The sequence below is a fragment of the Ixodes scapularis genome, unplaced genomic scaffold (genome assembly GCF_016920785.2).
Source record: "Ixodes scapularis isolate PalLabHiFi unplaced genomic scaffold, ASM1692078v2 PGA_scaffold2__306_contigs__length_199485367, whole genome shotgun sequence".
Lineage (NCBI taxonomy): Eukaryota > Metazoa > Arthropoda > Arachnida > Ixodida > Ixodidae > Ixodes > Ixodes scapularis.
Window position 1 is genome coordinate 150233171 of NW_024609857.1, and position 72089 is coordinate 150305259.

General features: G+C 41.9%; 2 protein-coding genes across 2 annotated transcripts; both read right to left on the bottom strand.

The window, feature by feature from the left end:
* Positions 1-10153: 10153 nt before the first annotated feature.
* LOC121046537 (cuticle protein 16.8-like) lies at positions 10154-21091 on the bottom strand. Its single transcript, XM_040500897.1, has 3 exons — positions 21086-21091; positions 12249-12350; positions 10154-10645 (listed from the first exon to the last, which is right to left on the bottom strand). Exons 1-3 carry the CDS (start codon positions 21089-21091, stop codon positions 10154-10156), a joined length of 600 nt encoding a protein of 199 aa, XP_040356831.1.
* Positions 21092-33965: 12874 nt separating this feature from the next.
* Positions 33966-39811, bottom strand: LOC121836402 (calphotin-like). The gene is made up of 3 exons (XM_042291293.1): positions 39381-39811; positions 37336-37434; positions 33966-35017 (listed from the first exon to the last, which is right to left on the bottom strand). Exons 1-3 carry the CDS (start codon positions 39384-39386, stop codon positions 34139-34141), a joined length of 984 nt encoding a protein of 327 aa, XP_042147227.1. The 5' UTR covers positions 39387-39811; the 3' UTR covers positions 33966-34138.
* Between the last annotated feature and the right edge of the window lie 32278 nt (positions 39812-72089).

Here is a 72089-nt window from a genome sequence, read left to right on the forward strand (position 1 = left end):
CGTACGCTGGCCTACAAATCGCTCCAAGATTGTTACAGGGACGTCTCGGCCTAACCATAACATGGGACCATGCCACGAGACTAAACGCTATGGAAAGACATAAGAGAACAGCGCCGAGAGTGGGGAAACCATTGAAACAAACACAATGTGTGAATACCGACTTTATTTGTAGGATCAAGATAATTGATATACGTATACATACGCTTACCAAGTTTTTTTTTACAAGTAGTTAGAAAGGCACATAGGGACGACACGCCTGTTTAGTGCAGCTCCTTCAAGAAAATTGGGGCACAGCGCCTGCTTCTTTTCTTTCTTTAATTTATTCTGGGCCGATATTTAAAGCGGAGGTAAAGTAAAAATTCACTAAGCTGTACAAGGCCTCTACACCTGCCCATGATTTTGTATGGGTCAGCCAGAAATCTGTCACACACACATAAAATAGAACAGCATAATTAGGCAATGTTGACATGCTGTGAAAGAAGAAGCAGCATTGCAGGGTACGTTTTTAAAAGCATGAAATTATCTTTAACGGTCCAACATAGTCTAGAAAATTTATCTGTATGTTCGTCCTTCCGCCTGTTTCATTTCATAGCAAACATAAGTGAAAAAACCGGACGTCACATGACATGTCATAAGCCTGGAGGACGTATATATGGGATTTTTGGCTCTACATTTAGCGGGAAAATTAAGGATCAATGCGTTCTCCTCCCACGAATCGATTATTTAACGTATTCTAAGCAAATTCGAACGATTGGTTCTTAAATAGGGCAATCTATACATTATACGACTTTGTATAGGAATGTTGCTGCTAATTTGTACCAGGAATGCTCAAATTTTACACAAAGTTTTAAAGGGAACATTGATATGTATTTAGGCTTTAATTTTATTTAACAAAAATTGACTTGACAAACAATTTCTTGCTTCTCATAAATAGTTCTGAGCTTGTGAACTATTCAAATAACTTTTTGTTAGCATGTGCTCGTTCGGTTTAGGAGTAGTTTTTTCTTGTCTCTTAGTTAAAGCCGCTTTAAGTAATATATTTTAGTTGGCGTTTATCATAAATGTGTAATAAAAATATGTTTAAAACAAAGTATCTGTGCGCAAGACTCGAGGATCAACCCCAACATATCTGAGATGAAGATTATCCTTAGTGGGAGGACTATTATATTATTTAACTTTACCATAGTTTGTTCCCCATCCTTATACACAATATAATGCAGTGGAATAGTATAATTAGTAATAAACTTACAATTCAAGTTGTCTTTGTTAAACAGATCATTTAAAAAGGCTTGATCAAAATATTTTCTAAACACATTTTGCAGAGTTAAGCTCGAGCACGTTACATTTGAGCGAACTTGCCGGCTTAACCAGGTACTGGTAGGCCATTGTTTCAAGTGAACGTTTAGATGACGCCATAAAGAATACCATTGTGGTGTTTGCAGACTTAATTAGTTGTGGAGAGCCCCATGGTCGCCCTCTTATTAACATAAATGAGGAATAACAAAGGTACAAAAATAGATCCCTGTGGTACTCCGTGTCCTACTTCTGTAGCGAAAAACACAAGTAGCGTGACGGGCGAGGATGAGAAGTACTAAACAGGACAATAGAAAAGAAGCTCTTGCTCTGTTCAAGTCTTCTGGTCGTGCTCGTGCTATTTGTGTTTTAACCATGTTTACCCAACTTGGCCAACAATTCATTTTGGCATAACTTCTTACTTCTTACGCTACCGGAAAACAATAGTGTGCCGCAAGTTGTACGAAACGCAAAGCCTGAAAATCCATTTTTCTTGTCTAGCTTACCGTAAGCTTTCTACCTTCAGTGAAGTTTGGGCGTCACGTGCCAGAACGTCGCAGAGCGCGGTAAAGGCCCGTTCACGCACTAGCAACCAAGTACGACCGAGAGAGACGAGATCTGTTGAAACTTCTTAAAATTTCTTAGGACGAGAGCAGAGATGGCAAAATTACTTTCAAAAGTTAATTAAATTACGTTACTAATTACTTACCTGAAAACTGCACAAATGTAATTAAATTACATTACAAATTACCGCATACTAAAGGTCTTGTAATGTAATGTAATGACATTACATTACAATTAATTTTCAAAAGTAATGAAGTTACTTTGAAATTACTTTGACATTACTTTTGAATACCTTGAGGCAGTCATTCGCGCTCATTTTATTTGCCGTATACACCAACACAGTGTTTACAAAACAAGCCCTCGTTTGCTCACACAGCGCGTGTGCAGGAACCAGATGTGGGAAAAGCGAGGCGATGCGCATGCGCAGTGCCGACAACATCTCCACCGCAGTGATGTCACGTCATAAAGCTGAGTTGGTCTAGATGTCATGTACCAAAACTCAGACCTTCCTGTTTACACCGCAACAACCTTATGTGCCTCAAAGTGAACCATACTGAACACTGGTTTTGCTGGCGCACACGAAAGTGTTAAACATGATGAATAGCTTCTTTAGGTGTGACTCAGAAAGATAGTCGACTCACCGGTTTCGCTGTTCATTAACCGGTGAAGGTTCTTACTAAAAGGGTGATATGGTTTCCGTGTTCCTGGTTCAGAAGTTGTAGTCCGTGTCAGTTTGTTAAGTCGGGCAATGGCAGCTCGTTTTTACAAGGAGTCGTCACGTGGAACGTTTCCCTTCCGCCTCGGACGCAATCTAATTCTATTCTCCCGAGAGCACTATACTCGGCGATAACTTTTCTTGGCAATGCGATGGAGAGGAGGAGACCCCGCGCACAACTTTATTCAGCGCTCAAAATGGCAGAGGGAACGCGTCCTTTACACTCCACTACATTTCCAAGAAACGTTGTCGCCGAGTACAGCTGACCTATTTTTGGTCATTCCTTTCAAGGAGCATTTTTCCCAAACACCCGAAGAGCCCAAGTTTTTGCGCACTGTCCCACAAAGGGCCTGGATAATTGCTCAGCAGAAGCGTTGCCAGTTGAAGAATGGCGCGAGCTTCCTAAATTGTGTGCTTTCCCAACAAACGGAGGGCTATATCTCCTTGTAGGATTATTCCCGAATAAACTTCCCATGGGAAGGCAGTGAGGCATAGCGCCAGCTGCACCTGCTTTGATCGAGGACGCTCGAAACGTTCTAGTGCTTTGACAAGACATTTGGTACTAAGTATTTATTCCGGTCTTTGGTTGTTCACAATTGTCGGTGCTTAAAGGGATGCTGAACTGTAATCTGTATTCCCCAAAACACGCGGCAAAAGCGTGCAACGGGATGTTACAAACACCAAAACATCACTCATGCAGCGATATCTCGAACGGATGACCGTATTTAAAAAAAAAAGAGTCGCATTTGGCAGGACTGTTGACGTCATGTTTCTCCGAGAAGGAGAGGGAACGGCATCGCGTCTTCTACGCCTCGCGGCCTTCAGGGAGCGAAGCGAAGAGAGGAGCAAACTAGGTATCTTGACGTCATGCGCCTCGTCGGCCTGGTTTAATCTCGAGTTCTTTTTCCAAAAAATACGGCCGTCCATTTGAGATAACGCCTTACTAGTAGTGTTGTAGGGATTGTAGCGTCCCACCTACATCTCCCAGGATAGTTTTTTTAAAATCCAAATTTCGGTTCACCATCCCTTTAAGGTTTGACCTTGCTTGACGAAAGAGCAAGAGGTTGGGGATCTGTTTGCTCTATCCTCTTAGGTTTTAAAATGAGTTGACCTCACTGGTTACGTGTCCTTCGCCTTGTAGCCCATAAGCCGTTCACCCCTAAGCTGACATAGCGGTGGAAGCTACGTGCACGTTAGGACAGTCACACGTCTATCTTTCGCCACGTAACCACGCTCTCGTTCATGCCCACGCGCAGAAAAAAAGGACGGGTCATGTGGTTAGAGGGAGGTGTTTGATTGGTTCTGGTTAGCTTGCAGCTCCCACCGCACTGTCAGCTTAGTGATGAACGAAGTATAGTTTCGTCGTGATGACTCGACGCCGTGAATCTGTCTGCCTAGTGTTCGTAAGCCTTTGCCTTCCAGGGATGTCTACTCGGAAGCTTTTTTTTCTCTCGCCATTCCAGCCCTCCCTTGTGCGTCTGTTCAGCTCTTCGTACGACGCTTCGCGCTCAAGTGGCTGCCGATTATTTCCTCTGATGCTCTTTCATAACATTTCATAACGCAAAATAATTTTTCTCTTCTTAAAGCTTGCAAACGAATTTTCTAATTTAGGACAAAAGTAATTTCAAAAGTAATGAGTAATGTTCTCGAAATTACTGCCTGTAAGTAATTCATTGCATCACTAAATTTCTAGCCTAGAGAATTAATTCGTTACAATACTCATTACCCCCAAAAGTAATTTAATTACTGTAATTCCATTACAGTAATGTCATTACTGCCATCTCTGGACGAGAGAACACGATGGCACGTTGGCGCCATCTATGCGGTGACCCTGGAACTGCATTTCACATGAGCCAAGGGTTTGCGGGATTTCCGAGGTCAAATGTGCGTAATACCTATGAGAAAGGGCTCGTTTATAACATTGACAAAACTTTTTTCGAGCCAAGAAAGAAAGGATAATGCGGGAGAGAAATAGAAAATATGCGGGACCACCAAGTTTACACTGCAACCCAATAGATAGCGCCAGTGTCTCCTCTCGTAGTGAGGGATATTAAGAGCTTCCAAGGGCACTCTGTTGTAAGACGTGGGAAGTGTGTAAACGAGCCTTAATGGAACACGCTCTGTCACAGTGGTACCACACCCTTGTCAGCAAACTCTTTCTCGCGCTAATGTTACTCCCCGTAGCGGTGCTTGGGCGGTCATGTGCACGTTATACTCGAAAAAAGTAATAGACTACAATTACAATAACGTTTGGTAAAAAAAGATTAAATTATATTACTTGATTGGTGGAAAAGAAAATGAATTGGCTTTTAATTTAAGAAGTAACCGCTGCTTGTCCAATTACTTCAAGTTTTCAAAACAACACAATTTTCTTCCAGTTTGAACAGAGATTTTTTGTACCGTTCATTATTGGATTGGAATCACATAGTTATAAACTACTTATCGTCTTAATCCGCCAATTTCGACAAACAGTCCTCCCATTGAAGAACTGGTTCCAACTTCCTGGATTCCCTGGTAGGACACTTTAACAATCAAAGGGCGTTTTTAGTAAAAAAGGGATGGAAAAATAGTAACTGTAGCGAATAATTTAAGTACTTCCAAAAGTATTCTGATTATTGTTTGATTACTTGATAATATAACAAATGATTAAGAAATTACTCCAAAAAAGTGAAAGCCGTTTACCACTCCCTGTAACGCCGAATTTGTTTTTTTTTTTCTTTATTTGTTTCGCGGGTTTGCCGCGTAGGGGACAGAGATAAAGGCAGCGCAGCTCTTGAGGAGGAGGAGGGAAGGGTACTGGGGGGGGGGGGGGGGGTCACGTGACCTCGGGGAGGTCACGTAACCCACCCCTAACCGAGGTCACCGAAAGTACTCGACGTTCTCCCAAGGTCCTTCCCGAAGGAACCCGAGATCCTCCCGAGGTCCTCCCGAGGTCCTCGGGGGCACCTCGGGGGGGGGGGGGGGGGGGGGGGGGGGGTGCTCGCGATTACGCCGACGCCGACCCTGACGCCGCCCAAGCCGGAAACGGGCGCCTAAGAGCTGCACTTCGAAATTAATCCATCACATGTACTTTGATTGCGTGTAATGCGTACCGTACAGGTCTTGGCTGGGGTAACTAAGTAAGCAGCTCTTAGAAGTAAAAACGCGCGCCGGTCATCTTGTAGATGAAAATAAGGGTTGTTAGTTTTTCGAAGACTGAATCTTTACTTGAAATCTCAGAAATCGCTTTTCCCGTATTCCAGGAACGTTGAAACAGTCCGCGACACAAAGCAGAACAATACCACCCCAGCCTCCTGTCACCGTGTCCAAATCCCAGAAAGTCATATTTTTGAATTGTAACTATCGCCACCTGTACCCACTCCACCCTAGGCAACACACACCCTGGAGACATTCGGGGAATGGGGGGTCAAAACTCTAAGCGAAATTTATTGAGTGACTCTAACCGGGGACTAGTGGTATCTCGATCTTGGTCGTTTCGGGTTGCATTGTCCATTACTGTAAAGCTTGTGGCACCCGGCGCATGAAACAGATGCTGCTAACGGCGTCAACGAGGATTAGTATAATCAAATAAAATCAAATGAGTTTATTTCCACCTTGTAAAAATACAGATGGAGGGGCTGTGAAAAAAAAAGCTGCGCGTAGCACCATGACGAGCCCACAGTTCCTGTATTAATGGCAACTAACCAGCACTACGGTAGGAAGAATGAACACGCATAAAAAGGATAATGACAACGAAAACGCAAAGGTGTATAGGCATAGAAAACAAAAATCATACTCCCATGGTTACGGACATTGCACGGAGTTCACTGTAAACACAGGCGAATAAATCAAAAAGCATAAGCTGATGAGCGTTTAATAATGACGGAATTCTTTTCTCTAGTTTAAACGAGGTGTAGGTACTACCTAATTCACTCCGTGTCTTGTAGTATAGTTCAATTCTCTTATTTGTAGTTGTGCCGCATTACGCATAATATTTATATTCCTCGGTGTTTCCAATTTATACCGTACACTCAATCGATATTTATATAGGTTGTATGCTGGGATCACGTGGGAACGATAAAAAAAGTTTGCACATGACGCTCTGTAGGGCGCATTGTAAATATGACGAAGACATTTTTTTTTGTACCAAATAAACATGTTGTATGCTTGAAAATTTTGTTGCTCACATACTAGTGGACAGTAATTCAAATGAAAATAAAAGAGTGAATTATACAGAAGTAACTTGATTCTTGTGTGAAGACGATATCTAACACGACCTATTACTCCAGTTATCTGAGCAATTTTGCCTACTAAATAGTTTATATGACTATCCCACGACATATTTGCAGAGAACACGACACCGAGAGATTTAAAGTGCTCCACAATTTCTACTGGAGCATATTAAGGAAGATATCTCCATGCACTGGAATCGGCTTATTTTTCGGTCTAAATATTACTGCTTTTGTTTTTAATTCAATTATTTGCATGGAATTAGATTTTGACCAGTTCTCCAGTGCTTTCATTGTGCGATTGCATGTATCTACCAATTCATGGATATCAGTGCCGGCAAAGAAAATCCTAGTGTCATCAGCGTAGATAATGAATTTGGCACTATAGTCAATTTTTACAATATCATTAACATAAATGTTAAATAGCAGTGGCCCTAATATACTACCCTGTGGAACACCACAAGTCACAGATAGAGCCTTAGAATAATATATAGCGCAACCGCCACAAAATTTCGATAGGAAACGTGCTGTGTGGTGATAAGGTGCGGTGTCTGAGTAAGGATTCTCATGGGTTTCGTTGTTTCATTAAAAATGCGTCTTGATGTCGAGCCTGTAAGTCCCACCCAAAAAGTTTAATTGCCACGTAAGGGCAAAAGATACCCATTCCGGGTATCCTTTGCACTTTTGTTTACCCCCTAAAATGACTCTGAGATTTTAATCGTGTGTTGCGAATAACGAAACCGTAATGTGGGAGAATTTTTTTTGTTATAGTACAAGGTGAACGTAATGAGAAAGTTACACGTAAAATATGTAATTAAGGGAGCGAAAGTACACAGATAGATGAATCACTAAATTTGTTCAAAATGTTTTCCGACGAACGCATTACATGTCCGATCCGCATAAATAAAATATCTTGCTTTTTTAAACATCTCGTACCAAAAATTAGGCAAAACATACCAATATTTTCAGACCTCTAAAGTAACTGACTTCTGAAATTTAAAATTTTGCCGCAGATCGTGAAAAGCGAAATTCTCTAGCATCTCACGCTTATGTATTCCGAAGCAGCAGAAGGATCAACCCTGGAAAATCTTTTTCCGAGGTGAGCGCTGGGATGACCTTTAGCCCAGAATAAAGATGCAGCACCTTACGCGCAAAGGATGGTGTACGTTAAGTCGATCGCGAGCAGCACGTGCTTTTGACCGATATCAGTTTTCTGTGACATTCAGTTTACGAGGCCTTGAAGAGATGTTGAGATATTATACCGATATTCCTCGTCTTATCTTTAATCGACCATGCAGTGCATAACTACGAACTTAAAGGTATAACAAGTTAACATCTTTGTGGCGAGCTGAAGGATGTGCGGTTAGTTCGTCCGGATGGCAATTCACAATCTTTGATTTTCTGTTCGTTTATTTTTTTTTACATCACCCTGAATGATTTAGTTCTGTAGGAACCGAAAAAATATATCTATGTGTGTGTGACCCTACTAAAGATATATATTTCTAATCCTTTCTAAGACACCTGGAGTTAGATGGAAATATGGGCGTTCTCGGTATAAACTACTTTAAAAGTAGTTTACACCGAGAATGTTTGCTTTCAAATACTTTAAAAGTGTGTTGGTACAAGTTACCATTCAAAAATCGACAGTGGGAAAGTGGAAACGAGTATCTTCCATTTTATCGGGTTTCGAGGTGTAATGATAGGTATTCTTGGCGTGTTTCAAATCATTTTTAATTCTTCGTTTTAAGGAAAGTTAGTGAAGGAAAAAAAATCTGTGTTTATTATTATTCTAATAAAAATATTATTCAAGAAAAGCATGGAACAATGCTTTGTTAAGAAAAAGAGACATATTTGTATTCTTTTCCCAAATATTAACATAACATTCAGGGTAGGAATGTGTAATGTATTGCTTCGTTTATGCCATAAAAGACAGTACAATTTAGCTTCAAGAACGGTAGAAGAAAGTACTTGAATCCTCTCTAAGAAAAAGTAAAAATAACTTTAAAGTTGCGCTTGACGCGCCGGCTACTTGGATTAAAATTCGAATGTATTAAGATCCAAATTTATTTCTATTCAAAATCATTGAGCTACGGGGAGGGGGGGGGGGGGGGCGGGGGGAGGGGGCTCTTTTCGAAAATGGCGCAGCCGAAATGATTTTAGATCAAAGCATAAAGTTTACAGAGTGCCTCACATGATGTAAGAACGTGAAACGCCATTCGCTGTTTCACATCAAAAACCCACCCACATATTTTTCATCATAAAAATAACTGAAAAATAAGGAAGACGCTAAGACATTGTGATTCGATGAAAATATTTATTCAGAAAGTAGTCGTTCACTGAGAAATCAAGGTTAGTTAATTTAGGAAGATTATGGATAGGAAGAAAGTGTTTTGTCTATTGGAACAATAGGATAATTGAAACAGGATATCACTCGTTCTCCCTGACTTTAGTTTGATTAAGGAAATAAAGTAATTGACATTTCGATGAATCTATGAGCCCATGAGGGCATTTTTGCTCTCATGGGCTCAAAAATTCCCATGAGGACATTTTTGATATTATGTTTACGAGACGATGGCGATGCAATCACAGATATGTTGACACCCTTATAACCGTGCAGTGAAAAGGGGAACTCGACTTTGGGCGTACGAGGTACAAGGAACACAAGGGATTCAAATGAGAATAATAAAAGCACAAACTATTCAAAACACGCATGGCAATTCGATTTGGTATTGGCGTTTGAAGTGAATGAATATTAGTTCACAGGTTCAAAGCAAGATCTTTACGTGTTACCGTGCTTTATATTATTTTCGGTTCAATAATGGACGCGGCTGCCGGATTACCCTTACAAGCATTATTTTTTATGTGCTTTTAAAAATCCTCGGAGTTATGCTCATAAGTTAAGTGTCTGTAACAGAAAAGTCTGGAATGTATGTCACGAATGGTAATAGTCAGAAAAGTGTAAAGAGCGAAATTTTAATTAAATTGGAACACATATGATGTCGTCCTGTACCAGTTTTACGTTGCTAAATTCTTTTGACCCGAAAACGTCTTGTACTTACATTCCTCTTCGTATTATTACTGCACTTGGATGCCTGAAGCTCATTTTAAGCACAGAACGTTGAAAAAGAGCTAGTGCTGATGGAGGCAAAAAACAACAACAACAAAAAACAACCTCATCAACCGAAAAAAAAATCAAGATTGGGGCATTGCGTCTGTAATTTGCTCCGCGGGAGAGTTTGAAGCAATTTTGTATAGGATCCGACGCGAGCTGCTCTCGTCTGAATATTGGAGGGGATCCGTCATTCGTACATTTACTAATATTATTAAAAAACAGAGTGTAAGACGTTTCTTTTACGCTACTCAACCAAAACGTCTAGCTCTTTCTTAAGTTCGAAGGCTGGAACACCACACGCCGTACGTAGGGTGGAAGTACTCCGGTTGGCTGCGAGTAAAGAACAGGCGCTGGCTCTAGCGATCGCGCGAGGTTCACTCTGTCCAATGGCGCTCGTCTTTGGAAAGTTGGGGCGCGGTTCTGGAAGGTCGGCGCTTGGCTCGGGAACGTCGGAGCCTGGTTTTGGAAGGTGGGAGCTGGACTCTGGAAAGCGGTGCTCGTCAATTGCGCGTCCGGAAGCTGGAAGCGAACGTCGGCGGGAGCGGAGGGCCTGGTGCCCGGTTCGTTGGTTGACACGCTGACACGGAACCCGTTCTCGTCGGCGATGTAACTGACAACGCGCACGCGGCCGTCTGCGTCCTTCAGGCCGTACGAGCCTTGCTTGCGGCCCGCTGAGTCCCCCGACTCCCGCTGGAAGACGCCCTCTCCGCCTGGATGGGTCCAGTCGTATCCGAACTGATAGTTGCCTTGTCCCTGCGGAGGTTACATAAAGTGAATTACTTAGCTCAAGAGACTCGAGATGATCGTTGCGTAATTAAATGCCTTGAGAAATATTCTGTAACAGTATATCCTTTTGCCGTAAATTGTTTCTACTTTAAGGAATTCTTCAGAAAGGGCATCGAACTTACTTTCTTGCTTATTGGTAGCCTATCGCCCTGCTGATGTATTGTCTACTTTACACTCTTTACTCTTAAATGAAACTTTGGATATATTTGTGTACAATTACTGCTTCATAAAAATATTCATTATATAAAACCAGATACCCGATTTTCCCCTGCCATGACTCACAAGTCTAGCTATGTTAAATATAAGGAAACTCATTTACTGTTTTTCTTTTTTTTTTGTTAGTTCATCTCAGTTACACTTCAGAAAATAATTAAAACTAAAAAAAGCTAATGCAATGTCGCTTAGAAAAATAAAAAGACTTGCGAAACTGAGGAACAGAAAAAGGAAACACGGTTCTCAAATTTTGCTTTTGCTAATCGGTGGTTTATTGTACAATTACTAGTTATACTTCCTTGCATATTCACACTCCAGCTGAGAAAACGATGTTGAGTTTATAACTTCTCCTTGCACATCCAAGCTAAATCTTCATCAGCCATTTATTTTTAAAGCGCAGTTCTTAAGTACCCATTTCTGTTTCGCGGCGTTGGTGTCGGCGTCGGTTCGGCGTCACCGCGCTAACTTTATCGGCAAAACTGACGTCACTTGACTTGAAGACCAATTCAATTCCCTGCTAAATTTAGCGGAAAAATTCACGTCACATGACCTCAACCCCAATAAAATTTTTGCTAAATTTAGCGGGGAATTGAAATGGTTTTGTGGTCTCGTGACGTTACTTTTCTCTCCAAATCAAGCGGAGAAGCTGTATTCGTTCATAGGTGACGTGATGCCAAGTCATGTGACGTCATTTTACCCGTTAAATTTAGCTGGAAACTGAATTGGAGGACGAGGGGAGTGGAGGAAAGGGAGGAGGAGGAGGTACATACCCTCCCCTCCACCTCCTTAAGAGCTGCGCTCAAATTTCGCATTACAGAGATTTATAAACGTCTTTCATTTTTTTATTGGACATCAATTAAAGTCAGAATAATTAATCATACATAGCTCTTTGACGCTAGTAGCCAATCGAAGTTTTAATCATTACAAATTTAGTTCTCTGTCCATAACTTGCTTCCTTCGATTATATCGATAATTATTAACGAATTTATATAGTGAAGAAAAGCAAAATAGATCATTGGATATTCATAGTGAACCCATAACAGAGAAACAAAAATTAAAGAAAAAACAAACACGGACAAAACAACAATTGAGACTTGATAACTCTGTCCGTTTTTTTTTTTTGTTTTTTTTATTATTTCTCTGTGTCAGGTTTACTATGGATGCCATTCACAAGCTCGCCCGCATTTTTTCCCGTGGAATATTCGAAATTTGTTTTAGAATAGCACACTTCAGGAACACGACACAGAGAAAAAACACCGCATAAACTGCTACTTTATCACATTGTTATTTTAACGCAATTTCAAATTTTACGCTTGAAGTGTACAAGGTTTTTTACGTTCGAAATAGCGGTACTTACGTCATCGTTTCGGAATCGGTTAGTTACGACGCCATTGAGGAGGGTGGGCGCCGTCCGTACCACTGTCGGTAGGAGAGCGACGATCAGTGTTGAAACTTCAAGCTGGAAGTGAACGGAATTGTAGGATTAAATTTCCGTTGAGATTAGCAGTACAAAAACGAGACAAAGAAGAAAATCCACACATTGTTCAACATTACGAGCTCTCATAGAATCGGGTGCGCCGAGCTTTACGTATCTATAATCTCACGCAGAGAGAGAAACAAACACAGTAATTCCACGTCTTTTTTATCATATAGTACTGCGTGTAGTCTTTTATTATATTTTCTTTTGTATGTGCGGTTGTGCGTGAATGTGAGTTTTCTAACCAAATTTTACATATCGTGCAACAATCGGGCTAGCGTGATGAGCGCTAGCGCAGTCTGTTGCATCTAGGGATGTCACTGACCTCTCGAGCTTCGGGTTCGACGAGAAATTGACCACTTTCAACTTTTAACGTAAATTTTGACAGAACACTCAAACAAAGTTGGAATGTAACACGCACCCGTAGCATTTCGAAACGGTCCTGGGCCATCGGACGGAGGGCGATGCAGCATTTAGTGGATATATTGTTTTGCGCTGTAACCAGCAATCTAAACAGGTAAAAGGTTTATATGTTCCCTTTCATATTATCTGTAAGCATTTATATTAATCATAATTAGTCTGTAAAACTTCAAACGAATTATATCTATATTTTTTTTTCCTCGAAGGTTGAAGTTTTTGTACTAAGGTTAGGAAACACTGTTGACTGAAGAAGTCGAACTCTATCAAATTTCGCCCAAAGTTCGAAGCTTCACCAAACCAGTCGAACCTCGAGGTTGAATGAAAGTTCGCGACGTTCCTATAGGGAGCGCAAGTTCGTCTGCTTCTTTGCGCAGGGGTTGCACTGACGCCAAAACACCTATCTCTGATTGGCTCTAATGCAAGGATAGTGGGTAGATTTCAATGCTAGCTGCCCTCAGTTCTGGCCACTATTCTTCCAATCGAACCCAATCAGAGCTCGGCTTTCTGACGTCACCGCAACCCCTGCTCAAGAAGCAGACCAACTTGCGTTCCTCTAGACCATCACAGCTGTTTACAAACAAGCCCGTGTGTGCCCACACCAGATGTGGGCACTACCCGTGCGCAGGAATCATAATCGCGTGAGAAGAAACTTCTGCGCATGCGAAATACCGACGGCAGCGCCACCCCCGTGGCGTGACGTAAGAGAGTGGAGTTGGTGTATACTGCGTTTCATCTTACGATGAGTGGCAGGTGGCGCTACGAGCCGTCCCAGCCTAGAGTTCCTGTATAGGCTCCCTACGGGAGCCAGATTTGCGCGTTCATCCCCGTACCGCCGTCTTTCCTGCACGGCATGTTGATCTTGCTCCTCACGTGACTGAATTCGGCGAATAGCGGCGCCGCGCGTTCGAGGTGCGCAGCGCGCTCAAAAGTGGGGGAACGTACTGTCGGGGCGCGTGCAACGTCTACTTTCCTGCATGGCTTTTGATCCGGATCCTCACGTGATCGCATCTCGTCGAATAGCGGCGCGGCGGCACGTGGAAAACAGACGCGCAACTCTGGCTCCCGTAGGAAGCTTATACAGGAACTCTATCCCAGCCAATCCGGCGGTTTGAGCGTGTGAGGTGACTACGAGCCTTGCGCGTTGCTGCGAGCTTCTCAAAGGTCACGTGACGCCCGCATGGCATTTAATTTCTTTTTCAATGGCTCCAGATATATACATAAATATATTTTTTTATGTTGCATCGTAAAGTGAGGGAATATTTGCAGCATAAGAGCACTAGGAGACACTCTGCCAACTACAAAAATGACGCTCTGCTCAAAACACTGTGAAACGAAGTGAAGTGCGGGATGCTTTGGCGGGGATCCTTGATTTTTTTTGTTTTCTGTGTGTGCGTCACACTTGGAAAGAAAGCTGGCGGAAGCTCCTCCTTTTCCGTGACGTCATAAAAATTGTGAGTTCGCCCATAGTCGCGCGTGGCGTTATATCTTTCTGGGAATTCGGAGGCAGAGTCTGGTCCCGCAGTTCTTATGTTGCATCGGGCTATGGGTGATTATGTAAGAGCATCTTCTCTCTACAGCGCAAGAAACCATTATCATCATGACATCATATTTTTTGAGGGCTCGAACGGGTGTCATACAAAGTGAGTGGGCATATATACGAGAAAAAAAAAATCTCCTAACATGACAAAATATTAAGAACACTGTAATCTAGTGATCTTGTTATAGAGGAAGGTGATAGTGGCTGCCTCAAGTTTACTTGTTTAATTTATAGACATGATGTGTTCACGCAGCGCGTTCTGGTTTTTATGACCAGTGGTGAAATGGCACGCGATTTACAAGAGAAGTAAAACAAGAACTACGGTGAGGAAATAATCAGGATTTCATTTGAGATGGTTGTTGCAATAAAAGATTCGAGGAAGAGGAAACGCAACACTGCGGCGTAGAGAAAGGCCCCGTATCTAGGTTACTTCGAATGCGTCACCAAGAAGCGTGCAGTTTCACGGTGCTGAGTCAGCGGAACACAAGGATGAGAGCCTCAGCACTCAGTTTCGAGATGTTTTTACAAGAATAAAAGCTCCTCTGTTCTTCTTTTCTTCATTTCACTTTCTTTTTTTTCTTTATTGGAACTGGACCAGTACAAACTCCAGAGTTTACGAGCCTCTTTCTGAGACAAAAAGTAACACTCCTTTTCAAAAGCAGGTACGAAGGAAGTTTGTAGCGTGGGAGACACATCGCGCGCGTGATATGTGTTTCTGAAAGCCTTTGAATGAACAATACAAGGAAAAAAATTCGCTTTGGCATTGTGAAAGTTCGTGACGCCTAGTGCGTCTACCGCCCTACTAGCCGACGCTTGAGTCAAACACGCTCGTTGTGCAAGCTGGGAACATTTGCTTTAAGAACGAAGAAAGTGGGGGAGGGCAATAACTGAGCGCGGTGCTCTCCTCAGAGATATGCACGATCACGGCCAGTGCCGAATGATTCAGCCCCCGCTAGGGGCGAGAGAAAACAATAAAAATACGAGGCAGGAACAGCGACGTGTGCAATTGTGCAAAACTTCAGCGGACTGGTCGAGCGGGTTTACGAGGCTGATTGATTGTTTCGCTATTTCGATTGTGTCATATTCGCCTCGGAGTATGTGAAGCACTACGTAACGAAGATATGGGTTGCCTATGGATATGCGCAAAGTGGTCTAAATTATTCAACATCCCTAGGCTGGTGTGTGCGAGACAGCCTTCGTTCGTATGGCATGGAGTCTAACAAGTGTAAGATGTCCAGAGTTTTCAAAGTAAACAAAGATCAAAATTACGCAAGAATTATTTATTTTGTTATTGTAAGAAAGTTGATGGGAACAAATATTTTGAAGATTACAACAATTCAACAACGCGAGGTGATTACCTCCAAAATCGCCTCAATACCGCGGGAGACGTCACGATATTAAGTTTACCAAGCATATTTGAGATTAGTTTAGCTGGCAAGTGCGTAAGTAAATGACAAGGCTAAGTTTAACAAAATTATTTAATTATGTCATATCTCCCCCGTTCTCTTTCCTCTCGCACCCTTCTCCCCCTTTTCTTCACCCTCTCGCTCCCTCCCCACTTCCCCACCGACGTTTGTTGGTGCAGAGTTCGCTGGCGTCAAAAATATGTTGTTGTAAAGTGATAGCTTGTACATGTCTGTTTTCGCCCTTCTGTTCGTTTTGTGCTTTCTTACTGTTATATCTTTCTAATTCGATAACGACACGGAAGGGGCTGGCCACGTACAATTGTGCAATGATTTTAATAAGCGATTGCTGGAATAGCGATCTGGTTGGCCCAGTGGTTATTCGGCTGCTTCTCCCCCATGTTCTTCCACACGACGTCCGCTTGTTACTTACTCACACCGTTTCATCTTGAATTTAATCAGCAATCTTTTTTTTTTCTAACACGGGCTGTTAAGTTCATTTTTTTTAAGAGTTGTCTTTCACAGATTATCAACCAGCTTTATACCTACGGTCAAACCAAAAAATGTATGTCTATGACAAATTAGCGGGCCAGGGGTTTTAGAATATCGTTTTAACGTAGAAAGTTTTAGAATATCGTTTTAACGCCATTAGCAATCATACGCATTTGCAAACACGCCCATCGAGTATCAAGGTATCGTTATCGGAACGAAGTGACCGAATAAAACACCCTAGAACGATCTTCATTTGGTGTCGGGAATTTTCTCATGAAAATTCTTGATATCATGAGAGCGCGGTTGTGTTAGCATCCGTGTTTTCGGACCACCAGCCTTGCGCCTGTAGCACGAAAGGTAACTCTAGCGTACTAACGCCTGCTTCGCAAGCTTCTCAAATCTTTTTGAAATTGACTGATTTAGCGGTTCTCGGTTACTTTCAAAAAGTTGCAGATTGAAATAATATCGTTTATTTCATGAATGAAAAAGGTAAATAATACATTTTAGCTCATTATTCGACACAAAGAGACAACTAGCCCTCCGCCCCCCCCCCCCCCCCCCATGATATTGCCCCCTAGCTGTATAACAGATCGCATTAGTGTAGCTTTCACGGCCTTTATTTTTTCTCTAAACGGTCTGTAAAGAAAAATAGAACACACCCTGTATATTTCCTTAAGCAAACGAAGAATGCTAGCAAAGTGAGATGGCGTTTAAACTATTTGTAAATGAGAAAACACAACTCAATATTTTTTTTTTCTCGGTAAGCTTTCAAGCAGATTTACAAGTACAGTTACTAACAGCTCAAAAAACGCATGTTGTGATGCGTCCCTAGCATCTCATTATCTCTCGTCAGCCAAAAAGAATGCGGCATCAGCAGAGAAGAACGCCTATAACCAATCACGAGCCCATACCCTAACTTAAATCTCCTACGTCACGCCGCGGCCGTGGCGCTTCGGGCGCACTTCCGGTCAGGGTTGTGGGCAGAAGACCCAAATTTGGCTTAGAAGAAACCAGGAACGAAATTGTAGAGATCAATATTCACATTTTTTCTGCCTGCCCGATTTGTCCGAAAACGTGGGTAGGTGCCTTGAAAAGTGAAAACCAGACACCGTCGGACCACGATTGCCTTTGAATGAAGCACTTTGGGTCGAATTCACGCAGATTTGTGATCGTCAGATTAATTCGTTTTCTTCCAACATGAAGGCGGGAAAACCGCCAAGTTGTCCAGACCATGTTCCATGCGTCTTCACGTACAAATGGTGTCTGATCGTTTAGTCTTCTATTTAAAACTCGCCTGCTTGTTCACACTGTCGTCTGCTTGTTGAAACGACTACGGCCCGCGGTTATTGCCCTAAGGAGTAAGTGTAAGTCTCGTTAGAGATTTAAATGTAAAGTTTGGGGGTGGGAATAGGCTCGGTATAGACAGTAGATACAAGCGGACGTTGACTAACATTATCGCTGGACATCAGCAGCTTCCTATGCCTTATTGGCGTGACCAAGTCTGCTTGCGATGTTTAGTATCGACGTCGGCATCACCGCCCATGTTTCCTTTGCAGCCGGAGCGACGTCGCGACTGAAAATAGCGAGCGAAATTTCATTATATGAATCAGGTGTTTTTCGACCATTCTGCGACGTCCACGTGGAACGAATCGCCTCTCGTCATATAATTAACAAGGCAACGAGCCTTGTTAATTTAACTGAGGCCACTAAAGTAGTCAGACTATCCTAGTAAGAAGAAATCACCAATTTCAACACGGAGAAAAGCACCGGTACTCAAAGCGACGCTGACAGCATTGCATTTCAATGGTTTTTGGTTGTGTAATAGGGGCTGTTCTCGTTGACGATAGAGTTAATATAATTATTATACTTTGTCTCATCCTACGATGGACTAAAGGCCAAAGCCACAGGCCACCAGGTCCAATCACGTTCCATGCTAAACTAGGACATGCCTAGCATTTATTAGGGGTGGACAAATAATGCTCCGAACCCCAAAACGCTGCATCATTTCTATAGCTTTGACACTGCAAACAGCCTGTACGTCGTGGCTTCTTTGCAATGTAACATTCTTGAGTCACTCACTGCTATTCAATTCGAACCACTGTCCACCCATTCCGTCAGTGATCCGAGACGCGAACCCTGATACGTGCATCAAAGCACAATACCACGCAATTTCTAAATGGCTCGTGATTGGCTCTGGCGGTCCGTACCTTTTGCCTTTAGTCCATCGTAGGGTGAGACGAAGTATAGAGGGAAAGTTCCCATGGCATTCTGGCCACTTCAAAACGCCGGGGCATAAATGCGGCCATAGGTGGTTCTAATGAGCTCAGATCACTTTATTATAAACAAAATAAGCCGAAGGCTATCACTTCTAAGGTCTGTATGTATCGTTTTATTGCTTTCTTTTGTACTTATTTGGTAGAAAAGACCTACGCCACTGACGTCGCGCGTTTGATAAAAAAAAATTATAAAGTTGGCAAGTGCTTTAACCACTGAATAATTTCGCGGCAAAACCAACAAGCCCAAGCTTTCCTCTACTTTCTTTTTTCATTCTTCTGTCGCTTTCCCTTTCGTTCTTTTTTTCGGGACCACCAATATTAGCGCTCAGGACTTGCGACGTTCTGTTCCCGTCTTTACGCCCCTGTTACCCACACCCCATCGCGCTTGCGCGGCTACGGTGGCGAGCCGTTAGTAGCGCTCCAGTTTGTTTATAAGTTGGTGTAGTATAAAGCGTTAACAATAATGTATTCCTCGCAATTATTAAAGAGTCTCACACTCTGGTCACAACATTTGCTTGTTTATTCGTCGTCATTTTAAAAGCATTGATGTGAATTACCTTGTTCAACGTTCAATGTCTGATTTTATTTTATTCCGTGTATACGTTTTCCCCCGTCAATCCTTGCTTAGAACTATTCGAGAGAGGCCACTCTTCTGGATCATGTTACGTATAGTTTGTAGTTATTTCGATCAATTCTACTTGAAAAATAAAGTATATTGTTGCGATAATATTTAAAACAATATATAAGTCACCCTGTAGGACGTAACGTCTGAAAGGCTGACGTATAGGCTGACGTGCGGCGAGTAAGACTGAGGAGGAATCAAAATCTCTCCTTGGGAGATAAGAGGCCTAAGAGATTACGCAGGTTCAGATGCCACTTCTTATTCCACTCCAGCTTGTAGTTTACTGCCTCCTTCAAAATGACATCAACGAATACACCGAGAAAAGAGCAGCCACAATAAATAAAACGTTTGCGCAACTGTAGTTTTTTTTTTATCTCCTCTGATCGCAAGATGGGGATGCGGAGGCTCTTAATTTACGGCTGACATTAAACCGAGGCAATATATTACGGGCAGTGATTCTTCGGATCTCGTGTGTCGAGACATTGGGAGGATGAAGAAATTAGGCCCTCATCAAGCTCACAATGCTCTTTGACACGGAACCATCTGAGTATTTTTTTTTTTTTAGATTTGAACTGAACGAAATTTAAAGCAGCAGTCAGCAGTTCTTTTCTGTTGGTATACTAGGAACTAGCTTCGTTCAATGAAGTCCTAGTTGTTTCTGTAGAATGTTCTAAGCCATCTAACACATAGCATCTTTTTGTTTGTAACGTTTGAGACACTGTGCACATATTTGAATGGTTTATGTTTACTGGGATTGATCTATGAAGTGTGACTAGAGAAAAAAAAATCGTAAAATGAAAATTTAGAAGATTAAAATAAAGTGAACAAAATATTAAACATGACTGCATTTTTTAGATGTTTTCTGGAATTTATTTGTAAACTTCAATAAAACACGAAAACAACATTGTAAAACAGAATTATAAAAAGCAAATAAGTGAATCAAAATATTTAATTATGTATCACCATGAGCCTTGATATGATTAATTCTTGTTAAAAATGTTTAACCCTAGCTTACGTTTTTGTATTTTTTTATGATTGATGATCAGTACCAAGTTACCTGAAATGATCAACAGCAAGATGCGAAATGCGCAGGCGTGCTGCTTAGGAAACATTTTAATCTAAATTCTGAGGCGTACGTGTCAGGGTTTAGAATATGACGCATGACTAATCAAACCTTGCTTTCGGTGTTTCTACGTCGAGCCAAGAAATCATACAAACGACTTCTGTTTTCAAATGAAATTATAAACGCAATAGGAGAGCTTACTTAGACATCTAATTGTAATCTTTTTTGGGGTGTCAAAGCATTACTGGTTAGTAAGGAGAGGTAGAATAAGAGGTTGACATTTCTAACCTGCCTTATTTCTAACAAAGCATATCTTTCAGAATAAAAAGTATTTTCATTTGTTGGGTCCTAAAAGAAGAAGAAAACGCAAAGCGGTTAAGTTATAATTTATTTGTGAGCGATTATGCATATTTTAATATATTTGTGCATTCCTAAAAACGTTGTTTGATTGACTTAAAAAGTAAATTTGCAATGAAAAGTTGACTGCATTTGTGAACATATTTATCGGTCGAGTATGATTCCCGATGCTACGCTCTAACACAGCAAGCCAATTGCAAAATATCTTGGTTTAAAAGGAAGAGCTAACGCACAATAGGGTTACCATCAGATGTATTCGAAAAAAAGGGAACCTGTAAATTGAAAACATAGGCATGCTTTATGCAGCTTCTTTACCCAAAAAAAAGTCGTATAAACAAATACAGTTGTGCTGAGCCCATTCTTGTTGGCACGAAAACGCACCATGTACACTTGGTTGATCCTCCATGTGTAATAAGTTGCACTGCGAGATGGAAAGATCCAGAAGCCATAAAATAATTTTAGATTATTTTAGATAACATTGACACCAAACAAACCCTTCAGAATTGAGCTGACTGAGCATTGCAGTGAAGGAAACCGAAGGACTCACCTTCATTGCCGTGCGAGCTAATCCGTAACGCGAAGACCACCTAGTTCGAATGCCGAAGACAGGGGACGGCACACTCTCCGCTTTTATACGTTGACAAGTTCCGTCCCAAACCACGTGACTTCCGTTCCACCAGAAGAAGACATCCTCACCAGTATCTCCAAGTACGCGCTTCTCCCCCCTAAAGTTTAAAGACCAAACAAGCGCACGCAGCCACACACACGCTCACGCAAGCACAGCGACGTAAAAAGAAGAGGATAGAGAACTCGCGCTTGTATCTCACGTATTCCGAATCGTCGCACGGCCATCTTCAAGGCTGAAGCAACGTCCGCAGGGGTAGGACGGATAAAGAAAGAGAGAGAGAAACGTCGACGTGAGGGTGGGTGTGAGGATTTGTGACTGATGATGAACAGTGCCGCCGTATATATTCTTCGGAATTGTTCTGTACGAAGGTAGCTGTAAATATGACGCTGGGTTAGTTGCTGTTGCTTTCTCATGTCGATTCATTGATCATTTTTGATGTGTGTAATATTTCCGCTGCTTTTTGAATATTCTCTAGGAGACAACTGAGGTTCATAGGCGGTGCTAAGTAAAGCATTCTCGTTTTATGGGACACGCCTCTCTAATAAAAAAACTAAAGGAGTGGATAGTTTGAAAATACGTCTTTTGATGAGGTGAAGTTCAAGGTGGCGCCGCTTTTAGGGGCTTGTCCGATGTAAATGCATCTTGGCATTGATTGAACGGACCGCTTGCCAAATTAAGTGTGTGATATTTGTTTTCTCCGACAGTCTCTTATAAAAAGCTTTAGCTGTGCATGTGTACACCATGTTACTACCCCACCTTCTGGTATGTGCAATATATGTGCATTTCTATGTATGAGCGAGTGATATTTATTAGATGATCTGTGTGTGTGTGTGCGTGTATGTGCGTGCGAGTGTGTCTTTATGTGTCTGCGTTCACGCGCATGAAAGTATCGTTTGCACGCAGGCGACTGTGTATGTATGGATTCCTACATTCGCCTGGATGAGCGAAAGACTACACATGAAGTCACTTGAAGTAAATATAGCACGTCAGGTAGAGTAAGTCAATGAGTCTACAAAGCTTCAGAGTTCACATAATAAACACTTTTAGTTGTAGTCGTTCTTATGTCACCCGGTCTTACGCCCGCTAACAAGTGGCCGTGAAAGAGCACGCCCGGATGAGTTGGTCACTGCAACGATGAGGAAGGGATTAACTTCCCGTTGAGCGTTGTAACGAATGTTTTATGCTGGCTCATTTCACTGGCTCTAAAAGGACAAATCGCCGTCGCCGACGAAGGATGTCATCAGATTGAAAGCGTTCGAGGGTGGCGGTTACCAGGAGACTTAACACATGCCTGAGGTAGGTGCATGTTAACTTCCGCCGATATTTAATTCAACCCTGTAGAATTGCTAAAAAGTTTTTGGTCACTTATTTAGGTCACATACCGGAAATACAAACGCCGACAAAGGGTTTTATATATTCATTTTTTTTTTACAATCTAAAACTATTAGTTCTATTTTTTTTCTGAACAGCCCCCTTATGCTTGGCGAATCGGTATTAAAACTTGATCGCTGTTTTATATGTATGTTCGAAACGGCATCTGAAAGCACACGCAGTGTGGGAATTGTTTTACGAAAGAGTGGTGGCTAAGGTAGAGATTAAACCGTGCTACAACTTAACGTGTTTTCACTAGCGCCAGGAAGGTAAGACGCATTCATATTCGATACTGATATTCTTCAATGTTGATATAAAAATAGTTTACTTTCCTCATAAATGACCGTCCTTTATTTTTTAGGTGAAGGAACCTACAGCTGAGAGAGTTACGGTTTCAACAAGTCGGCTTTTAAATTTTGTTTGTAATGTAGAAAAGTGCAATAGCCGTATTTGTAGGCTTCGTAACTAATACATATAACTTTGTCTCTTGTAAAATGAGTTTCAAGTCTGCAACAAGTTTCAATATAAACAAGCACCGTATCCGCTACGAATTAGTGCTATACATTTCGCCAGACAGATGGCACAGTCAATGGATACTAAAAAACTTCCAGCCCTTACAAAATTTTCTTCTTGGCGGCCACTTCGCATGCCATTTTTAGGCAGTCTGGTATCTAGCTTTGTCACTACTCGTGGAACAAACAAAAAGAAATCCTTAACTACATTATAACACTTAGGTACTATTAGACGTAGATTATAAAATACTGACTAACTCACAGTTGTGTATGATACAAAACTGTGAGACTGCCATAATCTCAGTGATTCGACATACAGCCATGTACGTGTCCATCGGTCTTAAGGTAACGCCCTTTTCGGTTCCTAATGTGAGTGTTTCGCGCCGTGGAAGGCAAATCGCACGATGTCAAAAACGAAGTCCTTCAAGCTTTTCTGGATTCCAAACGCATATAATTACATTTACTTTTTGTACCCGTGAAGGGCGAGTGACGAATTATAAGCACTTTAGAGTACTCTTTATGTGGAATTATACGTCAATCATGTGACTGCTAAGGATAACATGCCATTTTGCTTTTATTCGGCGCGCATTCTACCTCGCATCTGAAAATACTACTGACAAAAAAATTTATCTATAGTGAGATTGATTTTCAAAATTGGTGTGTATATTCCTTCACTCTTTTTGCGTTTGTCTAATTCAAACTGACCTCCATATATTTACATGTACTAACTAGCTCAAATAAGGCCTGTTAGGCACTTCAGTATTTTGTAGCACCCCTATATATTTTTGAGCAGCGCGATTCATAATAAGCAGTTAGAACAACTTTGTATGTGCTATCGCTTTTTTAGGAATTTATTCGCGGTTCTGTATTTTCAAAAAAGAAATTTCAGGGCTTCAAAAAGATTAAAATTGATTCAAAAGCTCTTCTTCCGTAGAAAACCCTATATTTCTGGTAAGTTTGTGCAATACACATCCACCTGTTTCATGTTTCTCCTAGTTGACAACACCGACAAACTAGACTTTAATTACCTCTTTAAGTATAGCAACCGGAAGTCGTCGGTACAAAACTCAACGCATGCAAGTTTTTGAAGCTAGTTTTGTTAATTTTTTGCTGCGTTTTGTGACAAATTGTGTTTACGTTTTGCCATCTTTTGCTTTTTTGGTGTGCCTTATAACACTAATGTAATTGCATTTCTGTCCCAAGAGCGCATTTATCTATATTACCCCGTGAATGTTTCATAAAAATTAAATAATACAACTTAAAAGCTTTCATAATGGCGAGTTCTTTCACATCTACGTGCCCATATTTATGTTCTGCAAGTTACTTAGAAATACATACACGCACATAGTATACGAAAAAAGAAAAGCTACTTTTTGTGACTGTAAGCGTGATACTACTATATCGGAGGTGTCGACACTCGGGCGCAAATAAATTAACACTGAAAACGAATAGCAATAACTTGTCCCTACTGCTGTTAAAAAACAGTTTTTTTTTATTTTTTTTTTTTTTTAACAAACGGTTCTTAAGTTAACACGCGTCACCCGATATCCAGGGCGGGGGGGGCTCCCTCGGACCGATCCCGGACCGCGCGTCCGCCCGTCGCAACCGTACTGGTCGTGGTTGCGGCGGCCGGAGACGCCCGCGGACCATTCTGGGTGTCGTGTTCTCGCGGTGGACGCCATAAGGCAAGTTCAGAATGCCGTGTCACTTGCGCGTCCCATTTTTGTTTTATTTTATTTATTGCATTAGATGCCAAGCGAAGAAGTTGTACTCCGTCTTCTAACGGTTTCGCCTTTCCCTTTCCCTCCCTGTCCTCCAATGTACCTCCCCCTTATTTTGTGACGTGTATGACCCTTGCTTTTTTTTCCTTGCCTTTGTTCAGTCTATCACTTGAAGAAAGGCGTCCGCCCGAAACGTCGTGTGTCCACATGTTTTTTCCTGAGTAGCACAACCATATATTTTTGCAATTTCGTGCTTTACCGTGATACCCTGTAGCGTTAGAGACAAAACTATTTGTAGAACAGGCTCTCTTCGTGGACAGCTGTACGAGGACGGAGAGGTCACACCGGAAAATTCATAATCTCCTGTGTGACAAACGTATAGAGTCTTATTTAAGGAAGTGGATAAGCCTATGCGAGTGAATTCTATCATAGGTTGTCGTAACCTTATGACAGAAATTGCACTGGCTGTTGTCACAATTTCTATTTTTCAAATCACCCTTAGAAATGTTAATTTATTTTTTATCTCTCTGAGATACATATTTGCAGTCTCGCTGAGGTACGCTGACACTTTGCATTTCTTCGGCATCTTCATTTGCGGGCCTGGTATGAAAGTCTTTCTTACATTGTTTCTATGCGTTTCGCGACAAAACTGGTTCAGGTGGCATATGTCATCAATATTCAATTCCGTTGTTCGCAAAAAAAAAAAAAAAAAAAGCAAAAGCAAAATATGAGCGTGCGAATAATTGGAAGCTCAGAAGTACGAGGTTGCTTGTAAGAAAGCGAGAAAGCCAGATGTTAAGCTCACCGTAGAGGGACGCTTGCCAAAAATCATGTTGTAAAAAAATCCACATATTTCATTTAACGTACCGAACCATCAGACGCGCGAGCGCAAGGGGGTACCATCACAAATGATGTGCATGGGCATGCAGTGGCGTATTTGTACGCGCATACTCGCTCTGGTTGCTCTACTGAAATCTAGATTTTGGTGGAGATCTACGTGTTCGACAACTCAAACAGGTCAGTCGCTGGTGTTTCAGTCACCATCAGCGCACTATTATTAAAGAGGTTTAGGTGCAGTTTAATACCGCTCTCTAATGTTTCTCAGCCAACACTAAACTCATCGTTTAGACGTAGTCTTTCTAGGTAGTTCTATAACATCAGTTAAATATTGCTTTATCTTATTTAAATTCGTAGTCAACATCTGGCACCATATTTTTCATCTGTCTCAAGTTAGCCGTTTTTGTCCTCGCATAAGATGGCTAAGATAATATAAGTTTACGTCATTATATACTCATGATTTCTTTTGAAACATTTTCAGGTTTATTGATTCATGACTTGAATTGTTAATTATTTTTTGTTTAATATCTTTCGCATCTTGTATAAATTAGCCTTGGGCCAGTGCGGTCACCCGAACCCGAGTATGTACCGAGGCCTCCGTTCCTCTATTCAGAGGATTTCGCAAATCCCATGAGCGATATCGAAGTTGAACGGTGTCCAGTGCCAGCTTCAATGGGCGAGCCTCGAAAGCACATTCTTTGCGTGATGTATGATCCTCCTGGAATATATGGTTCGCGCTTAAACGTTTAAGCCGCGCCACACAGATCAAACATATGGATTGTGAAACGTGATGTATATGCATGAACGTCGTCTGGCTTTGCGTAGATTGAGTTATGCAAGAAAACCAACAAAAAGATGTGAAGATCCGAGTTTTAGAACTTTTTTGCTTTTGAATCAAGTGAGCGGTGATCACGTCCGATGACGTACAGCTTAATCTGTAAAGAAATATGCATTACCTAAATATGCAGAAATAATTAGATTGAAAACAAACACCTTTTGCACGTTTGATGTTTTTCCAATTAGGTTTAGTTTATGTATGACTGAGTGTCTATGCCTCCTTCTGTGATTGTATCAGTGTTGACGGCAACACGTTACGGTACCGCGTTCGTTTTAGTTTGAGGTAACGTAGCTCGGTAACGCGTTACTTTTATTTGTAAGAACGACTAACGTGTTTTGTTACTTATTTTGGTAACGCCTACAACACTGAATTGTATGCATTTTTGTGCGCGTGCTTGTTTATTATTTGTCTGTGTGTGTGTGTGTGTGTGTGTGTGTGTGTGTGTGTGTGTTTTAAATTACTTGTGCGCATTCTTGTGCCCGTGTGCATGAGCGTGCAAGCGAGAGGATTATGTCAACTCTTGTACGCCAGCAAGCAGCTTCGAGGCATTCGGGGGAATATTTGCACGTCATTTAAGAAACCCAATTTAAACCACAAGTTATCAGTGGCGAGGAACCTGCATGCTTGGAAATAGAAGCTTACTGCGAGTTTGGTAGAAGTCTGCCGCGGAGGAGAAAATATAAGTAACAATGTTTTATGTGTAGCGTTCCGCGTTTTAGATGGAAATTTGTTTGACTTAGGTGAATGTATATCGGCTGTTATTCTAATGTACTTTTTTTTATTCAAATTTTTCATGCTGTTTTTGGCTCCAAATTTTAATGTTTTTTTTTTTTTGTCATGGGGATATTGGACTATATTCTGTGGCACATACGAACACATAATTTATTCCAATAAAAAGTACATAATAAAACTGTCTAGCACTGATTTTAATATCCCCATATTTTTTACTATCACGCACCCTTCTCGTATCATAACAACAAGGTTAATTAAAACCACATTTTTCACTTTAATGCATTGTAAAAGAAGCGCATTTACGAGTACGTTCGCAGATTCACAGCCCTCAATTATTTCGTTTCTTTCTGCTACATATTCACAACTGTGAGATAGTGAACATGGCTAAGGTTGAAGCTTGGGCTAGTTGATGAGACATAATTTGTGGGAGCCGGGGATGAAAGACGAAGCAGAGGGCATGTGACAGGCGGCCAGCGGAGAAGTCACGAACTTGCGCGAGACAGTGCGAGCTGAGCGAGGCTGGTAGCTAAACAAGAAACGTCGAAGCCAAGCTGCCTGGCCTGGCCCAAAACGAACCCCGGAGCGGTCCACCAGCGAGGTCTGGAGCAAGACTGGTCGAAACGGCGAGCCCGGGCCATATGACCTGGGCTATGACGATCCCGGGGTGGTTCCGCTGCGAGACTCGGGCATTGATAGCCCGGGACAGCCAGCCTACGCAGCGCTGGCGTGGGAAAAGCGATCCGCAGGCCTGGACACGCATTGCGACTGTGAGCTCTGATCGACGGGCGACAACGAGAGTCGGCAGGCCCGGACTACCGGCTCTCGACGACGGGCAACCGGGAGGTACAGTAAACCCATTCGCTGTCTTCTCGTTGCAGTGTGTAACTCCCTGGGTGACGGGCGGAGCGCCTACCGATCGGGCGGCGATGATTAGTAGAGGGACTTCCATAAAGAACCCCACAAATTGAAAGGTATAAAACAGCGTAACAGACGAAGGACGAGAAGTAGAAGGACACAGACACAGCGCTGACTCTCAACTAGATTTAATTGGTCGTAACAGCAGAATAAATACTTGCTTGGTCAAGAACCAAAAAAAAAAAAAAAACAAGAAAAAGATAAGACAGCCATGGCTGAACGATATATCATTACCACAAAAAACCGCATCGTACGTTCACGTTCTACACTAGTCGCAAACAAGGAAATATATTTCCCTGCCACATAGGGCAACAGACGAGCAGCTGACACACTCTGCTCATAATCTAGATACATCTAACGCCTCGATAATTTCACGTGCCATTTGATCATGATGGGATGGCGTTTGACTATTTTACATCGCTGGAACTCTAATATACCGTCGCAATCGCTGCAATGAATGCCAAGGTGACCAGATACCGCAAAGGCCTCACGGTCTCTTAGTCTTTCATTGAGAAAGCGGCCTGTCTGGACCATATAACGCCGGCCACAGGACAAAGGAAGAGAGTATACAACTCTTACGGCAAAAGTGACAAAACAATTTCGATGCTCAGTCACACAACCTAAGGCCTCCCTAGAGTTTAGGGTTCTGCATAATCTTGACCGTTTATCTGCTGCGGAAGATAGCACGTCTACTTTACTTCTGCCTACTATTCGTTTTAGGTTGTGAGACAACCAGTGTACATATGGAATGACGACAAATTTTTGTTTTTCCCGTTTATCTTTTTTGTACGCATTGTCACCACCTTGATTTTTTTGGGGATAGGCTCGGCAACCGCCATCAGTAAGTGGGACGAGAACCCAGCTACCGTGAGGTGTTCGGTTTGTTTTTTAAAACTTGGCTAAATTTTATGAATGCAGGACTTTCGAAATTCGCAAGCATAAATATAGCATATCTTCGCTATCGCTCTTTTTACAACTGCACAACGTAAAACGAATAGCAGGCAGAAGTAAAGTAGACGTACTATTTTCCGCACCAGATACACTGTCAAGATTATGCAGGACCATAAACTCTAGGGAGGCCAAGGGTTTTGTGACTAAGCATCGAAATTGTTTTGTCAATTGTGCCGTATAGGAGTAATATAGTCTCACTCTTTGTCCTGTGGCCGGCGCTATGAGGGCCAGACGGACCGCTGTCTCAATGAAAGCCTAAGAGAGCACTCCTACAATGTGGCGTCCGCGGTATCTGGCCACCTTGGCATTCATTGCCGCGATTGCGGCAGTATTTTAGAGTTCCAGCGATGTCAGATAGTGAAACGCCATCATGAACAATTGACACGTGGAATTATCGAGGCGTTACAGATATCTAGCTTAGCCACTGAAGTGTGTCAGCCGCCCGCTTGTCGCCCTATCTGGAAGGAAAATCGATATTTTTTTTGTGCGTGACCAATGTAGAATGTGCGCGTGCTATACGGTTTTTCGTGGTGATGATGTATATCGTTCAGATATGGCTGTCTTATCTTTTCGTGCTTTTCTTTTTGTACTTGACCAAGTAATTATTTATTGTGTGGTTGCGACCCATTTCTCTTTATACTCCTAGACTTACGAAAAGATTTTGATACTGTGCACACAATGTTCTACTACAAAAGCTTAAAACTTGGGGGGTTCGAGGACTCGCATTAAAACTAATCAAACCCTTTCTTACAAATCGCTACCAATATGTTTATATCAATAATCAATCATCAATTAAAACGAAAATACAAAAAAAAGGTGCTCCTCAGGGTTTCATCCTGGGGCCTCTGTTGTTCATTGTATATATTAATGATATAACAAATATACCAGGCTCTCCTCAGTTAATAATGAATGGGGATACAAATATATTTTTCGCCGGCTTTACTAAAGAGTGTTTAGAAAATTCAGCAAATCCCTACCTCTGGAACCTATCACATTGGCTACAAACCAATCGCTTAAGTTTCAATAGAAGTAAAACTACGTATATATACTTTTAGGCCAGTTAATAAACGAGATTGCAGCTCTATCAATGTAACGTTTGGTGGCACCTTATTAGAGCACGTAAGAGATCAAACATTTTTGGGTATGTGGTTTCCCGAGGACCTATCGTGGAATACTTATGTTAATAAACTTAAAACTGAATTATCTCGAGTTACTGGTAGCTTATTTAAAAAAGAAAACTTAGTGCCTACCTGGTTAAAACAAACGTTTTACTATTCCTTATTTTACTCTAAAATTAGTTACGGTATTTTGGTCTGCAGAACCACAACAGCTTTGAAATACTATAAAATAATTATAACACAAAAGAGAACACTACGTATATGTTAAAACTATAGAGGAGGTAAAAGAAACTTTAGCACACAGCCACTCTTTGTAAAATATAATATGCTCAAGGCAGACCAAGTTTACTACTTTAAAATTTTACAGTGCATACATAAGAACGAACTGTACACAACCATAACAAATAGCATGAGCGCATATACGCTTCAAGATTTAGAGATAAAAATGCACACCATAAGAACAAATCATGTCCGACAAACTTTACCTTTTCAAATAATTAAATTTTTAAACAATACAGATATGGAGATAGATTAGAATAGAACTTTCCATGAATTCAGAGGTAAATGCAGAACGCTTCTGGTTGGTGGTGCTATTATATTTTAATTCTGAATTTTTTCTTTTCTTTCCTGGTTTCTGGTATCCCAAGAGTATTCGTGATTTTTATATGTATGAATTTAGACCATTCTTTTTTCTTTGTCAAAGTTCTATACTAGTGACCCTCCTGAATGAATATTTAATGACGTTATTAATGTTGTGTGTGACGCTTGGGGTTTTATTATTTCAGCCGATTGCCGTTGTATAATCTAATCTTCACTCTTGTTTGATGCCTGGTTGCTTTGTTGTTATTGACGGTGTGTTTTGCCTGGCTTGTACGATCCTGTGATTGCGGCTTCCAGAGTGTGTATATTAGTTCTGCTTTGTTGCTTTGCGTTTGTATATGTCGCTCCTACGTGATCTGCCACGGCTGAACTGTTGGGGGGACAGAGGCTCCGTCAGGCACTTGTGCTTTAACTCTGCCCCCCCCCCCCCCCCCCCCCCCATGCGGAACATTCTATAAAATGCCTGCGCGTCTACTTACCCGCAATACACTCAAGGTCCAATCTCCGCGATGTACGTAATCAGTTCAGCGAATGATTATGCGAAACATCCATTTAGACCTGAAAATGAAGTCTGGGCTGTGGTATTACGCAATGCAAAATGCTTGCATTGCGTAATGCCACAGCGCAGACTGAATTTCAAGGTCTAAACAGATGTTCCGCTTCACCATTCGCTGAGCTGATTTCGTAGAACGCAGAGATTGGGTCTTCGAGTGTTTTGCGGGTAAGTAGATGCGTAGGCATTTCTTAGAGTGAAATGTATTCGTAAAACAAATAAAGAGAAAAACTAGTTGAGAGTCAGCGCTGTGTTTGTGTCCTACTTCTCGTCCCTCGCCTGTTGCCCTGTTTTAAACCTTTCAATTGTGAAATAGTGCTCTAAATAGTCAGACTTATGACTCAAGGAATCATACTGTACAGAATCGCACCCAACAAACCCTGCATTTGGGAAAGCGATATTTCTCGAAAAATATCATACCCACGGCCTTTTCTTGAATAGTCCGCAAGTATCCAAACACCAGGTTCTCAAGTTCGGTCGAAACCGAACTTGAGAAAACAATTCGGTGGGCAATTTTCGACAATTTTCAGCGATTACCGGAAACGAGGAACCCGTGTTATGCTTCTTCTGTTCTGAGGACAATAGAACATTGTGCCTCACTTCAGTGGATTAAACGAGAGTATGCGAGTTCCATTTCAGCTGAGAGAGTATTGCTAACGTGCAGCACTACAGCCGTGTTGCAGTCGTTAAAAAGTGATATTTGCGAGAAAATCCCCCATTGACCCTCTCAGCATGTTCTATTTTCTAATCTAGGCGGTTCCTGAGGGAAAATATGCTGTAATGTTTGGAGGTGGGCTAGTCGGTGATGCATTGTAAACATAGAAAATATGCTCTTTATAGGAATTTATTAACTTGATATCACGACAATAAAGATCACAATAGAGTGCTTTAGTAAGCCATTCGGATACCTCCGATACCTTCAACGCATGCGAAAAGGTGGCGGCGAAGTACCTTAACTTGTTATTAAAGTCATCGGAAAGATCTACTAAAACTCTTTATTGTCGTTAAAAGATTTACTGTTTGCAGCTGCAGATATGTGTTGTCCGTAAAGATTATATTTCCTTTTCTCAGTGGTTGAAGTACTTTGTAAACGTCCCTGCATTCGCCTTGTGTTTTTTGTTTTGTTTTAGACTAAGCCATCATTCATATTCATTCGTAAATAACGCCGTAAGCAATGTTTCCCATCAAGGTTACGGAATACGTTTAGCACTTTCTCTCTCTCACGGCAACGTCTGGATATCTTGACGCGAGAGGTCGCGCCGTCAGTATAGCCATGAACTTCTCGAGGCGATGTATGGCAAAACAACCACTCCTCACAAAGCGGAGGAGCAAACAGGTCCTCCTCGTTTCATAATGAAAATGACTGGATCTAATTGTTCGTTGCCCTCAATTTTCACGGACGGATGAAGCCGACATGCGTCGTAAACAAACCGCGGCGCTGGCTACGTATATGGTGGCTACGCTCATCAGTCTTACACGGATGATATCAGCGAAGTAACTCCTCGCACATGGAACCTGACGTGCGTTGTTAATGCTATTCCAGGATCGTAGCGGCGAACTTTGAGGAGTGCCGCAGCGGTTTAGGTCCGGGGAGGGGGCTATGAGGTAGGCAGAAATAGAATATTTTTAATAACCTCTTCAGCGCAAGTGAGCTCCAATAGGATCTGGCTGACGAAGAATGATCGCTGGGAAGAGATATGACTGGAGTCGGTTCTCTGCTTTGGCGTTCGTGTTGACCAGTTAATCCGTCGCCCTTTTGCTCCCGGAATTTGCTCTCCGGCATGAGGCAGAGTAGATGGTTATTTCAGAGGCCGTCTATATATTTTAAGAACGAGATGAAGCGCCGTCGCCCAAGACGCTTCTCAGATAAGCCTGCTACTTTACGTGCACAGTCTATACAGATAATGTATATTTAGTGGGATCCGAGATTAATACCTAAAGTTCCGAGTGTACGAAATCAATAATGAAGAGATTAAAGGGACTAACACCAACTGCAGTTTTGAAACAAATCCGTGCCGTTTGATGAAAGCATTATTTCCACTAACCTTTATTAATTAGAAATGAGCTGTTTCTGCAACCAGCTCTTTAATTCTCAATTTGCTTAAACCCCAGAGTAGTTTACACTCGTCTTATTCAGCGGTATCAGGATTATTGAAATGATATTCGTATGGGACCATTGACAATTCGTAGTAACTCCTGTATCCTTTATTTTTTTGCATGCCTCTTGATCAGTCGCTATTTTCACTGTATTCCTTTCTGTTTGGTAATCCATTGTTACTTTATTAGGTCTTGATACATGGTGCACGTATCTGTACTAGCGAGAGTCTTTTGCGCGTGACATTATTTCTAAAGCTGACATCAGAGGACATTACGCCGAACAATTGCAAATGTGAGTACAGTAATTCCTCGTACTTCCGTCCTTTGGATGCAACACCAAAACTTGTAGCAGCAAAAGCCCGTAATGATGTGATGACCTCCGCCAAACCTAATAAAGGTTTATCTGGTTCCCCCTCTGCTTTCATCATCAATTGAGCGAGTTCTTGTGGATGAAACGGGTAATCAATTAAATTACCACGCAAAGGAAGAGATGGTAACTTTAAAAAAAAGATAGCAACATATATATTGAACACAAATACAACAGGGAAACATAATACACTAACACCAGACATTTATAAGCAGAGAAGAGACACAGTGATACATAAAACTATCATGATCAGTAAATGTGGCAGCAGCGGGCGCCTACATAAACAATCTCACACAAACTTGGCAGTCTCCTTCCGTAGGTTCATCCAAATAACTTAACAGACTGAAACAAGCGCAGGTTCTAGCGTCCGTATTTACCGTGGCCACCGAGGTACGCTTGCCCTGCCCCAACGAATTCGATTGGTACCACACGGCGAAAAACGGGAGCAGGAACCGCGTACGTTGCCACAGGAGTCGCTGCAGCGTGCGTCGCCACTTGAGCCGGCCCGAAGTTGGCGAACTTCACCGCCGCTGGAGCCACAGCGGTGTACGAAACCGGCGCAGCTGCTGCCGCGATTTGATGGCCAACGCTGGAGACACGGAATGGGCCTCCATAGGCGACTCTTCCATAAGGAGCGGAGGCATAGGCCAGTCTCGTCACTGGAGCGGCGGCGTAGGTGATCCGTGGGGCAGCAGCAGCATAGACGATTTGAGGAGCGTTGTATGTTACCTGGGGCGCAGCGACGGCTACTCTGGCGACTGGGGCAGTAGCGTAATTGAGTTGTGAGGCAGCGTAGGTTACCTCAGGTGCCCTGTAAGTGACCTGGGGAGCAGCGACGGCGACCCTCGGGATTGGGGCGGCGGCGTAAGTGACCGGGGCGGGCACGGCTACCGGGGAAGCGTCGGCGAGCGATTCGGCAGGGGCGGCTGCCACATCTACTGGAGCAGCTGAGAGGCTGACTCCGTCTAAGGTAACGTCGCCGTGTGGCCCCGTGGGACCCATAGGCGCGTTTATGCCGACGCCGGATGGACTCGATGGAGCGGTGCCTGGTTCGTTGGTCGCCACGGAGGCCCGGAAGCCGTGAATGTCGGCCACGTAGTGGACGACACGAACTCGGCCGTCGGCGTCGGTCAGGCCATACGAGCCTACGGTGTTCCCGTTGGCGTCGCCGGACTCCTTGCGCCACGAGCCGCCGCTGGTGTGTTTTTCGTCGTATCCGAAGTTGTAATTTCCCAACACCTGCGAAGCAGATATAGCAGTAAGGCATCTCATTTTTGTGCGAAGAGGATATTTGCGGCACAACGAGAACTGGACAGAAAATGGAAAATTAACGATCATCCCCCCCCCCCCCCCCCCCCCCATTTTGTTAGAGGTATTGGCGACTTTTTGGTACGAAAGGATGGCTTTAAAAATCAATGTAACGTTGGAAACTTCTTCACGGGTCTTGTCGATAACTTTAAAAGGTTCAATGAGATGTTGAGGATTCAGAACTCAATGCTAATAGGTGTATGTTTTATTCCAACAGCAACCTTTCACTGTTAAGGAAGCAAGGACGCAGCGGCTTCCTGTCGCCCAGTCATACAACGACGCAGAGGCCTGAAGAGTATTATGCATTCACTGACACCTCAAGAAACGGATGACTTAGAGATTCCGGAGCGTCTTTCTTTGACTCACCAGCTAACGGGATTCTGGCATCAGCCGGTAAGCACGCCAAAGAACAAATTACGATGCAAGAGGCATGAGCTAACATTAAAAACGAGCCTGTTGGTAAGTAGTTAAACATTCGGAAAAAACAAACCCGAAAGGCGACGAAACCCCGACGTGTTTGGTCCCCTTTCGGGTTTATTGTTTCCGGATGTTAAGACGTTTGAGCATATGCGTCCCTTAAGCTTTGCTATATAACAACGCTGGTATATAGGTAAATTATTAAGTATAATGAATACGTTTATTTCTATAGAGACGACAATCCTCAATGTTGTCTACCGGGACTGTTTTAGCTCACAGATCCAGATCATTGATGGCAATCATATTAAGAACAACGTTTATTTATGTTTACATTGTTCATGCATCGCCTTATAGACATCATTTAGAGAAATATGGCAAATAAACAGACATACGTCATCGTTTTTTAATTCACGGAACTGCGTAATTTAATTAACAGGATGACATCCGTCTAAACAAATGTTATTTTACGTAGGACTTATTTATCTCTTCTTTTTTTTTTGGGGGGGGGGGGGGGGCGGGGGTCACAGGACACCTTAATAATGAACGCTCTGCAGTTTCTGTGACCTTTTCTCATCAGTGAAAAAAAAAATTAAGTATCTTGAGCTAAAAAAGGACATAGATGTAAACCACAAATTTTATGGGTTTTTCTTTTACGGGGGAATATAATTAACCTCGAGGGTCACCTAAAGTAAACCAACCGCTCTAATTTTCAGGCTGTTCTGTACGCTCAAATCAATTGATGATGTGCCATAGTTTATATCATTTGTTCGTGATCCAGCGAAATAGTCTGAACTATGGCGGTTCGGGCTCCCTAGTTTCTTTGGCGTAGGAAACGTGATTTATGCTAAAAGTTAAAAAAAGTTAAATCAGGTACGTAATTAGCCGCAACAGTTATCTCAAGCTTGAGACTCGCGAGATACATTGGGGATAAGACAAAGAAAGCAACGAATGTGAAACCAAATATTTTCATTCGGCCCAAATAAAAAGAATTTTTCTCTGCACTCTTCTGCTTACATATTACGCGTAAAATGACTCCTTCCAAAAGGCACGGTAAGAAAAACCTTGCACATCACTTTGATTTTTAATAAATTAGCTACATAATTTTTAATATTTTTAGTTTCGCATTTTCGAAAATTCGTGGCCATATAAAGATTCGGACGCATCACTAAGCATCGTTCATTGTTATTCGCTCGTAACTTATGAAAATAAACGTAAACAGCAACTTCGTGATGTAACGTAAATCCAATTTTTATAGAAAAGGATCGAAAGAGAATAACACATTCTCATTAAAGAACATTTTAATCTACTTCATATTAACAAAAAAGAAGATACAGCCAAAAAGTTGAAGTAGTGAAAAAAGTTGTTATTGACCTTTGTAGAGTTTGAAAAAATGTATTGGAAACGCGAGTATCTCTTTGATACACGTTGAAAGGTATTTTAAAGTCAGAGTCTCTCTCAAGGGATTTGTTTATTATCGCTGATCATTCTGCACAATGTACGACATTCTGTATCGAGCTAAGTTTGTTTTCTTAATTAGACGCAGAATGCTTTTTTTTTATCGCTGTATCTTACGAGCAGCCACTTAGGAAAGAGCGTTTCAGCAATCTTTACATTTGAAGGTATATGTGGTTTGACCACTACGCTGGAGCAGTCATTCACTCTTCGTGTGCCTGTTCATAAAAGAGGAAGACAAAGTATAGTTCGGTGAGGCAAAAATATAAGCGTTGTACTTACACCGTGCGAGCAGCCTTGAAGTTCAGCTATACAAGTTACCAAACAAAACGTCATCTATCACTCTAATTTGGAGGCATTTCAAAATAAATTTTACTTACATCTTGAGTTCGATGTTGTGTGGATACGCCAGACTCAGCCACTGTATTCTCTACGACACCAGCGCTTGCTCCAGCAGCCAGAGCAAGTATAATAAAAACCTTCAAATAGATAAAATACATTGTTCATGATTAACAGAAAACTTGAAGACATTTCATAATGATTTATGGTTTCAAACTGCAATGTTTTACAATCTATGAATAAAAAATGCGACGCAGGAAATGAAGGACATTGAAAATATTAAAAAAAGTGTTTTAGGGTGTTTTAATTCAAATTAATACGCTTACTCCTATGTAAAATAAACATAGTTGCTATTCACCTCCCTGGGTATTGGGCGAAAATAAGAAAACATTCAGATCTGAATTACTTAGTAATTACATAATATATTCTTTCAATTTGAATATTGTTGCGGTAAGTAATATATTGTCCAAACAAAGCACCATGTGCTGTAAATACCGGGTGTTTTTTTTTTCTCTTATTCTTGCAGATTTGTTTTTTAAAAAAAAAGCCATAAAAGCTGCCCTTATCCGGTTTGTGCGAGTAAGTTATATGCCCAGGGGGACATTATGTGGGTAGCTAATCTTTCCGATAAGTCGGCTAATTAATTCAAATTCACTAATGAACGTTTTAATTAATGAAAATAGGCATATGGTTCCAATACAAAATTTGCTCAGCGTCGTCTGAAACCCCTAAATCAGTAATTTTTTCGAAAGGCTTTGAGCGCGTGAGAAGCGCGGTAGTGCGCTGAAGTTACCACTCGCGGAGCAGGTACAAGGCTGATGCTAGATAGGAGACGGGAAAATTGCGCGAGCCTTACCGAAACCGCTATTCTCGTACCTGCTCCACGAGTGGTAACTTTAGTCCACTACTACGATTCTCACGCGCTGAAAGTCTTTCTGAAAATGACTGATTTAGGGGTTTTGGATGACTCTCAGCAATTTTCTAATTAGAACCATATGTCTATTGTCACTACCTAAAAAGTTAATTATTGAATTTTAATTAATCATCCGACTTATTGCAAAGATTGGCCACCCGCATAATGTCCCCCTGGGCGTAAAACTCACTCGCACAAACCGCATAAGTGAAGCTCTCATGGCTTTCTTTTAAAAACAAATCTGCAAATATAAAATAAAAAAACACCCCTTATACGTATATTGAACGTAATTAAGAATAACTACAATTAAGATAATTTCTGAATGATTGTTAAGGTGCTTAAAATAATAAGGATAAATAAAATAAAAAATATAAATAATAACTTGCCATAAAAAAAAAACAGACTTACTGAAGCTTCAATACAAATTCAGAGCTCGTCATTTACCGCATACACGCAGGGCTGCGCTTCATGTAAGGTGTTGGAAGCAGCAAAGGGCGCAGGAAGAGGATTTCAAATATTTATTTTAATTAGTGTTGTGATAAAAACAAAACAAATGTCGACTGTAATATGAGGCAAGCACAAGTGCCAAATGAAAATATTTCTTACGTAGCCATGAGCGAATGCATAAAATCAAAATTATTTTGTTTTTCGCGCTATAAGGAAACCCAGAGGCCCCCTTTCTAGTGTAAAGTACAAACAGTTGATGTTTAAAATGTGTGACTAAATTTTAAAATACCGTTTAAATGAATAGGGAAGCATAGTTTAATGAACGCAATATTCTAAACATAATAATTTATTGCTAATCTTTTTGCGCGCATTTTAGAAAGGCAAGAACCCATCGAAGTGCATTTTATACCAATTCGTATGAATTTGAGTAAATCAGACATTTTAATAATGCAACTAGACATCGAATTAGCACGGTTTATGTTCTCATGACACGCAGGTTAAATTAAAAAAAGGCTCGAAAATAAGATCACTAAAAAACGAAGCTTTCTCCAAGTAAAAAAATACAGTACATTTTATATTGCTGGATTTTTTAAATTCTGGAGAATTTTAAATTTAATTTGATCTTTTAGAGAACCGGCCTTTATGGTTGCCTATCTTCACGGGACAACCCCCTGGACATCAAGACAACTTCTCGCTTGAAAGGTATGTATAAAATTCCGACCTCACCTTCATTCCCAGCGTCTTTCTCGAACAGCACCGTTATTCCAGTGAAGACGAAACAGCGCCAATCTTCCGGGGGTACTCCGCGTTGCGTCCCATTTATATACAGCCACCAATCATGTGACGTCACCAACTGCCCCTTCCTGCCTTGATCCACGCGGCTCAGGTTGAACTCTTCCGTTTGCTCCACCGCCTTTGCCAGACACTGACCGCGGGAAAGTAGATAACCATATAAAAGATAGCTAACGAGAAAAAGAGGGAGGAAGAGAAAGAGGAGGAGAGAGCGAGAAGACGTAGAAAAGTTTAGCGGAGATCTTTGACGTGCCGACCGTTCGAACCCTAAATCGGTCCGAAGATCGAGGTCACCTCTAGCGAGCGACACATGGACACGCAGTTGGAAGGCCACGCCCCCCTCTTCCTACTACGGAGTTACGAGTGGGAAGTGCTGTTTAAGATAACCAAGCAATCCACCGGTTTGAGTCCCTTTTATACTTCTTTTTTACTTGCTCTTTGGCTTGTGTGACAATAGCCGAGACATCTGTTTAATGTCCGCTTTGGAGTTTCTCCTTACCGTATATGTCCGTTACACAACATAACACTAGAACAGCAGTTTTACACATTTTTAGCTTTTCTATACTTGTGAAAAGTTTGATCGGTTTTCTTTTGTAAGTGAAGCTCGCGGTTTTCTTAGGTAAGTGAAGAAGGCGAAGTATCAAAGAAGTCAACAGACCTGCATGATCGTCCTGAATAACAAAAATTAAAATTCAATAACCAAGACTACGTACAAAGGACAAACAAAGATTGGGAATGAGTCCTGACAAGAGACTTGCCTTTGTTATCAAAACTACACAAAACACAATTACATCAAAGGTTTGGCGTGATGACTGATTCTGCGACGAATAATGTAAATAAGCGGAGTGGGGATTACTCTTCCACTATCGTGTTTTTAAAGAGAAAGTGGTATCATGCGAACACTTGGCAAGTCAATATATGTGTTCTTTAGAGAGGGGAAACATTTAAGGCATCCATATTAATTCTGTGGCACATAAATCGAGTTTCGAGAGCAATGCAGATGTTAACAGCCGAACTTCACAAGCTTAGTAAAAGAAGAAAGGGAATTATGAAGTTACGATAGGGATTTAATTAATTATTCAACTGATACGAATTGAACACTTCTTAATACCCTAAAGTATGCTGGTGTCATGTACGGTTGCATTGTCATAGAATCGTTTCGATTTTTTTAATGAATAAGAATTCGCCACTTTTGGTGAGTGAGTATACTATCGCTATCACGTTGAGCGTATAGCCAACGCGGGGTAGCGCCGCGCACACAGATACTGACTCGTCGCAGATATTGAGCTCACTAGCTCTCCGGCCAATTAAAGGCACACTGACTGCGCTCGTTGTACGCAACGTCGGAGTATAACAGAGTCTTTCTGTGCGCTTTAAGACCGCTTTAAGTGACCCTTCGTATTATGTGGTATGAATTCGACGTTGTTTCATTAATTTGGGCGCAACGCTGATTACTTGGCTGATTACCTGTTTCGTCACTTCTTTGTTTGCTGATAGTGAGCTGACCCTTAGGTCCTTCCACGACTGACGCTAATGCGGTCAAAGATATGTCAGCCGCTAGCACGGCGGTATTTTACGCGCGTATGCAGGTATAAAGAAGCGGGAGAGGATTATAAAAAGAAAAAGGTCGGTCGGGAAGGCTCAAAGTAAATTCAGCTGTCTCCTTGAGGGGGCTTGGGGGGGGGGGGGGGGGGGGGGGGTGGAGATTGCTTACAATTATTTTTAAAGACTTCTTATGTCAGGCATCCAAAGCCTTTCAGTGCGGCTTAGTGGTTTGCTGGCAGCTCTGCATTTTCTGTCGATATGTATCTCGGATGCTGCTGTTATTAATCTTAATGCGCAAAGAGCCTCCATCATGCTGGGTATGTATATACATTGAATAAAATTAAAATATGTTAGAATCTCTTTTAAACATAAGAGGAACAAAGATCTTATCGATGACAAGCACAAACACGAGGTAAGCTTAATTCTGAGCAACACTTTATCTAAAAATAAATTCTGAAAATTGAAAATTTGAAACGCCTGTGCTGTTTTGGACTTGGAGAGAAAGTTACCGCACCCAGGATTAATATTACTCTTTGATTTATAAGAATATATGTTGTTAGGGTTGCACGGCTATTAAAAAGGGACATTAATAGGGGATTAAATATTTAAGCAATTAGTTTAATTTGAAGGCAGATCGAATATTTAAAAGAATAAGTAAATTACAAACATACAACATGCATTCAGTGAACCAAACTACTGGGATTTGTGTAGCCTTGGCGATCCAAAGAACTGTACTTTTTCAAGAAGCCGATGTGTTTTATTTAACTTTTTTTTGTCTACAATGAAATGTCATGGGCTGATTGCAAAGTAATGAATATGATAAGAATTAATAAAATATATGGACCTTTTTGTGACGTGAAGTTGCCACCTACAAAAGGCCTGGTGAAGTAATTAAGGAGGTTCAGAGATGTTACTCTACCGGACACACCTATTTCATCAAAGTATGAAAACGCGTCGGAAGTGGTGACACTTTGAATGTTGCTTCTGTTGGGCGGGCGCATTTCACGCTAGGTGGTCCTAATTGTTCTATATAATGTAGCATATTTTCTTTAAAAAAAGTTTGTGGATGAGTAGCGCATTGAGTCTCAGAGGAGCAGACACGTCTCCAGTGAATATAAGTTTTTGATGAAGAGTTTGAGAGTGACGAAGGTGATGGCCGTGAAACCCCGTAGGAGAATCCACTTTTGCGCAATTAATCGGCTAATAAATAACTTTGAGATTAATGCATTTATCGATGAGGCGGTGGTTTTTAAATTTATTTCACATCTCTAACGTAAAGAAAGGTAACGCTCCAATATCAAAACTAAATCACGAAAAACATTTTCAAGAGCATTGTGTATAAATATAGCATGGAACCGTTGGTTACTGTTTTCACACTGAATTATTGAGTAAAAAACAGGTATACTTTCCTGATGTCGCATGGCATAGTAGTAGTGCATAAAATTATATGATGGTAATAAATAAGTACCTAGTACGAGAATGGTCTTTAGGCTGTTATGTCCATTGAATTCCCTTAATTAAAGCTAAAACGAAATAAAGTTTTAATTTCTCCTTTTTATAATGACAGGTTTTTTGTTCCTTTACATTTCATACTCATGTTGGTTTGAACACACCATAAAATGTTTACACAAACATCCAATTTACTGAATCGCATACACTTGGATTTGGTTTAAGACTTGAAAGTAATAGAGTGTCATTTTACGTAAGGCCGTGTTTATAAAAATTTAGCATTGATTATACATTGTTGCGTGCACCACGACGCAAATTTTTACGTCTGTACTTTATGATTTAACCTGTTTGAAGGCCTTCTCACAGAGAAACTGAAGGTATTGGTATAATATATTATTTATTGCGGGAGGGCATTCGTTTATTGGCCTTTACACACTACATATTATGCAAAGATAATCTATACTATTGCAAATTTTAAGTCCTTACACTAGCAACAAATTACATCCTCCTAGCTAACAGTAACCATTGCCGGGCGTCAAAAATAGATACGCATCCGAATTTTCATCCAAGTCACTCAAGTGCATGCTAAGCGTGGCTTATGAAACCCGCACATCTCGAGCAGCGTTTCAGACATTTGACTTTGACGTTTTATGCTCACTCGTGCGACGACGGTGCGCTTAAATAGTTGAGCCTCTATTTCAAATCACCACCGAATTCGTCATCATTTCAAATATATTTATGAAATCAATGGAAACTAAGTAGCAAAAAGCTTTCATTTCGAAATGGCCAGAATGTGCGTATGCGACTGTAGTACTTCGTTTCCCTTCAAGTCCCACTCCAGTCGACGCTACAATCAAATAGGGCCGATCGGGCGGCCCCAAAAGTGCTTCGTCACGGCGGTCTTTGTCTTTATGGATGTGCTATGCTGAGCAAAAATCTATAGGCACAAAAGAAAAGGTGAGAGGATCGCGTCGGTCCCATTCTCTGTGAGTGATTTGTTCAGTCGGCTACAGCAAACACACAAAGGCGACGTGCGCCGTGACGATGCACTTTCCCCGTTAGCTTGATCGTCTGTATCGGGTCGTAGAGTAAGTAGGCGGCTGTCAGACATAGGCACGCGTTCACAATAAGCGGCGGCGCTCAGATCGCGACGCGCAGCCAACGCCGTCTAAAGCCGCCACGTTTCATCCATATTCAAATCGGCGGCCGAGAGAGCGGGCGCTGTGAATCTTGCAGGTTCCGCAACGACCTTTACCCACTCTTCCGACCAGAAGCGGCAGCCTCCTTTTTGTTTTCAAAGCGCGCTCTCACGCAGTGACCGCCCGCCAAAACGAAACGGGAACTGCTGATTGCTCGCTTCGATAGCATATCCTCTCGGAGGCTGAGCTTTCTTTTCGCGATACATCGTTCCGCATGTATCGTGGTCTTCGAGCGGACGTCTCTGTGCGACTCGCTCTGCGGGCAGGACCGCGATAGCAGTCGAGGTTACCGTCCTCGCGGCAGTTGTGCTCTTAGCCACGAGACATGCGAGTTTAGCCGGGGAATTAAATCGAAATCGGAAGCTGGTTTTTATTCGCTTTAGACGCAAACTTCGATACGCGTGAAGGGCAGAAACCTTAACACGCCGTTTTACTTTTAGTGCGTTTTGTTGCGATCGTTTTTCGCTTTTTTAAACAAAGTATATACGCATGTTTTTTTAAGAGAGTCACTGATCTGCGTGACTAGTAGCGATCTTTTGTTTATTTCACTGAAGGGAGAAACTTGCATTGCAGTCTGCGCTACCATATGAGTACACCAGACGTCGTTATTTTGTGTCGTTTTTTTGTTGTCTGCTTTGACAACATAAATGTTTTGACGGCAAGTAGTAAGTCACCGAGTATTTTCATTTCATAAAAGAAGGAAAATTGTTGTAGCACAAGGATTAATTCGATGTTCAAGAATGAGTTGAGGACGATTTGGTCTTTAAGATTTCGAGTGCGTAGCACAAACTTAAAACGCTACAGAGAAGTAAGGCTCTTGTGTCTACCCGAGTTCTATACCCAAAAGAATATAAAGTGAACTCGTCCGTTTGCCTCTTTGCCGATCTATTTCGGCGCATTTTTGAGTTGAAGTGAAATTTTCGACGACGAATATAAGTTTAATGAAGGTTATTGATTTTATGCGATTAATTGTTTTGTGCAAGTCACTGTATAAAACTGATGTCGGTGCCTTTTTCTAGATTGCTTAAAGGCCGACGAGCAGACACGAGATTCTGCAAGGCAGAGGATCCCCCTCACCCTAAGGCAGGAGGAAACAGGCAACGCTGGACAGGGTAGAAGGGGAAAAGGAGGAAGTGGGAGAAAAGTGGAAAGCTCAAACTGGTCGTCGGTCTTTAAAAAGTATATAAAGTTGCTTTAATTTGCCTCCAACGAGCTCGGAACTGAGCCAAGACTAGAAAAAGCATCCTGCTCGCTTTCACCAGAAGTGCATAAAACTGCGTATTTTCTTGAGGTAGGTACATGCCTTGTCGGTAAAATATGCATGATCGGGAAAATATCAGGTACGAAATGTCTTATTTCCCTGTGACAAGTGAGTGACCACATTCCCCCACGACATTTTAATGTTCCTTTATTTTGAAACCAAATTCTTTTCAGGGCAGAAAGAGTCAGTTTCAACCAGCTGAAAAGTTTCGGCTCCTTCTCAGACAACGTGTCCGAGAACGCGCATTCTACACTGTACACCGAGTGTTCCAAAAAGCTTGCGCCAATCTTATGCTACTTAGTACAAGTGATTGACGTGAGGGAAATAGTCGATACCGTAGCCACCCAGTCCATAACCAAAGGCATTGCCGTAGCTTTCGGGCACACTCACCAAAGGCCCAAACACCGGTTGGAACGTGCCGTGGTTTGGATACAAGTAAGCTGGGTGGGCTCCGAAGATCGGAGCTACTGGGGCCAATGGAGCTGAGGGGGCTATGGGAGCTACGGGGGCTACGGGGGCCACTTGAGCTACGTTTGCTACTGGAGTCACTGGTACTGGCGAGGCTACTGGTGCTACAGGCGCTACCGGTGCTACAGGCGCTACAGGAAGTGCTGGGCCAGTTGAGATTTTCGCGGCGTGTGGGGTAGAGGGCAGGCTATACGTCGCGCCCGCTGGACTTGACGGTACAGTGCCGGGTTCATTCGTGGCTATAGAAGCACGGAAGCCGGCGCCGTCCGCAACGTAGTTGACGACACGAACACGCCCGTCGGCATTGTGCAGGCCGTAGGAGCCGGTCTTGACGCCCAGGGAGTTGCCAGACTCGCGCCGGAAAGAACCGCCGCTGCTGTGGGACTCGTCGTAGCCGAAGTTGTAGTTTCCAAAATCCTGCGTTTGATAATCGAGTGCATAAGATAAACAGGCATAGAAAGAGGTTCATGGTGCACGTGCGATCTTTAGCTGCGGCGTGCGCGTAGCTTAGAATTGTCGTTTTCTGGTAATTTAAAGTTCTGCCATATTGGCATTTATTCACACATGAGATTTTTTCCGCCAGAATGATATTGACGATTTTGGCCAAATATACTGAGCGTATTTACCTCGTAATAGAAGCAATAAAACATAAGAAATGTGATATGTCATTTTAATTATGTTTTCAAAGGAAAATGTCCGAATCTCTTAAATCATGACGCCCGTTTTGCTTTCTATACGAGGGCCATTTGGCCAGGGTAGCTTGACCGTTGATATATAGAGTCCATAATGCGCATCACTCTGCGGCAAATACACCAACTATTTACCACGTGACGTTCTACTCGTTCAAAATGACGAGCGTCGGGTTCGGCCGACGCTTTTTTTTTAAATACTCCACGGTCGACGCCGTTTTGTTGCGGTGTGTGGACCAGAGGTTTACCATAAAAAAGGATGCACACGTTAGCTTCAAAAATATTCTCTTAAAAGATCGGTAGTTATTGACAGCATTAAAAAAAAACAAAAAAAAAAAAAACGCAGGCCGAGGCAATTTATGCGAATCCCGTGATTGCTCCACAGCCAGTGAGATCGCAGGAATATAGGGTAAGAACTCCGAGGATCGATTCGCGAAGACGCGTGAACTTATTAAGCCCGCCCTGCGTTTTACAACCGTCAAGTTACCATAGGGATATAATTGTTCGACGTTCTTTCTCTGCTCGTGTAGATGTCAGCTTGGGCGTTTTTATTCATTTCTACTATTTCAAAGGTTTATTATTAGAGAAATAGTTATAGACTATGTGTACGTGCAACCCTATTTAGGCCTTTAAGCTGCTTCGGAGCACTATAAATAAGTAAATCTATATCAAACGATTTTCGCACAACTTTTTTTATTTCTTGTTTTTTTTTCCTAAAAAGCTGCCAGATTTACTTTTGTTTTTGAGATTATTTATTTTGCAGTTATATATTTGTAAGAGCAGGTGTGATACCAGACTTGCGTAAACAAAGCCTTTTTTAAAGTTTTATAAATAAATAAATATAAATAAATAAATAAATAAATATATATATATATATATATATATATATATATATATATATATATATATATATATATATATATATATATATATAAAACTGAGAAGAAAAAAACCCTTAGTGAAAACAGCAACAACGGACGATTTAACCTTCGACGTTTCGGCCGGAGTCCGGCCTTCGTCAGGAAGAACCATATTTTTTATTTATTTACAGAATACCTACATCGCCTCATGGGCATTATCGTAGGGGGGGATCACGAAATAACAAATAACAGTGATTTTCACAAACAAGAAAAAAATACATCATTGTCTGAGATACTGACCAGCTCCTGTTGCAGCAGGTTCCAGTCTTTGATTGTTTGAACAAAAAAAGAACTACCAAAATTGTTTGTTTTATAACAGTACTCAAAAACCTTTTCAGAGTTATCGAACCGCACTGACATGTAACTTGGTTTATACAAATACTCATTTCTATCAATGCCGGTTTCATTATAATAAATCCGATGAAAAAACTTCAACCTTAACTTATACCTTCTAGTGTTTAATGATTCCCATCCCAGCATGGCTTTTATTTCAGAGATACTTGCATAAGGGTTATAGTTATTGCTGACAAATCGTGCCGCTTGATTCTGTACCTTTTCTAATTTTTCGATAAGATAATCTTGGTATGGGTCCCAAATGATGCATGCATAGTCGAGTATCGACCTAACATGCAAAATATAAAGAGTTTCTTTCACCTCTGTTGAAGCGCCCTTAAAATTCCTCCGGATAAAATATAACATTTTGCTTGCCTTTGCTATTGTATAGTCAATATGATTGTGCCATTTAAGTGATTGGGTGAAATTAACTCCTAAGTGTTTACAGTCGCTTACTCTGCGGATTATTGCATTTTTAATGGTATAGCTGGCGGGAGACCTTGATACATTTTTTGTGAAGCTGAGATAATTACATTTTCCAATATTTAAACTCATTTTCCACTTATCACACCAGTGTTCTATTTTATCTAGGTCGCTTTGCAATATTTCTATGTCCATTGTTGAATATATTTGTCTATAAACAACGCAATCGTCCGCAAACAACTTAATCGGCGATTGAATGTCAGTTACAATATCATTAATATAAATTAAGAACAATAATGGTCCCAAGACACTGCCTTGGGGTACTCCTGAACTCACAGTTATAGGTAATGACTTGCTACCATTTAAAACCACGCACTGCTCTCGGCCACTTAAGTAATTTTTTATCCACTTTGAATATTGTTAGTTACATTTAAAGATGCTAATTTCTTCAGTAGTAGGTGGTGTTGTACAGTATCAAAGGCTTTACGAAAATCAAGGAAAATTGCATCTACATTAGTATTGCTGTCAAGTGATTTTGAAATGTAATGTTGAAATTCTGCCAGTTGTGTGTTACATGAACACCCTCTGCGAAAGCCATGCTGGGAAGGGGCAAGAAATTTACAGGATTCCAGGTAATCAAAAACTTCACTATATATAATATGTTCCAACAATTTGCAACTAATTGACGTCAAAGATATAGGCCTATAATTTTCTACAAGTTTTTATTCCCCTGACTTGAAAACAGGAATAACATTTGCTACCTTCCAATCGTGTGGAACTGCCCCAGTTTCAAGGGAAATTTTAAACATGAGACATAAATACTGGGCTATAATATCTCGACACTTACAAAGAACAATCGACGGTAATCCATCAGGTCCGGTTGCCTTCGAGGTATTCATTTCACGCAAGAGGCAAGTAATACCGTTAACATCAATTTCAATATCTGCCATTGTGTTACCAGAAATAACAGATACTGGTGATTCATCGCTGGTTGTTTCTTGAGAAAATACTGATTTGAAGTAAGAATTAAAACATTCTGCCTTCTCAGCATCACTCTTGATTATTGTATTGTTAACATTTAAGTATGGGATAGAAATATCATCTTTTCTACTTGTTTTAACGTAATTCCAGAACACTTTGGGATTTCGCTTAAGATCAACGTTTAGCCGGGAGAAAAATAACTTCTTTGCTTTTCTTATAGATAACTTTAATGTGTAATTAATTTCCTGTAGCCTTTGCAGGTTTATTGGACAGCCATCTCTGGAAACCCTTCTATATGCACACCGCGCTCTTCTTACGAGTTTACGAATTTCAATATTAAACCATGGTTTTTGTTTTCGTTTTTGTCGAATAATCCTCGATGGTACAAAAGTGTCGATTAAGTTTGTTATTTTATTACGAAAGATGCTCCACAGATCTTCTAGACAGTGCGATTCTGCTAAGCATAAAAAGGTTGAAAAATAGCTGTCCAATTCAGTGCCGATGGCGTCAAAGTTTCCTCTCTCATACATGAATACCTTGCGTGGAAGTTGTGCCCTCTAGGGTGCTCCAGATACATTTAGCGTTGCAACAACCACACTATGGTCACTTATTCCAGGATACACTCCGACCTGAGCTACAATATTAGGGTCATTACATAAGACCAAGTCTAGAATGGCGTTCAACCTCGTCGGCTGCTGCACATATTGATTGAAGCCGAAAGTGCCCAATACCTCTGTAAACACAGTGTTAACGCGTGATTTAACAATACATTCTGTTGTTCCAGTAGACCAGTTAAAATCTGGCAGATTAAAATCACCACCTAGAAAAACACTGTCAGGAATCATTGATAACATGTCACAGAGCAAACGAATTGAAGTTTCACTGTTATCAGGGGGGCGGTAGAAGGTCCCGAACACGAGAGCAGTTCCCCTTGGGAAAAAGACCCGACACCAGACGGACTCGGTAGCATTTTCGAAAACCAGTTCATGACTAGTCCATCTATTAGAAATTAGTAGAAATATATATATATATATATATATATATATATATATATATATATATATATATATATATATATATCGTTTTTCGTAAATTTCTTCTGTGTCTTGCAGCATTCCTATTCGATTACACTTAGTCAGCCGCTCGGTATAGTGTACGTGGCGGAAGCAATGGTTTCTTATTATATATGTTAGAAACCTCTAGTAAAGGCGAAGACACAATTGAAAAAATAAATAAAAGGCTCCTCTTAAATAGAAGCTTACCTTTTCCATAAAAAATACTTATTTGACCCTTCCGAGTTGCGACGCACTCTGGCGGGCATTAAAGGCCGCGTGAATTCTCGCAAGTCCCGTCTCGCTAAGCGCACTTCCGGTCTGTAGCCTACGAATCATCAGAATTGTGCATTTGAAATGCGTTCCGCTATGCACTACAAGAAGTCTGGAGCGTCTACTCTCACGCAGGGCACAGCTGAGGAAGTCAATACCCTTCAGTCTTCGGGGGAGAGCTTGTCGAATGACGAGTCGGTACATATGTTTACGCACAAGACCAAAATCCGCGACGTATTATTAAGCGTGACGTTTCACGCTACGCAGGAATTCATTAGGGTTCAAAAATATGTCTATACTTTGTTTCAGCTCAAGTCTTTATGCAGCCGACGCTAGGAGCTAATGGGACCTCCGATCAAGCAGTATCAAAAGCGCAACACTATAGGCCCCTTTGTATTTATGATTGGCTCAGCGCTGATAGAACACGTAGAGAAGCATGATGAGCCCCATGATGGTGTGCTTTTCACGCTGTCTGATTGGTCCCCTATCAGCTCGAAGCGAAAGTGTTGTCTGGGCTTGAAACCGAAGTATAGACCAACACAGTGTTTCAAACAAGCCCTAGTCTGATCTGGGGGAAATGAAGCGTCTGCGCATGCGCAATACAAACAGCGTCACCTCCGCAGCCACGTGACGTCAGAGAGTTGAGTTGATCTATTGTCTTTCGCATATTGAGAAACGCAGGGCTTGGTGAGTCCCAGTCGTCTTACTGTAGCTCCGAAGCTAATGAGGCTGCAGCATTAACCGACAACAATTACAAAGCAAAATGTACGCAGCAAAAAGTGAGATATGATAAGCGACGCCCTCAGGTTTCTTAAACTGTCAAAGAAAATAGGCCTAAACATTATTTGTATAGAAGCGCGAAATATTTTAAAGTGTACGTGGTAAAACGAAGTCCGGTTGACATTTTTACTGCTTTGTTTTTATAGGTCAATTGGGCGCGAAATAAGTTTTTTTATTAATATTTCCTGTGTACTATGCAACTTGCGCCTTTACTGTTTGTTGATCTTGTGGATCGTTTAAAGGTGCTGGTCACTGTCCACTTTGGGCTACTGCGCTAACCGCGCGAAACCAGCGGATAGGACTCATAATGGGCGGCGGTGGAATAATAAAAAGCATGCTCGCTACGGAGCCGGCCTTCGAAAGAATAGAATGGCACGGTCTACCTTGACAGGCCTTTAATTCAGGAAGCCGAATGAGGAGTATTTGCGCGCGAAGTTGCTCAGACGCTAAGATCCATGCTCAGTGCACGTGAAAGTTTGCTTAGCGAAAGTGCTATCATTAATGTCAGTGCTCTTGACCCAGTCAATTCGCTGAAGGCGGTCACATATATATTTCGGCGAATAGCAACCATGTACGACGGACGGCGTTCAAGGTCTACACCCATCGTCTGCCATAAACGATCAGTAACTATATCCTTGAGATGTCGCAGACGGTGTTAATCGTTTCCCACCTATCGTAGACCCGCGTGAGCCGTGAGTGTTAAAGAATCCTGCGGTTGATGTTAATAAACACGCATATATATATATATATATATATATATATAGAAAGGGAGTATTGCGAGATTTACATACGAACATTATTCCGAAAGTAGCGCCCCCATTTTGTTCATCATAAAACAAAGAAAGAGAAATAAAAATTCACATTTGGCAACGTTGCTATGTTTTCCGCGTAAGTGTACATACAGTGTGTCCGAAAAAAGTGTGGTACATTTTTTAACAACAAATATAAAATATGGATAGCCTAACGCTCATTATTCTTCCAAATGGAGCACTAGAGGTCCGAGCCATATGCCAAAACTTCAGCACGAACCGATATGTTATTCAAAAGTTATGAGTGATTTTTTGAAAATTTCAATGGGAAAATGGGGCCTGTATTCAAGAGCTTGGTCGACGGTCATTTTCGCAGTGAAATTTAAAAACAAAAAGATAAGGGTTAGGGCTGAAACTTTCGCATCCGGTTGAACCCTCTAGCACTCACTACGTTTGGGTGGATAATGATTCGGCAATGTAGAGTTTATTTTGGCGGTGAAAAATACAAACTAAAAACATGTATATATATTGGGGGATATTTATTATGTTCGCCTTTCTTGCTTCGTACATTGTTCTTTGTAATTCTTGTCGTATGTCCTGTATGTAATTCTACGGTCGTCGCACAGAGGGCGCTGCTATGGTAGTTCGTGTAAAGTCCCCAGATCAGCACCAGCTACAAGTAGCGTCATTCTTCGAAGCGCCGACTGCGTGACGGTGCAGGTTTTAGGAAGCGAATGGAGGTGCACAGCAGAGGACTGAACTGAATGACGCCATTTTGGTCCAGCGGAACGTGCTTTGCCATTTGTACTGGTTGATGTTACTTGTAAAAGAAATATCAAGGAACTTTATGTCCGTGAAGATGACATCTTTGTCTGACGCGGGTCGAAAGCTTCAAAGCAGTAATAGACCGTTTTCAGAAGTTCGCGCCATCGTCTGTCCGCCGTTGCTCGATTACGTACTCTGATCATGTATTGGACACGAGCGCTGCGTCACCGTTCGGCAAGGGCTCGGGTCCAATCACGCGCATCGTGCCCGAGAAAGGGCGACCCTTAATGTTGCTCGACGTGCTTTCGAAAATGAACACCATTGTTTTCCGAGCTGTATACGAACGTTGGGCAGTCGACAGGAGCAGGGTTAAATGCTGAGTTCAGTGAATTAAAAAAAAACAGAAAGTGGAGAAAGACAGCTCCATGATTAGCCGCGGTCGGGGCGTCCTAAAACTGCCACTAGCTCGTACATATTGTAGCATGCCGATGACATTATTTGTGCTGATCGGTAAAACAGAAGTGAGGCAATGATTTCGAACGCGTTCAGCAGAACCCTCCAGAAACTCGAGCAGTGTTATTGGCGTCTGCGGCCTAATAGCAATCCGGGATAAATTTCGATCCATCACAACGGTGCCCGCCCTTTCATAACTCTCGAATATTAGGAAAGTGTTGTTTATATATGGTTTGACTCCACTCCCACATGCCCTCTGCAGGCCTAATCTTTGCGCCGTCATAATTTCATTTTACAGGCCACTGAAGGATTTACTTCGCAGATCAAGGCTCGAAAACTACGAGAGCGTGATTCGGGGTAGGAGGACATCGCCACGTGAGCAGGATTTGCGCTGGCACAGGGATTGCCTGGACATCTTTGTTTTGGTATGTTGTAAAACTGCAAAAATAGTCAAAAGTTGTATATGAAAAAAAAAAAAAAAAAAAATTGGTCGGTGGTTGGAGGATAAATTTCCGTACAACTAATTACGCGTGAGTGGAACAGGAAATGAGAGGGGGGAGGGGGAGGGGGAGGCTAACACTTCGCCCAGTCGCGCTTGAGAGTCACGTGAACTGCCCGCGCCGCAGGTCGCGAGCTCGGCCGCTCGGCCGCTGTCCAGAGCGATCAGCGAGGATCGTGGATTCACAGTGGCCTGAGTGGCGTCTATCGCCGTTTCAATTAGACAGAAGCACGTCGCGTTGAAGCGAGCAAACGAGCAAGCAAGCAGCTAAGAAAGTACTGCATAATTACTATTGCTGGTTGTCTATAAATTCCGATAGTATTCGTCTGGGGCAACCTTAAGGACGACGTCTAAGACGACGTCGAGGACGACATCAAAGACGACGTCTAGGATGACCTCTAGACGACCTCAAGGGCTATCTCAAGAACGACGTCTATAGAGTTTTAATGAGGAGAAAATGCCCTATTATGTGGAATGATTTTCAAATTGACATTTTGAATAGAAAAAAAAAACGGATTTTAATGCAAAATATAGATAGCCCCACCTACCATGTGTTCATAGGACAACCTCATGGACGGCGTCTAAGTCGAGCTCTGGACGACGTTTAGGACGGTATCGAGGACGATGTCGTAAAAGACGATGTCATAAAAGACGACGTCTAGGACAGCAACTAAGGTGACCTAAATGACGACCTCTAGGACAACGTTAGGTTTTTAGGTCCTTCGAAGAGGCTGCGAGTATGAAGGAGTGTGAGAATGTGAGGTGTACTGCTCATACCTACTGCGTATTAGGGGGCGAGAGAGTTAAAAAAATCCGGGGTTGGGGGGGGGGGGGGGTGGTAGCTAAAGAATGCTATCGCAAGTAAAAGCACGCGCGTGCGCACTGGGCGGTTCTCAGCAGCATGCACAGCGCGCCATCAGGAATCGTGGCGATGCTAATCTGACTGAAGTCCCTTGATAATTATTTTACAAGTAATGACAACCAATACAAATGACAGGCACATTTCGTAGGAACAAAATGGTGGCATTCAGTTCAAACGTCTGCTGTGCGCCGCCATTCGCTTCCTAAAACCTGCGCCGTCACGCTGTCGGCGCTTCAAAGAATGTCGCTACTTGTAGGAAGCTCCTATCTAGGGACTTTAAATCGGTCAACGCTCCGGTTTTATCTGTGTGACGTCACTTCCATGACCAAGTTTTTGTGACATCGATCTCCCAACTCTTCACCCCCTCTTAAGCGCGGAGAAAGAAGTAGTTCTACGTCAATAACACGCGTACAGCAAACGTTCACTTATATCATGTGTAATTTAAATAAATGTTGAAAAATAATTTGTTTTTTAAACAAAAATGTTGGTAATTATTTTTTGACAGAACTCTTGTAACTGTCAACCATTTCGTCGCTTACCCTGAGACTGGTTTTTTTTTAGAAGAGCAGAAGTAACAGAAGTAACAGACTGTGTTGTAACAAAAAAAAAAAAAAAACATTTTGTGTTTTTCAGAGTGAAGATGCTTTGAGCTGTTGAAAGAGCACCACAACTCAAACAAGGAATTTTGAACTTTTCTTTCGTTACCGAGGAAGAATTTAGCGAAACATTTGAACAATTATTTTCCTTTTCAACGTTGTCTTAAGAAATATAATGCACTTGTATATATTTATGCAAACAGCGTTTGTTGATTATCTATCTTGTACACTCTAAGGATTCCTGCATCCACGCCCGCACAGAAAGTGTCGAAAATAGTTCTCTTCATTAAACAGCAAAAATCCTCCGAATAACTGTATCGGCATACATGGAATTTCTCGGATGTTTTTGTCAGCCTCGTCATTCGTTAATTTCTTTCCACAGAAAAGAATTTATGCTCTGCAAAGAAATAGATGAACCAGAGTGTTTACAGAACATATCTACTGAAAAAAAACGAATCAGAAGGTGGGTAGAATGCACATAAGAATAAGAAAACAACATATCAGTGACGCAACGGTTGGGTATGCTTTTTCTTGACTTTTAGTTACATCATATATTTAAACTTAAGTAAGTTAAATATCACCTCCGAATTGGTAATTTGGGTGTTTCTTAAATAAAATAAAAGCAAGAATGGCCATCACGACACCCCCTGGAGAGATAGTCGCAATAAGAAAGAAAAATACACACATGTTGGTCCTCCTCTTAAAAGGGCACTGAAGACATTTTTGAAAAAGGTCGTTTTTGATCTTATATTGTTTAAACTGTGTTAGTTCACAAACAAAACAAAACCGCTTATTCATCTCATGGCAATAGAAAAACATGTGGACTCTTTTTTCTCGTAGACTATATTGTGTGGACCAATGAAAGCCCTACAATACACGCAAATTCCGAATGATTTGATTATAACTTGCTTTGTAGAGGGTCTGATAGGTACACATTCGGATAAGACTCCTCTTTTTCTTCACGAGCAAAGCCATCGCTTGCAACTCACTGACAAGCGCCCGTCGTCGACCACTTCACTCGGAAGAAAATTCTTCCCAAAAGGGGCGTGTCGCGATCTTTGAACACGCTTTCAACGAGGAAATAAGCTACGCGCGATTGTGATTTCGGGTTTGTTTGGATGCTTAGAGCGTCTAGATGAAGTTGCCACCACAAAAGGACGATCTCAGAATCGACTTCAAAGCCCCTTTAATATGCCAATACACACGAATATCCCAAGAAAAACAAGAAAGTAGAAACACAAAATGTTTTTTGTATAATCATGAAAAACACTACAAATAATATATACATTAATTGGAAACAGCCTACTGACATCGTTCGCCCGTTAAATTTGTGTGTCTTATAGTCGACAGTCAGGAAGATTGTAGTTGGCAGGTTGTCAAGTTTGTCTGAAAACAATGTGAAAAAAAATACTTTGAAACACAGGATACTGAAAAACTTATTGCTCACAGTTTACACGCTATAGTCGGTGACAGGTCAAGAAGGAAGTGGAAGCTCCTCTCATCTCTTTCCACTATAGAAGAGCGAACGCTGGAAAGGAGGCGACCTCCTCCTCTGCGCTAGCTCTGCTATAGTGGAAAGGGGTGGGAGGAGCTTCCACTTCCTTCTTGACCTGTCACCGACCTAGAGTACACTCCCCCACCCACATCCACGGAGAGCACTCAGGAAAACAAAATCAAAAAATAATAAAAAATAAAACGGAGTCAGAAAACGAGATAACCTTTGCCCCAAAAAGAGGCGGGCAGACAACGCGCAAAGGAGGACAGCAAGTTTTTCCAAGAAGTTTCTAGACAGGACCTTAACGAAGCTGCCATTAAGCATTAGTCCGAAATTGTGGATGGGCGGTTGGCAAAAGAAAACAAAAAGCGTTCAATTATTTGTTACATGCGGAAAGCTGAGGCCGCCCAGGGAACGTACGTTTACTTACATCCTGGTTATGATAGGTATTTGATGTGCCGGCTTCGGGAGCGCCGGCAACGTGGTGGGTGACAACGGCCGCACGAGCCGCAGACAATATGGCAATTAAGATCAGCACCTGCGCGTTAAACACACACACGCAAACAAACTATGAGAACCAAAAACATAGAATATCTAAGGGTGATTTGTTTACCTACACTTGATACCCAAAAGCAAAGTCGTAGTTCTATGGTTGGCAGAATATGAACATACAACAAAAACGAACCTTGAATGCGAATACGTGCATGTTAAAACAAAATGACATTGGAAGGTTACATATATTTCATAATTAGTGATAACATATGAATCTTCTCACTCCTTCCAAAAAATTAAAGAATATATGTTGATGCTTCGCTTACACGATAGAACTATATATTTGAACTTTAATCGAAGGGAAATATGAACCCTATCAAGAGCTTTGTCCCCAGAGCGTAAAGGCCCGTTCACACACTTCCTATTCTGTTGGACCCTGTGCCCTAAAGCCTCTCAAAAATATCTCACGAAGGGAGAACACACCGCGCCACCTATGAATAGGCGTGAAAACTCAGTTTCCGTATAATTTTTTTGTTGTTGTTGTGCGCATCATTCCTTCTTTTTTGACTCGAAAACATATGTCAATGTTATAAACTACCATTTATCATAGATAGTACGTACATTCGATTTCGCAAATACGGCGAAACCTTCACTTTAGTGAAATGCAGTTCCAGCGTCAAGTCATAGATGGCGCAAGCGTGCCAGTCTGTGTTCTCCTCGTAAGACACAAAAAGAGCTCGGTCATAGGGTGTCCTAAGCAATCGCAAGTGTGGGAACGCGTGTTAATAATGTTTCGGGAAACACTTAAAGTAATTTGGCCCGTTATTATTTTCTTAGATACCATTCAACGTTTTCCACTGAAACAGGCATCATGCAACGGTTGTAGCAAATCCATCAGTTGGGAGCTATGTATGCGCAAACTACTTCCGCAAACACAAAGCACGGATCGGCTGTTTTCTTAGCATCCGACGAGGGACGTTTTTTTCCCTCCGAACAAGTGGCATGAGCGTGCCCGAAACAGCGTCTTTCGAAAAAAAGAAAAAATAAAGCGTTTCAAAAGTTGTCCTTCGGGCACCCTAGAGCGGCGTGACACGTGAAGAGCAGTCACATGAATTCGTGCACCCCAGTCTTGGCAATAATTTCTCTCAGACTGTTTCGAATACTGTAAAACCCTTAATGTTCGCGAGCCCTCAATTTTCGCGAATTTCACGAGTTGAAGAATTCGCAAAATTTAAGGGCGCGCGAAAATTTCGGTCCTTAAGATTTTCAATGCAGGCGTCTGGAATTTGCGAAATTTAGTGGTCGCGATTATGTCATCTGTGACCGATTCGCGGAAATAAGGGGCCGCGAAAATAAAGGGTTTTACAGTAATCCGCTGTTTTGGATTACGCAGCAACGCTTTCTAGTTTCCACTGAAGCACATGTGAGCTTCCGCCACTAGGTGGGTTCAAAATTCTTCCAAAAAAGTAATTATTGCTGCATGACGCATTTCTGAAATCTAAGACCCTCGCCCTGTTGATTGGTATGAAAAACGTAGTTTTAACTTGAGAAATGACACTAGATCTAAGGTGTTAGCTTATATATTCAAACTGCGCAAACCGTTGAATACAATTTTCTTTAACGTCAAATTAGAGGGTTTTACGCGCCAAAACAACGAAGGACATCTTGCACGCCCCGGTGAAAGCTTGAGGATCAATTTAGACTCCCCATGAAGATCTTTTGACGCGCGACCGAAAGCTGAGTTGTACGGTGCTTTCTCCGCAATAGACCTCCATGACATTGCAGACCCCTCGGCCGGGAATCAAACCGACCACATTAAGATCCGCCGAGGCGGTTATTATTATTATTATTTTTATTGAGAAGAAAGTTAAAAATAGACGAACATAATATTTCTTTTATTAAGTCGCAAAAGCACATTCGTCGAACAATAATAAGTCTTTAGCTCGAAGATAGTGATCAAATAAAATTATTAATAAAACTTAAAATAAAAAAAATTGTGAATACATTACAGAGTCAAGTATCACGTATCTCAGAATCAAAACGAAGGAGCCCCAATATATTTTACGCTATATAATGTGGTTTAACATAAACAAAATCCCCTTCAGCTCATTTCTCACATATCTCGCAACGCAGAGCATGCATTTTGTTGGATTGCCAAAAATAGCATTAAGCGTAAGTAACATTTTTCGTAACATTCCTTCGGAAGAGAGCGCGTATTAAGTTAAAACAGGATGGTAGTGTGCAGTTCGTCGGCTGCCACCTATAACTGAGGCGAATCGGAACTAGCGTGGAATTTCCATTTAAGGAAGCTAGACACCGTACGCTCGGTTTCTAACCGTGTGTCGTAGCACGCCACACAACAATCACTTATTGTTATTTTCAAATCATCAATCAAAGACGAGACTTTTCTGTAGAGCTTTGCAGCGCTTATCACGCGGGCGAAAAATGCGGAGTAATTGAGCTGTGAAAGCACGCTCAGCGTCTGATATGCCGCACAACAGAGCAACAGCGCATGCTCAGAAGGCATTGCACAGCCCAGCAGACAAAGATGGCAGCGTTCAGAAGGAAATTTTCGTAACTGTCTTTACTCCGTTGCACACGACCCGATGGAGACAATAAAACCGCGCGAAATGTGCATCGTCATGGCCCTCGTCGTCATTGTGCTTTTTGCCCACGATCACAGCGCGTGCGTGGTATGGGTCTAGCCGGTTATAGGGAACTCGCAAAGACGATCCACGCCGTGACGATGAACATTTGGCGCTGCCTGATAGGCTACATCAGGTCGCAGCTTCGGCTATGCGGCGAGCAAGTCGCCTGCTTCTTGCGCAGGAGTAGCGGTGACGTCAGAAAGACACGGAGCTCTAACTTGCTCCGATTGGAGGATAGTTGGTAGACCTCGAAGCAAGCTGCCTTGAGGTCTACCCACTATCCTTCATTCGGAACCAATCAGAGTCGGCGTCGTTCTAACGTCACCACAACCCATGCTAAAGAAGCGGACGAACTTGCACTCCGCATATGTCTCGGTCTCTGTGTGAAAAAAGTGTCCGAAGCTTCAGGCACGAACAGACTTCGTGCGTTTTGTTGGTGCCGCCATCACGCACCTCCGATGATGATTATGATGATGTTCAGTTTGTTTATGATTCTGCGGCTTTTCACTTTTGTATCGCGTGAGTTCGAAGATTTCTTGCGCCCTAGACGAGACGCAAAATTGAAATATAAAAAGGTTATCTCTCATTGTCGCGGATTTTGCGCCCCGATGCTCCACGCAGCGGTAGAGGCGCCATCTATGTAGAGGGACGACAACCATTCGTTTGGCGGGCCGGCGGTGCCTTGGGGAAGCATTTTTCTGGAGGCAACTGCTTCTCGACATTTGTTTCCGGGTGTTTAATGAGGTATTTCAACCGCAAATTTTGACTTTGGAGGTTACGTTACTGCCGGTAATTAAAAAAAGAAACAGATATACCATTGAAGCTATAGTGTGATTGTGGATGCATAAAGACCTCGAAACTGTGACATTGGGTAAACATATAAAATAGCGCAAAAAGACAGAGGCACGAAGTAAACAGTACAAGCGGTAAATAAGGATAGTGCTTGTCCTGTATACTTCGTGTTCGTAGTTTTTGAGCTATTTTATATGTGTAACTAAAGTGAACCAACTAGCCCAGCAACGTACCTTACTATATAACATCGGGGAGTTTGGCAACCTAATTCGATTCAAACAATTTTCTCGCGAATATTTTATAAATTTATTAAAAATATATGGCATGTGCTGGAGGCAAGCTTATTATGAAAGATTAAGCACAGTGCTTTCGACTAAGGAATCTTGGCAGTTTGGTTTTGCGACATTTTATCCCCTTTTCCGTAACATTCACGGTAATGATTGATTACGCCCTATCCTCAGAATACGCGCAATTAAACTCATTGCATATTAGACCTAGAAAGTTATAAAACAGAAATGGGTGAATGCACTGCTATACCATAGATTTATGTTGACAAAATCTATCTAGCAACATTCAGTCGCAGATTATTTAAGAGGTTACTTGAACAATATATTTTTGTTAATCCCCTAAGCTCTGATAATAATGTAGGAGCTACAAAAACAAAACATGTACAGAAACTTTTTATTCAGAAAGCTCGTAGAACTCCTCCTCCTGAATATAAATTTGCTCGTAAAAAAGCCCGTTTGTATTCGCTCTCGGGGTGAAGGTGGGATCACAGAGGACACGAAAAGCAAATTGCGGGGGCCGGGTAAGCTGATTTGTCAGCTCAGTGCGTGTTTTGTTTATCTATTTCTATAAGCGCACTTTTAAACAACCCTTTTTTTACGATGATCCCACGCTTCAGTCTCAAGGTTGAATTCTGCTCTATCGGAAAAAAAGACTAAATAGGAGCAACGAGCAATCCAACAGCCATAAAGTAGAAATATACGCAGCGTCCAATGTTACTATTAGGCTTATGGCCATGTTTATTAAGAAAAAAAATATTAATTTTACTTTTTACTTAAATAATATATTATGTAGGACCCGTCAAAGGCTTGCATGGTAGAGCCCAGCAGTACCGGGTTTGTTGGTTCTAAGCACATCTTGCGAAAGATAAAGAAAGAAACATGAAATTTTAAAAATCCTTTTAACACCAGCGGTTCCCAACCTGCAAATCATTTTGTATTATATAAAGATATAAAGCCCAAGATGCCTTGTATACACGGGTACATTTTCTTTTCTTTATAAATAGCACAACCTAGACTACAATCAGGTATTCAATTTCAGTAAATATATCATGAATCACAACTTATGAAGCATTTCAATGTATTCTCACCTTAAATACGTTAATAAAAAAATTAGCATATAACTCCAGCAGCAAGAAAAAGGCGTAAATTTCTTTTCAGATTGATCGTTTGCATAAATGTGTCCCAACATATAAAAAAAAAATGTGGCTCGATGCTTAGGGATTTTTATTTTTCGTACATCGTCGTCTGATATGTTTATGAAGTCTTCATTAAAATAAAGTACATCAATTCATCTCACAGTTTTTTTTCTTTAATAGTGGGATTATAGAGAACTCGCATCCACTCCACGAAAGTCGTATGAATTCTTAAAAGTGCATATTTTGTCGTGGCTTAGGGGCATTGCTCGGGAGATTGGTGGCCAAGTGTGTTGGCGCACAGCAGCTCGGAGCACGTGAAGCAAAAGCTGACGATGCCAGCGAAAGCTGGCATCTTCAGCTTTTGCTGGCATCCTAAATTAAATCGATGATTTAATTTAGGATCCCTAGCACCTTGAGATCCTAAATTAAATCCCTACCTGTGACTGTTTTTGCCTGAAAGGAGACAACATACCCCCTAGTCGGGACTGTCTAACTAACCAACCGCCCTCTAAACATGCACAGAAATCTTCATTAGTTTTTGTTTGCAAGACTCGTCTAAAAGCATAATGAAAAGTTTCCCGTTAGGGTAGCAATATAAAGCAGGCTACGCGGAAGAAAAAAAAAGTCAAAGCTGTGGGCACATGTGCGTATGCTATTCGCATGTTTAGGGGACGCAAAAGTTACGTTGAACGCAAAAAGAAAAAAAGTGCGGAGTAAATATATTTTAAACAGTTCCCGTCATCTGTTATCTGCTGGGACAATTTATCGACTCTGTCGTAGTTTGATTGTATATCCGGATCGTCTATTGCGCACGAGGTCTGCGTCAGCGTTCGGCGTGAACTCGGCTAAACTCGTAATGGGAGCAAGCGCTACGTCAGCGTTCGGCGAGGACTCTTATTTAATCACACACTTCTCGCTCAGCGGATGGATGGATGGATGTTAATGCTTACACCTTTATAATGGCGGTAGTTCGCGCCACCTAGCCTAAGTCTGAAAAAACAAAAAGACAAGAGAATGCGATTACCAATGTTGCTTGATGAGCTTTTCAAAAGGTTATATTTTCGAGAAAAAAAAAACATCATGGTTGTTACTAGGATTCAATACAGGGATAACCGGATGTGACTAGTCGTGTAAGCTGAGGCTAAAAATGAAACTCCGTGTTGAATGACGGCGAAAGCTTTTGGGGCCGCTGTTCACATTTATGTGCTTGTCTCCACAAAAAAGCTGTTTTTTTTTATTTCTGACTGTACACGTAGCGCGATCGACACACGAGTCAACATATCTGGTACAATACTTGCACAAAGGCTTGTACTCTGTGTGCTTTGTGTAACTACTTCCGTAAATCACCTCAATGTATTTACCGTGCCTTGCAGAAAAATAAAGTGCCGGTATTGCTACATAAATAAATATATCCACACATATATATTCGTATTCGTTTCCCAAATATGGGAGTATTTACGTCCACTCGGAGATGAAAAGGACACCTCATTCTTGCTACATTATGTTCCTGGACAACTTTCTGAGACGAATTTCGTTAGAATGCTATTTGGGGCCCCAAACGGGTGTTCTCCGGCTTTGGCTTACATTCTTGAAGTTCGTAACACACGAGTCAACAAATCCACGCTCATCGTGTAGAGAAAAGCTGGGAAACCTCGGGAAGCCTGATGCGAAAACATGTCGTATTTTACGTCATCATTTCAAATGCCATAAAAATAGCACACCCAACGGAGCAGAAGAAGAGACTCTTCAATGGCGAAACGTATCAAATTGCGATTCCGGTACAACCGTATGTGGAAGACGATGCCCCATTCATAGAGATATTTATCCGAGGTGTGGACATGAAAACAAGAGGTTTACACTGGTTTAAAAACAAAAACTAAACATAAACAACATCTCAAACTAAGCTACTACGTTTATTTAATGACCCTTCTGCATACCCATAAACTCATGGCCATCAGATCGCAGAAATATCCTGCTTTCCAAAGACGCGCACAAAAACCACACGCGCATATTCATAAAAAGAAGACAAACGCAATTTTTGCCGGCCAAATAATAGGGAACTGCTTCACTTCCACCTCAAGATGTCAGCAATCATCAAGGTATATGCACAAAGAACATATAACTAACTTAAAATAAAGTGGTCTTAGACAAGAAAACTGAACATAATCACTTGCCTCACCTAGCCCTACGTTCACGAAACTTTTACAGAGCAGCGTTTTTGTTAGAAAGACAACGAGAAGGGGACAAATCACTGTTTCTTCTTGAAAACAAAGAAAAACAATGCGCACATGCACACGCACGCATGTACGCACGCACTCACGCACGCACACATAAATTCGCGCGCACCTACACAAACACACGCGTGGACGCTCACACGCACGCCCACACGTCCACACGCGCACACTCACCAACACACACTTGAGCGTGCTTGCTTGCTGGAAGCCTAAAAATATTCTGGGAACGTTCCAAAGCTGTAAAAACGCCTGACAATACGGTTTCATTGCGATCGTATCTGAATCGTCTCTCTACATTATTTACCTCTGTGCACGATTGCTGCCCCCGACCTGAGCGTATTCATTCGTGAACACGTGTAGCCATTCCAAAATTAGCTGTGTTATTGTGTACGTTCCTTTTGTGCCCGGCTAACTTGAGATTAACGCAACTTTGAGTCTGTATACTACTTAGAACCACATGCCGAAAGTATTTCGTAGACTACACTATTGCTTCAGGGCTTGCAGGGGGCGAAGGGCCTGCCTGCGCACCTGTGTTTTTGTTTAAATTCATCTATGTCACTTTACCGAATTTCATCCATTGCCTTACAACATATTAACCCATTTCACTTTTTTTTCCTAGTCTTAGAAATAAAACAAAGCATGACGGAATGACAAGAAAACTAAACTGCGACGAGCTTACCTTCATCGCAACGTTGTATTAGTCCCCTTCACTGAACATATGAAGACGCCTTCTCTCGTTTGACAAGTGTGTCTTCCTTTTATATCCTGCCGTAGGCGTCGTTTACCAGCGTGTTTCCAAAACGGAAGGGCCATTGTTGGCATCCCGTATGTAAAAGCACGCCAGCGTAGCTGTGAAAAAAGAAACACGAAAGAAAATTACGCTGAAACTATGTGCGACAGCACATCAATGTTTTGTTTCCTCCCGAAGCTGTTTTCATCAAAACCACGCTCACTTATGGCAGCACAGGGGACAGTGAAAGTGAACAAGCCGTTCTCTTGGCCAAGGGTATGTTAATTGGCGGCGAGCTTCCCTTCGTTTGCCTCGAGGCATTTTTAGTGCGTCTGCCAACACACAACATTGTGCGTGTGTGTGTCTGTGTTGAGTTACAGCCACGTGGTCGTAATGACTTTGGCGGAGGTCTCAAACAGAATGGATAATGCAGAATGTCATGCTGTACGTCACACCCGCCAAGTTGAAACAGTTGAATCATTTCAGTGTAAATATTTGAATACATGATCAAGTAAGGCTTGCTGCAAACGCACCGTGTGCTTGGCTGATGATGTAAACACATTTAGTTCAGACGTATTTGTGTGTGTCGAATTACAGTTGCGTCTCTAGTCACTGACACAAACGCAGGGCGTGCCTTGTTATATGATCACGTTTCTTACTTTCTGATTCTTTCTTCGGTGTATTATCGGTTCACGCCAAAATCAGATTGGCCGCGAAACGTTTCTTAATCTGTCAGACGCTATACAACTGACTAAACATTCAACTTAAAGAAGAAGAAACGCTGTGTCCAGCCCGTAAAGCACAGAGGTAGCCAACCACAGATAACAACGGTAGGATTTCAGCAAATGATGAAGCAACTAAAAAGGAAGTGTACGTGGGGACAGTTTGAGCACGGCGTTTACCGTACTCTGTAGCGTTCTTGTATATGTTCCACCAGGTGCAACCGTTGTGATTCGATAAAATCCTTTCGTTATAACTAACTAACAATGAATGAAAAAACGGTTAAAGTGCAAACGAGCTGGTGTAAGTTATACATGATGACTGTAACCCGAGGCTGTGGTTTGAAAAACGGAAACTCGTGAAATAGGAAGAAAAGGGGACAGACTGGTGGTTTGAAAAACAGAAACTCGTGAAGTATACCTTTTCTTCCTGCTTCACGAATTTCCGTTTTTCAGACCACAGTCTCAGGTTTCATTCATCATGCATAGAAATGAATCTCTGTCCACGTGACCTACATCAAAGCTAATAAACGATCTTTTTAAAGTGTATGACCGACACAGCAGCAGAGGCAGCGCGCACGGCACGTTGTCTAAACGAGTCCACGCTATCATTACAGACTACAATCAGGAAGAGGCAGCCGCTATCAACCGCCCTGGATCAGCGGCCGTCACCTCAGCACGTGCAAGCGCCCACGAGCTCGGATTGGTTCAAGACTGTGCCGGCCACAAACGTCACCGGCCACAGAGCTCAAAAGGACCTGCACGTCGCACAGTGGCACACAGCAGCAGCGGCAGCACGCATGGCACGTTGTCTAAACGAGTCCACGCTATTATTACAGGTTAGTTAATTTCTTATACATTTTTTTTGCATCTGTCGTTGCGTGCTGCTGCTGCTGTTGCATGTTCTGTTTTTTTTTTTTTTATTTTATAAGAAAAATGTTTGTCCGTTAGGTTCGGAACAAGTGAAAAGAACTGAGTGAGTTGAAGTTAGACTGTTCTGGATGTAAATACAACTATCATCTGCTACCTTGTTCTAAAGTCTTGGAGACGACTTTTATTTCAAAAGGTAATGCATTGCGAAAGTCGTGGAAGTGTCAAACCTGCAAAACTGCAAAATCCCGGGGAAGTCAAAGTGCCAAGGAAGAAAACGCGCCAGAGGAGATGCCTAACATAACCGTCATGTTATCGGCAATAAACGCCAAGTTGGTCAGTCTGATGAGCCTAAAAGAGGCCGTGGGTGTTATAAAAAAATTCATGCAACAAATGCCTGACAAGTATAACGAAGTGCTAAAGGAAATGAAAGAGCATAGCAAGGAAACGAAACAGCTGAAGAAACGGGTCGAAAGGCTGGAAAGAACTGACGCCGAGATGGAAATAAAGACACTAAGGCAACAGGTGAACGACCTCGAATGGAGAAGCCGGAAACTAAACCTAGAATTCCACGGCATCCCGAGAACTGACAACGAAGACCTGCTAGTGAAGGTAAATGAAATCGCAAAAAAACTTGAAGTACCGGACCTCACAATGAACGAAGTTGCGGCAGTTCATGGGCTGCCGTGCCAACCAGACAAAACGACAGGTATCATCGTTCGTTTCGTTCACCACCAGACAACCAAAGATCAGTGGCTAAACAAACGATCGGCACTCAAAAAAGCAAAAGATGACGCTTACGTCCTGGAAAATCTAACGAGTTAGGAAAGAGCGCTCCTTAGGGAGGCAAAAGAATGGTTCAAGGAAACAAACTATAAGTACGTCTGCTATATAAATGGAAACGTTCTCGTGCGCTAAAAGGACAGAGATCAGGTGCTTGTGATTAGGACTCTGGATAATTTGCACAAACTTGCGTGATGTCCTTTTGTTGTTGTTTTTATGTTTCACTTTAAAGGGCCCAAGAAACGATTCTGAAATCGAATTTCATACACCGCACGTCGTAAAAGGTGGGAAAATAAACACAAAAACGCAAAAATAGGGAGCCAAAAAAAATTATTTGCTATAGAACTTTTAAAAGAAAACTGGACACTTTGCGCCTTCTTTCCTTCGAAAGCTCTCTGCCTTTTTACTGCGATGCATCCGCGGAATCGCTGCACATCAGCCGAATCCACGTCGCCTATTGGGTAAGAGCCTACCTGATCAGCACCGCGATCGTAAACAATAAATAGCCGGAGAATGTTTCCTAAAAGTTTTGTTAAATAATATTCAGATTCACATCTTGTAGCATAATTAGAGATGTGACGAAAATTGCCAAATTTGATAATGCCGAGAGCCAAGCGCCATCTATCATGTGGTAAACGAAGCAGGGGCGGTAGGGCCGATGGGCCGACAGCGTTGGGCTCAGTTACTTGGCCGCGACAATCAAGGAACGTTCATTTTTCTACGTGTTCTTCTCGCGCGTCCCGACTTCAAGCAGCAAGAAAGAAGTACTTGAAACAGACCACGACGAACAAGAACGCTGGATCCACAAACACCCGAGAAAGGCCAGAACGGCCACGAATCCACCGACCCGCGACCAAGCGAGCTCGGCAGATAGGCCTAGCAGGCACTCCGAAGCAGGAACTCCGACTCCGGCGCGGCGTTGCTTCGACGGTACTTGGCCAAGACCGTCTGCCCACGACCGGCTGGCGTGCTGAATGGAATATGCCCGCGCGACCCTTGTGGACCCTACCCGTATTTTGATCGCTGGCCTCAATTTTAGATTAAGGGGTGAGGTCAATCTCTTCCCCTTGTTTTCCGAGGCAGTGTTGACGAACACTGCCGTCGAAAAGGGACTCACGTCGATTTTATCTTCCTGTTTTGTGTGATATAGAGCTCAAATACACGCCGTATGGATTACCTTCGTAACACGGTGTGTACACTTTGTTATTAGTATGCCATTTTTTTTCTGACAGACTGCACGTCACTGTCGAGCTACAACAGTTCGTGGGAGTTACATGCAATGCCGGTCCAACCTTCCTTTGCCGAGTGTCGCGTCAGTATCGACTTGCACTCGTAAAATATCGGTCCCGAAGCGCTTACCAACAGCGCGAATACAGCACCTCCATCAAACGCGCGCGTCCGCTCCGAGTGTGAACAGGTATTTACGTGGCTCTTGCTGACACTTTCGTAGTTCAAACGTATCTTTTTCAACGTCGGCTCGCTCCTGCATCTCCGAGGCTGCGAAAAACGCCGCGGCCATTTGTTTCTATCTACGTTGCTTTGCAAACGACTGACACGGGCCGCCTTTTACCAACAATGACAGCTGGGTCGACTTCTGGAGTATTCACCGGAAGACTCGCCGCACTTACCAACAGGCATACCGGCGTATGGGACTAGTCCCATGCTGTCGCTGTAGCGCAACATATCTAATTGAATCTCGCTCAGTTGCGATGTGTCCATGGCTATCGCGGCGATGAGAGGCGCCGGTTCAGAAAATACATCGGTGACATCAGCGCCATCAGCACAGTAAAACCTACCGGCACACAGCCAACTCGCCGCCGCTAACTGCCGCTAAATCTTCCATTCTACTACTGCCGAGAGAACTTCCGGTTCCGGAAACAGGGTACGTCACGACCGTCAAAATTACACCGCAGCTTGTTTTGCGGTCAGTTGGAGAGAAAGAAAAAGTCGATATTTCATTAATTTTTTGTGTAGAAGTTAATAAACCGAGACAAACACGGATGCCTGTTCGGCATTCAGCGGACATTGACGGTTTATAGGGATACTGCAACGAAATTTGAAATATTCCCGTCGTGTTCAAAAATAGGTTGAATATGATCCACAATATCCGTAAATGACAATCGCATGTTTGTATTTTGAGCCTGGTGGCTGTATTTTTCGTTATAAATGGCCCACTCTGGCAAGCGCTCGGAGAAGGCCCAGCGGAGACCCCGTGACATCCAACGCAATCGTGACGTACGTCGTCTCAAAACGAGCAAAGCTACGGCAAGGCTGACGTCAAGAGGATGGCCTAGTCGTTCCAGCCACCGAAGCGGCTGCTTTTGTACGAATTTTGAATGACGGGTTAATCTTCTGTAATCTTGTAGGGGGACAATAACGACTTCTGCGACATACAAAAGGCATTCTCGGGAAGAGGGGTGTTCCTCCTGCCCCTCTTCTCTCGTCGTGGCCGCAGGCGAAACAACCTCCGTCACTAGCTGTCAAGGTTCCTAGACGGGCATTACAAGCGAGGCGTTAGCGACATCCACCAGGTGCTCTTTGCTAATCGTCTAATTCGTTTTAAAATTCCTTTTCGTGACTTTTTTAACAAGATATTGGTATGTTCGATGCGATGCTGCTTTTTTGAACACATATAGACCAAACAATGAGCGCCGAAATTTCGTTGTAGTATCCCTTTAATGTAAAAGTTGTCTGGCAAAAGTAAAAAGGTAATTTCATGGTCCCTTTAAAAACTGTTCTTCACAATTGATGATACGGCACATTTGTCGTCGAAAAATAAAAAAAAATTATGCATTGAATTTGACGTCAGACATCGATTACTTTCTTCCATCGGATCTACAGTCTTTCATGGGAAACTAGTGCCACGGTTCCCTCAAATGTTTTCACTTAAATACTCGATCGGCACGAAATAAAGCAAACGAACTTGACTTTTTTTTTTCATCAATTCAGCTTTGGCTTTGATATCATAATGCTTACCGAAACATGGTTTTCTTATGCTAATGACGTTCTAAAGTTACCTATGTATAATGCGTACTTTTTAAACCGCAACGCATGTCGCGGGGGGGGGGGGGGGGGGGCGTGGCACTTTTGCTAAGACAGAGCATGTCCTGCGAGATGCTTACTGATTATTGCTGTGTTGTCTGTATTGATAGGCCATAGTGTTATCTCAATTTGTTACCGTCCGCCGGCTGGTAATATTTCGGCTTTTTTGCTTACCTAGATTATTTTCTTGAGTTTACAAATGAAAATAAATACAATATAATCCTGGGGGTGGGGGGGGGGGGGGCGACTTCAATATAAACATGCTACTTGAAACCTCGGATAAAAGACAGATGGATATGCTAATTAAAGCTAGTGGATGTATGAATACGATATCTTTTGGCTACTAGGATCACTACTGAATCTTCCACACTACTTGATTTGTTTATTACCAGCTTTGCAGCTTAACAAACCAAATCTGGCGTAGTAATAACTGACATAAGCGACCACTTAGGTATATTTTTCTGTGTAAAGACAAACACAAATAACAGACAGGATAAACCGACGGTAGAAAAGTTTCAGAATATAACGCCAGATAGCCTGGATGACTTTAGACGAAAACTTTCTTCTATGGACTGGAGCGACGTCCTTCATGAAACGGATCCAGATATAGCGTACAATATGTTCTTGATTCGATTTCAAACACTCTATGTAAGCTCTTTTCCATATAAATCAAAACGTCCTACTAGGAAAATCCGTAAACCATGGGTTACGAAGGAATTACTTGAAAAAATTCGTATAAAAATACGTCATATCAAATATTTGTGAAAACAAAGGAGATAGAAAAACTTTCAATTTTCACACGTTATCGCAACCAGTTAAACAGAGAACTTCAAAACGCTCAAGAAACATATTTTGTTCATTACTTTTTCGACTTGTGATAATAGAAAGGATATTATATGGAGAAAGCTAAACGCTGTCCTAAATCCTAAATGTACCCCGAAACAAGTAGAAACGATAAAATGCGATGGTGATTAAGTGACAGGAAAAACATTAGCGAATGTATTCAATGATTATTTCGTGAATTTAGTTAAAGACACCCCAAACTCAGATGCTTGCAAGTTTATATATTTTCGAAATTGTGCATCCATGTTCCTTAGTCCCATTACTGATCTAAAGGTAATATCTGTCTTCAGTGCTTTAAAAAACAGTAAAAGTTGTAACGCCGATGGTTTACAGATAAAGCCCGTAAAGTATGTAATAGATATTATTTCCCCTTGTCTGACATATATTGAACCTCTCCTTGCAAAATGGCGTGTTCCCCAAGCGAATGCAACTGGCAAAAGTAACGGTTTTATATAAGAAAGGTAATAAAGATGAACTAGGTAATTATAGACCGGTTTCAATTTTGCCAGTGTTTTCGAAGGGCCTACAAAAAATTTTGCTACTACAAATGACTTCATGTGAGGATAATCATAATCTAGTAAGTTCATCTGAATTTGACTTCCGCAGACAACGGCCCACTGAACTTGCTCCTCTTACTTTGAAAATAAAAAAAAACTTACTCTCGGTGTTTTCATTGATTTTATGAAAGCTTTTGACTATCTTGATGATGATTTGCTATTTAAATAAATTAGAAATTTATGGATTCCGTGGTCAATTGTTACTACTTATAAATTCATATTTGTCTTCCCGTCAGCAATACGTACACATTATTGGTCATTCATCCGCCATAAAATCTATTCGGTCAGGCGTTCCCCAGGGAAGCATCTCGGGCCCTTTTTTATTCATCCTTTACGTAAATGACATTGTAAATATCAGCCGATCAACGAAGTCTATTATTTGTGCTGACGACACTACTTTACTTTTTACTAGTGATACCGCCCCAAACCTCATAAATACCGTGAATCAGGGCCGTACCCAGAAAAAAATTTCGGGGACAACGGCGGCCATTTTGAAAGTGTCTAAATACGCCTCGCAAGTGGGCTCATTTTTGTCTTCTGCGCATGAGAAAGGAAGTAGCGGTGACGTCAGAACGCTGAGCCCTGATTGGCCGATCGCGACCCCCTATCTCAGCGTCGTCTGCTCCTTTGCAACGTCGTCTGCTCGCAACGTCGTCTGCGTCTGTCTTACCTTTCCGGCGACTTTCGGAAGTCGAGCGAGCTCGACTTCGCCTTTCAG

Bases quoted from the DNA above. Each gene is read 5' to 3' on its own strand.
- LOC121046537 (XM_040500897.1), bottom strand. The intron at 10,646-12,248 runs GTAAGTACCGCT...TAACCTCCGCAG, and splicing joins ACCGATTCCGAAACGATGAC to GGACAAGGCAACTATCAGTT.
- LOC121836402 (XM_042291293.1), bottom strand. The intron at 35,018-37,335 runs GTAAGTAAAATT...TCTGCTTCGCAG, and splicing joins CACAACATCGAACTCAAGAT to GTGTTGGGAAATTACAACTT.